Genomic DNA, 72,089 nt, shown 5'->3' on the forward strand with positions numbered 1-72,089 from the left:
TTTGAAAAATTTTCTTATTCCGAAGGGAGGGGGGGGGGATGACTACTTTCCTTATTCAGATACATATTTTTAGAGGGACTGTTGACGATATTTTAAAACTGAAACCCTCATTCTAACTCAAATCTGAACGTTTTTTGCACTTCATAAGTATTCAGGTTTTGAACGTTTTATGTGTTTAAAAGTATAGTAGCTTAGTCTTATTTAAAAATACTTGACACCCGTATTGTTTTTCATAATATGCAGCAATATTGAAAATTATTTTAATGCCGCCCGGATTGGTATAAATTCAACGCTGAATGGGACACTCAGATTGATTTCAACCTTGCCAAAAATGTAATTATTTTCTTACACGTTCTGTTGTTGATATTTTCAAAATTTATGGAACTCGCTTCTTCGTAATAGCTTATGCGAATAAATTTGTGCAATTTTTTCAACTGTCGCTGTTTTTGAAGCCAATGTTTCTCAGCTTTCACCATGTAAAAAAAATATCGCCATAAAAAGAATCTTTAAAACTTTTTTCAAGATGTAAAATAATCCACCATAAACTAAATTAGGCAAATCCATTAAAGAGCACAAAAACTTCCATAAATTTTTCTTTTTACACATTTTCAAACAATCGCCAAACTTTACTACTCATTTTGGAAACATTTTGGATGAAAATGTTTAGCTCCATGTTATGGTGACTAGAAGTATATCAGGATTTGGCGACAATATCATTTTGACGAAAATTAGTAACAGACCGTTTTACAATTTTTGTTAGCCGGCCGAAGACATTGATTTCAGCTGTATTAATGAAGATTTTTACTATTAATTTTAATGTAATGGAATGAGAATAATATAATAATAATATAATGATAATCTATATCTATATATATAAAAATGGAGTTTGGTAAATTTGTTCCCTAAGATCTCAGAAACTACCCGGCAGATTTGGCTGAAACTTTCACCGTTTGTTCTTTTTGGTACTGGGGAGGTTTGCAGACCAGTTCGAAAAAAATCCGATTGATAGTTCCTTTTTTATTCTAATTTGTCCAAATTTTCGCATAAATCCCCCAATATGACGGTGAAAAAATACTTGCACATATTAAAATTATGTATCCATCGAAAGCGCTTATTTTTCTGCTGAAGATGGCATCTGTTAAAAAGTTCTAAGTTGTATGAAAAACGAGTTATGAGCTTTTTTTTTCCATGTTCGAAGGCTTTCCTCAACCCAATTCATTATTTAGTGTATCATCTCAACTCCCAGTTCATAGTTAAATTGTTGAATGTTTTGTGTTTTGTCCGACTGTTTAAGGCTTTTCTCAAGTCAAATCTTAAAGTAACGTTTTTTCCCCCAAGATTGGCTAATATAATAACTAGATTTGGTTGGTTATTTTCCATTTAAACGGAACTTTAGTGTAATTAATGGGGTTTTTTTAATTATTTGTGCTGATTGGATTTTTTAATCATTATCCAATCTAACAGCAGAAACCTCGCCAAAATTTATGCAGAAAGATTTCAGTAGCGGATACATTTGGCAGTTTTTTCAACTGTCGCGGTTTTTGAAGTCAAAGACTACGTAATAATGTTTGTCAGCTTTCACCATGTAAACAAAATATCGTCAATCAAAGAATCTTTAAAACTTTTTTTACTGTAAAATAATCCAGCAACTAAATTAGGCAAATCTATAAACAGCACAAAAACTTCCATTAATGTGACTTTGTGCACAAATTCAAACCATCGCCAAATTTTACTACTTATTTTGGAAACATTTCGGATGAAATTGTTTAGCGCCATTTTATGGTGACCAAAAGTATCTTAGCATATGGCGACAATATATCTTTAACAAAAATAGTAACATACCGTTTTACAAAGTAAGGAAGGCAAGCATTATCCAAGGTATCCCAAAACGATTCCCGAAAATTCAGTAACATATTAAATCGCACCAAGAACCCACAATAATTAAAATTTTCCAAAATAACTTAAGCAAGTTTAAGGGGATCACGGGCGCGCGGCTACATTTTTTTAAACAGTTCGTTCTTCAATAGACATACAGAGAAGGTAAGACTCCATGTAAAAAAAAAAAAAAAAATAAGTATTAACTGAATAATCTTTTTAAACATGTGAAGTTTAATTTCATATTTCGGAAATTCTTCAAATTTGTATACGCTTAAATTTCGTGTTTTCGTTTTTAAATGAGTACTATTTTGCTCTTTTTACTTACTGCTACTTTAGTTTTATGAGTAAGGAAGAAGCTAGATTTTAAATCACGTCAAAAAGGTGTGTTTTAAGTTCTTTCACCTAAAACAGAAAACAAATGCAAGTATAATTATTGCTAACCCAAGCAACGCCGGGTATTTTTGCTAGTTATATGTAAAATTTGATTATTTTAATTTACAAATTTGATAATATTTAACGAACTACTTTTGAGTAAAGCAAGAGCAATATAATTTGTGCATGGGGGATTTTATATGTTCTTTTCCTTTAATAAATTATGTTTTACATCAAAGTTCTACAAATACTGGGAAAACATTATGTATTCTTGCTTTAAAACATGATTTTTTTCAGCCAAGTTTGCTCAAAACTTTAAATCATATCTATACACTTAATAAATGTCTTCACTTCCTAAATATGGAATATCTACACTGGAAATAAAATTAATAACATAAAAAAAAGCGTGATTTGCACATTCCATCCATGGTTAAAACGACTTTTTTTTTATATCCCATTAGATATTTTAATACAGTATTTCATTTCCCTCTACAAAAAATATTGTAAAATACGAAATTTTTGGATTTATTTATTTTTTTCTTTTTTTGCAGCCAAATTTTGCTGAACACCCCTTAAAACGCCTTTAACTTCAAGGAAAGTGGAGCAAATGAATTATTCACTGAGTATCGTTAGAGTAGAGAAAACGATGAAACGATGTTTCTATGCCCTCCCCAACTCTCTGTATGAAAATTTGCTTAAACTTGTCAAATTATAAGATGATTAACGTAAAATATACGTCATGCCACAAGTTTTTCACTAAATAATGCTGACGTAAATGTAACAAAAACGCTAAACAGTAGATTTAAGAGTCATTATTTAATAAAGAATTTAAATGCAATTGTTGCATAAGATATGTTTTATCGTATTAGTAATTAAAACTTAATAAATGTGTTCGAAATCTTTCAGTTAAAATACATCCATCTAGGTATTAGGTAGTAAGTTACCTCTCCTAAGCCAGGCCTAAGGCAGAACTAAATGCAATATTCCAGACTGATGAGTCCATAGCAAAGGCTGAAGCACATTTCTTAGAAATAGATCAGAAAACTGTCCTATTTATCACAGATGCAAAAAGGAAGGGGGTTATAAGGTTGACGTGTTTGTATCTGTGCGCCTGTGCTGTCGTAGCTCCTATTCGAATAAACCGTTTTTGTTTTTTTTTTGGCTTTGGTTTGAAAATTGTTCTCAGCTAGGCCTCATCTTTATAGGACTTTAATTACCAAAGATAGCAATTAAAAATCGTATGAGCCTTCTTTTTCACTTTTGGTAGCAAAAACTTCCTCGCACGTTTAAAGTAGTGGTACCATTTGGAAGAGTTTTTTTTTTTTCTTTTTTTTGCGTACAATGGAATTTGTTTGAAACTTCTAAGTTACATAGAACTGTAATCATAACATTTTAATAAGTAAATTTTAAACAAAACTCGAAATCTTTCAAGCGACTGGTAATTGGTCATTGTTGGCAGACTAGCGGAGGAGTTCAATGATTTAAGATTTTCATCTGTTGCCACTTCCTATTTGTTAACAAATAAAATACTTGTAATGTATTTTATTGTTTAAGCAAAGTAAGGTTTTTAATATGACTTTCCATTCAACTCTTGGTTCTGCTTTTGCGACCAATAAAACTGAATAGTTGTGATTATCTTTCCTTTTTCGTGTTTTCCTATGTTACCTAGAAGAAATTTAAAGCTATTTAAATTTTATACGTGTTCTGGCACGCGATGTTTATCTAAATATGAGTTGCGGCCATCGGTGTCGGAGGTTTTTAAAAATTTTAATTCAATATTAGCACTTGTTTTAAAACAGTATTTTCGTGTTCGTTCTTAACATATACGTTTCTCATAGTGCGTAATATATAATTATGAGCATTTACCGGCATTTTAACACATTGCAGAAATCTAATGTCTGTACTTTATTTACTGATATACATAATCCTATAAATTAAGAAAACTTAATTTGCCAAATATAGCGATTATGTACTGTCATTTTCTCAGAAATGGTTTACATTTATCATTATATTACATGCGCCAAAACTGTTCAGAGAAAATTAAGATTTTATGATCTGAATAATGAAACGCCCTTAAGCATGACCTCCATAGATAATTTTACTTATGAGGTTGGTAATTAAAACGTTTTTCCATTGAGTTTCCCTTTAACTATGCAATAAAACCCATTTTGGACAATTAACCGATTAAATTCTCATTTTTGAAGCATTCATTTGTCTTTCAGACAAATAGTGAAAGAATCCTTTATGAATTCGAAGTAGGCTAAACAGGCTGCATAAATATATTTAAGAAAGACTAACAACGGCTTTTTTCTCTTCAAACAATTTAAGTCCACTTTCATCGCCAGAGGGGTGGGAATCTCCTCGGACTTGTTCGCAAAATTTTCTTTAGTGAAAACACAAAAGTCTATTGTTCTTGAGAATAATTGCTCAATAGTCAATTACTATAAATGCTCACGTCTCGAGCATTTCCTTTTATTAGTAAGGTTCAAAGAAATCTTGAGATATTAAAGTCGCAAAAAAATTCTCGTTGAAGGAACTATAAAACACGAAATCAAATGTAGCAAAAGAAAAGTTCGGGGTTGAAAGGTAATTTGATCTTGAAATGGAGTTCAGTTGGTCGTTTTTCATAGAACAATTGATCTTTTGGTAAACTTAAAAAAAAAAAAAAAAAAAACAAAAAAACCTGGGATTTCAATTCAGCATTTCTTTTTTACGTTACAATTTTTATGGTATTTAGAATACAGTAGTACTTCGATTAATCAAAACTCTTTTAATCGCAACCTCGTTTAGCCGACGTCGATTTCCCTTAAATTTAATATTTTGGTGAGTCCACCTTATTACTTTAAGGTCACTGGATTCAGTCATTCCCATCGCAAGCACTGTATTATCTGACCCTTCCCCACCCCCTTTTTTCGTTGTTTTCAAGACCACCAGTCAATTTTTGGATCACCAAATTCCAGTTTTTAAAATGAAAATTAATTCAAATTCAATCAAGACTGAAAGTAAAGTTAAGTAACTATTTTTGAAAGTAGTTTTTTTTTCTTTTTTAATTAGAGAATTTATTATTCGAAATATTCTATTGAAATGAGAAAAATTCGACAAATAGAATAAGCCACAAAGAACTACTAAAAGTTCCATTAAAATCTAGAATAGTCCCCTAAATAAATAAAAAAAAGCTATCAAATTTCATTAACTGTTACATAAAATGTAATCCGCCAAAACGCCAGGAGTTCACTTTGATCTTTCTAAACGATCACGTTGCCGTAGCCTTGCAGATCTTTACTTAATGCGAGCTCCGATCGTAATATGATTCGACGCAGTTCTGGGGGTTGGCGAGCGACCGCGAGCAGTTGTCTCTGTTCCCAATTTATGATGCATAAGAAGCAAACGATACAATTCAGAAGAATAATTAAATTAATGTAATTGACGTCGAAATTATTTTCTTCTGTTTGTTTTGCGCTTTGGTAAAATTGTTTTAATTTATTGTTATACAAGTTTCCAAACAAGAGTCATCACATTTTGAAATACCTTATAAAAACAAGAAATGTGAAATAAGTTTTAAAACTATTAAGCATCTGTACTAATCAGAAATCCTTTGATATTTAAAATAGTCGTAATCACGCACACAAACAAACAATTTCTAAATTAAAAAAAAAAAAAAAACCTTTCATCACATTCTAAATTGAAAAAAAAGTTGAAATACACTTAAAAGCCATTTTTTTGAAATAATTTTTTAAGTGCTTTATTTGCTGATTCTTTTATTTCTGCAAGTCTTCTATCAATCTTTACAAGTATAAATGTTTGAACATTGTCTTAATTATTAGTTCATTCATTCCAATTTTGTTTTTACTTCGAAAAAATTATATTACTCACACAGCTCTAAAGATGACAAAATGGTAAAACTTTTTCTTCTTTTTTAAATGTTTAAACCAAATCTAAGATAGAAAATATCAAGGACGAGTGGCCAAGAAAACAACAAATTCAGACGCGAACTCCAATGAAACTGAAACTTTCCTCCCTCCGCTATACCTCTACGAAACCAATTACTAATTTGTTGTTGTTGCTGTTGTCCACCCTATCGCAGTCAGACTCCTCTGACCACCAAACAAGGTGGGAGTATACCATTTAATTTCAAAGCATATAATAAAGTAGTTCCACACAAGTAATCAATAAATTGTTAGAATAGTAAACGAAAGGATTCACTTTTCCCTCCTGTGTGTCTAGTCCCCAGAAACAAATAATAAAAACAGTTGATTTTTAGGGACAAAATTATATTAATTTTCTTTCTTATGAACTTTTCCTGGGCAACGACGTGAGAATATAACCCAGGTAAAGAGGTTAAAAAGTTTGTAAACGACTAAAAACATGATAGACAAAGAGAGATAGCTAAAAATATTCTTAGCTGTAACTGTAACTTAAAGCTTTCCTTAATTAAAAACTCTTTAGTATATCCAATGGCTGGAAATAACTGGCAAAATTGTAACTTTCAGCTTTTTTACTTTGAAACATGTCAATCTCACTTTAACTTTGTGCGGAACGAAAGTTAAAATCATTTCTGAAAGTTTTATCGGATGATCTTAACGTTTTCATCTTGTCACCGGTCCTTGAGAAACGTACTCAGGCCATGACTAAATAGATCTTCCAAGAAATTTCTCCAACAGTTTACCCGTCGTTGAAGTAATGAGGAATAGAAATTCTGATCTCGTTCATCTGCTTCACGTAGTTATCTACGATTTACAGTTGAAAAAACAGGGTTAAATTAACGTAAAAGAGGTCCGATTTAATAATTTGCTGATTTTTAAAATTTATTAAAATAATTACTAGAAGATATTACTACAAGCGGTAAGGAACCATTGCAAAATGATTCCATAGTGTAAAGTATGAAAGTAATTAATCATTAAAGTAAGTAAGGTAATTTAGTAAAGTAATATATTATTGTAATTAATTATATAATTACATTATATACAAAAGAACCTCGTTTTATACATGGGTTTATTTTACGCGGTTTCGATTATACGCGGTTTAAAATTTTACACCTTTATTTTATTTTACGCGGATGAGTTTCGGTTTTACGCGGAGCGGCAATGCAAACGGATGAAATTTCCCACTCTTTCAAAATCCAAACTCCTAAATATTGCAATTTACGAGTAATCAACTGCATTTTGGAGTGCTAATGATCGAGCTTGGGCCACTAGAGACATTTTATACATTTTATGCTGAGTTATTAAACTCACACAGTTCAGAACTCACTGGAAGAAGAGTTTTTAGGAGTGGCAAAGGAGGCCAAAACCAACGAGGATACCGACGTTGGTGACGCACAACCAAAAACGTTCACATTGAAAATTTTGAGCCATTAATAGACAATAAAAAGGATCTTTCTGATTTGTTAGGGAAGGAAGATTTCTATCTTGGAAATGACGCAAGTGATCATAGATGCGTTAATAAGCTGCAAAAAATTTACAATGAAAAACTCTTAACCACTGCTAAAAGACTATCATATTCAGCTCCTCTTTATAAACAGAACACGAAATTAAATTATGTTTTCTTCATGCATGTTGTCCATAAAAGTCAATATAAGTACACATTAAAGTTATTATACAATTAGTCATCACTAGATTGAAGTATTTTGTTATCTACGGTACCAAAACACTATTTTAACACTAGTATTAGGTCTCAATTTACGCGGTTTCGATTTACGCGGCTTTTCTGTGGAACATAACCCCCGCGTAAAACGAGGGTCTACTGTAATTATGTAAAATATTTTGACGGGTATTAAAGTATGACATTTTAACGGACAAAAGAACTGTATTTGCTTTAGTAAAATTTTGTATGATTTTTATGGGAAAATCGTTTTTCGACATTACAAAGATTGATTTAAAAAAAAAAAAAAAAAAAAAAACCCACAGATCTAGATATGTTGTGACACTTGATAAATTGCAGAGATTAACCTTTTGGTTTAACATTTGTTTTGTCTCTTTTGGGGAATATTCATCAATGAGACAGGTAATTTGACTTTGGCTTAGTCCCCCGTTTTTTAGGTAGCCATGTTTGTAAGGGTTTATTTCAAACGAATAAAATTACAAGGGAGAAAACATTTTTATTTTGAGAATTGATGTTGAAGTATTTAGGACAACTAAATGTACTTCCACAGTGCTACATATACATTAGGGTGTCCCAGAAAAAACTAAAGTCGATTTTTCAAGTAGCATATTTTCTTATATTTTTCCTTTTTGGTCAAAACAATTGTAAAAAAAAGTTTCATATAATTTGAACAACGGCAACTCGTGCCGACTTGAGCGCCTGAAAGTGTAAGGCCAAATGAAAAAAAAAAAAAAAGAAGTTTGAAGTTTCACGATAATAAACCGTTGTCCCTATGGCCCCACATGCACCACAAAAATATTTATCAAAATTAAAAAAATATTTAGGTATCCAGCAGGAGGCTTAAAATTTATAATTTTCTTCGAAAAATTCATGTTTTTTCAATTTATGTTTTAAAAAATTACATACACATTTAAATAAAATATCAAGTTCAAAAATTATTCGTGGACACATTTTGAAATCAACATTTGCAAATGAATAGTAAAAAAAGTAATCTATTTGAAATGAAAAATAAACTTAAAATTGAAAAAATCCATATTTTGAATGCCATGTAGGAGACTTAAATATTGTAAGGGAGCAAACATTTCTATTTAACGCTCACTATCGATTTTACTGTTTACATTTTTCAGCTTGATAACTTCTTAAAATTTACCGTACATTTTTTTAAAAAATAAAAGAAAAAAAATCAACTTTTTAAAGAAAATTACAAATTTTAGGCCTCTTGCTAGACACCAAAATATTTTTTGATTTAGATAAATATTTTTGTGGTACATGTGGGACCGTTAGGGATAACTTTTATCAACATAAATTTCGAACTTCCAAAAAAAAAAAAAAATTGGTTTGGCCTAGTACACAGGGCTGGTTTACACTCATTTTTAGGCTTACGTCGGCATGGCTTTCCGTTGTCCAAATTATATGAATTTTTTTTCACTACTGTTTTGACCTAAAAGATAAAATATAAGAGAGTGTGCGAAGGATATTGCGTCCGACTGCAGCGGTGGAAGATCAAATTTTAAGTGCTTTCATTGTTAAACCAATTAGTGTTCGAACAAGAATTTGATGCTTGAACAAACTGTATGCCAACATAGCTATCGCAGTTAGGAAAAAAAAATGTCTTTGAATGCCCCAACTGATGAGAACAGCATGAATGCAAAAAGGGAATTTCTACTAGTACAATTACAATAGCTTTAATATGACAGTAAGCAAAAGGTTAATAAGGCAATGATCCGCACAAGATTATCTCTCCAATATAAGTGATTTTCTCATCCTTGAAAAAGTAGAAGACCCTAAAGTATTTTTAGCAATTTCGGTGATTTTGAGAAACCATTGTAAAATCATTCTATAGTGTAATATAGTTGTATTAAAAGTAAGATATTTTGACGAGCTAGGCAAGCGAATTCCATTTGTTAAATGGAATTCACTTGGAAAATAATTCCAAATAATTTCCATTCAACAAATCCGCAATGGAAAATTATAAAATAATTTCCATTTGTTAAATGGAATTCGTTTGCAGAATCTGTACAAAAACAAGTCTAGAGATTGTTTTAGGATGCTCCGATACCCCCTCCCTCCCCCTTCCTTCCCATCCGAGGTTCTTGTCTTACAAGCGTCACCGTTCACCGTATTTTGACATACAGGGAGGTACTGGGGGTTAGGAGTTCAAAATGGCGCCAAGGGATTTGAAAAGCGTTAAATTTCAAGCTTTAATCATTACAAAATGCTATTTCGGTATTTAAAAAAAAAAAGGAAAAATGCTTGCCGGGGGGAAAACTTACAATTGTTACAGTAGATACAATAACGAACGAGGGCAAATAAACAAGTCCAAATAAAAAGAAACGTTTTGTTTTAACCGAAAATATCTAAGAGATAATCTTACTGTAGTAACATACATAGTATTTTACATTGCAAATTGAAAGAAATCATACTCCGTCGAGATTAAGCAACACAACGTTTAACTTTCTTTTGCTGTATACTGATTTTCGTCCCTAGTAAACTAAACATTATATCTTTCCCTTCGATTTCATGTAAAAATTAATTATATTCTATCCTCATATACAGTTAATTCGCTATAACTCGAATATTACTATAACTCGAAGTTTTTATCTAGTCCTGACCTCTTTTACTTTAATTCCATGCGAATTATTTTGAATATCTCGAAGTTAACTTCCTTTAACTCGAAGTTTTTTTAAAGAACGAAAAAAAAAGTAAGAAAGAAGGGACTATGAGAGAGATATTAATTCACCTTCACTTGCAAAAAACCAGTCCAAACACAGGGAAAAAGTTTCATTGCTTTAGTTCAAATATTTAAAAAGTTATGAGTGGTTTTAGGTCATGCTCGCTATGCATTCTTATGCAAAAGAAAAAATTCAAATGGATTTTTCTCGATGATCATTTTTTTGTGCTTTCATGTCATAAGAATCCCTAAAGCTTTTTTTCTATAAACGATACAGCTTTAAAGAAATACTTTCTGAAATTAGGATAATATGTTTAACAAAACTCTGCATGGGATAAGCATTTTATAAATTACTCAAATGTTTATAGCATGTTAAACCTTTAAAAACCATATTAAAAAAAAAAAACACAATTTTTTATATAATTAATCACAGAAAATTTTCTAATGAACACAAAAGCAAATTAATGCACAGATTTTTAGAGATGGTGATTTTAATCGTTTAGCAAAAAGTGTTTTTAATATTAGTTTAAAAACAAAAAAGCCTTAGAGATTTTTAAAAATTGAAAATTTCCTAAATTTTTTGAATTTAAAAAAAGTAGGCTATAGTTTAAAATTTTGAAAGTAAATTATTGATTACGAAATAAGTATGCATGTTATAGTATCAAAAAAAAAATTGTTTAAATTAAAAAAAATTGTTTGAAAAGTACTGTGACCCCATAAAATGTCGAAAACAGAAACCAGCAGTAAGTCGAACGTCCGATAAGTCGAAGTTTTTCGTTGGTTCCTTTACATTTGAGTTATCTCGAATTGACTATATAATAATCAATGATCGAGTAACGCTCATGACGTCAGCAACAATGAAACTCGCGCCACGGCATGATAATTTGATAATACGTTTTGGTAATGTTTGACATGCAAGAAAAGGTTTTATTGTGACAAGGCTGAACTGGATCCGTGCTGGTAAAACTGTCATTTCAGGGGAATGAAGAAACGAAAAAGCGGTCAACAATGGACGCTATCGATTGGAGTTTAAGGTTTATTCACTGGAGTTAGAGTTAAAATGTCAACTATCAAAATATCACCAAACAGAATCGCCCTTGTTCAAATGTAGAAGCAATATTCACCCGTTACATCTTACCGGGCGGTTTTCTAGTAATACAATAGAAACAAATATTTCTTCAAAATACAAACGTAACCTTGACGAACGCAACCCTGAAGATGGAACATGTGTAGAATTGTGGAATGTCACGGAATGTGAAGAAAAATTTAGAGTTACCCCTTTGTTTCTTTCATTTCTTTTCTTCTGCTAAGACATTATATGGGTAGCGACCACTTCCTAAAACATTTTAGAAAAATAATTGCAGTCGAACCCGCTTAATGAAAAGCCGTTTTGCCACGAAAAAATTTCTAATAAGCGGGATATTCCATTAACCGGAATCCAAATAACACATTATTAAATTCTTTTAACTGATATTCTAATAAGCGGACTCGACTGTAGTAAAGCATTTTGAATATGCAACATCAATTAAAATTACGAGCTAATTTTAAATCAACGCACATTTCTATAGCTCATATATTCATTCATCTTTAATAAATAGAACGAACATTTTATTTATTAGAACTTTTTTTTTTTAAGTGGAAGGAACTATTACTGGTAATCGCTAAATAGGACATTTTATTCGATTCGAACTTTTGATTCCACAGCAGTGTCACGGTTAATTATCTGGCGGTCATTCATATCACGACAGACCGGTTACCTGAATCATCTATTTCTGCCAAATTAGGGGCGGCTTTTCGCGCGTTCATTGGTTGACTTGATGAATGGGATTTCCTGATTGGAGACGATAGAATATGAATTAGCTGCTCTGCCGCAAACGGATTTGCCTCCTCTTGGGAACGTTTTTCAAGTACTCTTTGTTCATAAATTTCTGGCGAAACATTTTCATAAAGCAATTTAATCGAATCAGTTATTATATTAAACATATAGAACAAGTATTCCGTATACGTAATTTCTCATTTGCCTCAACGCTATAACAAGATATAGCTAATGTGCAGTTGATTCCTTACGAGTTGCGTGATTGAATTTAAATTCTACTTTAGCAGGCGTCACGAAAATCTTGTAGTAAACAAAATATTCATTTGAATTTTGATGTCTTGAATTCAAATTATGTTTTTTTGGAATCACGAACTGAAATAGGACCCTACTCGCTGTATTTCTTATTTCTACGAATAGAATGGAATGGAAATGGAGAAAAAATTTGAACACACGTCATAACTTGACTGTTAGTTTTCTAGATTAGGCAAAGCAAGGGATATTCATCAAGAAAAGATTGGTGATTAGAATGCGGTAATAAAGATGTCATGGTTATTATGACCAATTTGCACTCGTGCACTTACCTTACAAATTACTTGGATGACGTTTTGCTACAAAGTTCATCAAGACCTTGTTTTTCCTGAACAAAGGCGATCCTGAACAAAAACACCCGTTTCTTAATGCTAAATCTTCTTGAGTTGAGCCTTGAATAAAGGCAGACGATTTGTAACCATGACGACGAAAATTAATCTTTTTAAAGGAACATTAGAAACAACGGGCTAGACTTTATTCTCGTCGTTGTGGTAATCTCAAAAATCAGATCAACGTCTACTACGATCAAGTGAAGATAATAAGCAATTCGTGATTGCTCATTAAAAAAATGAAATAAATGATATAACAACTACCATGCTATAAAGCAAATAAGTAGCAATACCTTTATGCATCATGTTGTAAAAATTTAAATTACATTAGTGGACAGTGCAAGCTAACAGCCTTTCGCAGAATTATTCACTTTAAGTTTGTTAATATTGTATTCTTGGATTGATCAATTCTTATAGTTCTTTTGTTTATCTTTCAATTTTAGATTTTTTTCTTTTTTGTATCGATTTAAAATTTTCCACGATACGTTAGGGAAGTAGCAAGTGATTTCATTTATCAGTACTGTGAAATTATATAATGCTTCTTTTTTAGTAGCTGTCATTCACAAATCGCGTTATTGTATATAAATTTTCAGAACATATATTTACATGATGGTGCAATTCATTTTGAATGAAATAATATTTTTTGCTTCTTGCAAAATATAACTGGATATACGGACTTCTCACATGAAATTTATGTTGAAAAATTATTTAAGGGTGAGAGCATATTCACTGATCCATATAATTGGTTCAATCTGTTCCAATAAAAATTCACAAAAAAGTTCTTAAAAATCGCAGTGTTCATATACAGCGGTGAAAGAAATTAAATACAGGTTGAGGCAAACTATGTCATGCTCAACGAGTAATTCGTTGAGAGTTTTCTCCTAGTTACCATGTGAACAGGCAGGAAACCCACTCTTAGAATTCCGCTTAAAGTTGCTCTTTTACTAAAAACAGGGCCCGATCGAGCCAAACTGGTGCCCAGGTCCCGAGTAGAAGATGGTGCCCCCCCCCCCCAAGAGAAAGTCCACACAATTTTAAAGTCAATATTTCATACTAGAAACCTAATATACTGGAAACTAAATTTTAAACGAACATTACATTTAAAAGGAAACCTGGGATTTGAATACCAAACACTTGATAGTCACCATACTAATCACAGTTAAAATTGCCTTACTTTAAGGCAAAAAAAAAGTTTAAAAACAATTTAAAACTGCCAAAAAAAAAAAAAAAAAAATCGTACTAATTCTGACATCAAGCTTTAAAAAGGCTTCTTTCTGGCTTTAACAGAGTCAAATGTGTCGATCAAATAATCGAAATCTAAGTTTGATGTCACAGAATTTTCAATGGTTACTAAGGAAAACGCCTGTAAATTATCCTGTGAAACGCAGCTTCTCAAATGATTTTTGATTCTTTTCAAAATGAAAAGGAACGTTGAACAGTTGCTGATAGGCAAGGTAAGAAGAAGCTGCAGGGCTGCGCCCACATTCGGAAATGTATGTGTAATGTTTAGTGATCTTATCCTTTTTAAATATTCTCCAGGAGAAGGGTTACCTTTTGCAAAAATTTGAAAGTGTGTTAATTCTTCTAGAAAATGTTCATCTATGTCATCCGAGTATTTATTTTTTTTTTTAAATTCCAGAGCTAAGTAACAACGCCTTCTTTAAGCGAAATTTTTTAACTTTATGAGTTTTAGAACTGATTTTTAAAAAATTTTGAGCCCCCTCTCCCTAAAAGTTGAGGAAACGTAAAATGAGCTTAAAATAAGGAAGTAAGTGAATTTAGGCTAGGCTATTTTGGTGCCCTTAAATTTGTGGTGCCCAGGTCCGCGGACCCGCCGGACTGTGCGTTAATCAAGCCCTGTATAAAAATGCTGCATGACAATAAATTAACAATGTAAACTGAGATGGAACTCAGTAATCACAGCACACACATGCATAAGGATTGTTATATAACAGAGCCCAAAAGATGAATGATAGAAAACGGAAGTTCCTAACTTTTCTATTTCTCTTCATTTATTTGTTTATTTAATTTTTACAGTTTTTTTTTTTTTTTTCAAATTGTTCGTTGTCAAGTAATATCCGCTGACACTATAAATGCTCTATTTTCTTTTCAAAAGCGCCAAGTGCAAAGTCGCATAAGTTTATTTATTCTACTTATCGATTGCCAGAGAGGAAGTGGAATGAGGAAGGATTATCTTATGTAATTAAAAACTGAGCGTATCTATGTACGAGGGGGGGGGGCCCAAAAATAACCGGATTTTTGTTTTAAAATATTTATATATTATTTTATTCACAAATTTCTTTTGTTTCCTTTAAAGTGTTCACCCTTAGATGCAATACACTTGTTAATTCTTTTTTTCCACTGTTAGAAGCTCCCCTGAAACTCTCTAACTTTGACCATGTCCAGTGCCCGTTGCGAAGTAGTTTTTAAAGCTTCTACATCATCAAAACGCTTCATTTTCACATTTTTTTTCATCCTGGGGAACAGAAAAAGATCACAGGGGACTAGGTCTGGCGAATGCGGGGGTCGAAGAAGGACTGACCATCTCTGAGAGCGGTTAATAGTAAAGGTTGTGTGTACGGAAGCGTTATCATTGTGAAGGAACCATCCTTCCAATCGCCCTAGCGAGCTGCAACTCACTCTTGTTTCTTCTAAATTTTCGTCAATCGTAAAACGACTACTCTCGTTGATTTTTTAGCAGATTTTTTCAACGTTTTCATCATTTCGAGACGTTGAAGGGCGCTCAGAGCGAGCATGATCTTCAACATTCATACTACCGCGTTTAAAACGCCCAAACCACTCGAAAACTTATGTACGGCTCATAGCATCGGTTTCGAAAGCTTGTTGAAACATTTGGTAAGCTAATCCGTTGCCAACTTTTCAAGCAGGAGAAGCAAAATTTCAAGTTTAGTTTGTTCATTTAAATCTGCCATGTAATGAGTTCGCAGGCGGAAAGAAACAGCACCTGAGAAAACCAACCCTACGATCCGACGGTATCAATTAAATTGACGCCACTTGACACAGCTGGTTTGTGAAGGTCTCTACTTGAGCCATCTAAATGGAGAATACTCTACTACATCTAAGATTGGTATCGCACCATTAGTACGGTTTCTTTTGGGTCCCCCCTCGTATGCATCTATATCCGAGTTACTTCTCCCGAACGCCAGTGAACTGACCATCGAACCAGGTATCGATGGATTCGCAATTTTTCTATCTTTATGTTTGGCAATTTAACATAATCCTCCGATAATAATTAGCAGATATATCAATTAAAAACTATTAATTATGATACATAGATTTTGACATAAAACCCCTATTTTTCGAAGACTTTACTCCATTTAAACTATTATTCAGTGCTTAATCTCAACTTATCGTAACAATGCTTTTGTTGAATTTTATTGCGTGGAGAAAATCATTGAGAAGAAGAATGTGTTGCCATTTTTTTTTCGAATATGAACAAATAAAATTCTGGGTTTTGTTTTGAGGCTTTTCCTGTTCGGGAGATTTAAAATGTTTCCCGTTTTGGTTATTTTTCCGGAATCTGCCGCAAAAATTTACTGATTTTTTTTTGTTCAAGCGTGATTGTTAAACACGCGTTACTTGACATAACTTTTATTTTCGAGGTAGACCGTGCAAAGCCGGGTGACGCAAATAGTTTAATATTATTGTTTGTCAGTCAGAACTAGCGTGTAATGTTTTTTATTTTTACCACGATATATATTCTAAGTATTTTACTTAGAATTGATCTGTTCTTATAATTGAAAAGCAGTTCGCTGTTCCTCTTTTGTTATCCGGCTAATCGACATAATCCAATTTTTAGAAAAATCTTCAGTTTATTGATTGAACTTCGGCATTGTGTGTTGAAAACCTAAAAAGGAGTGATACATTCAAGAGTAAGAAGTATGATTTCTCCTTAGAAATAAAAATTATGCAGCTGCGCTTGCATTTATAATGAGATTGAATGACACAATTACGAAGAATTTGCTATGTTTTGATCTTAATATTTGGAACTTAACTGCCCGAAGCTCTTGGAACGCTTACACTTTTTAACACCTGCTCGAACCTACCAACTTTTGAGAGATAGAAACTAAACATCTGCCTACAATTACAGTTGTGAATATTAAACTTTCCTAATTAAAAGTGCATACAAAAAAAAAAAAGCAATTTTGAACGCTAAGAAAAAACGAGCTGATGTGTGCATCATGTGACTTCCTTTTACTCCAACTTAATGTCATTTCCCCATTATTGGCAATTTCAATGTGATTCAATAGTTTACTCTCTAAATATCACCAACAATGGCCAAATTGAAACAGATTTTTAAAAAAAATGCCAAATTTGTCGCCAAGTTGGCGACAAAACTTGGCGACCAAAAAACTGGCGATATATCGCCGTCCGCCAAATTATAACATCTCTTAAGTTTGCATTGAAATTAACAATGATCCCCCCCCCCACAAAAAAAGGGGCAAAAGACCCCTTTAGAAACACCCGAATGTAACCAAAAGGGGAGGTGCACAACTAAACCCCACTAGGAGTCTACGTACCAAATTTCAGCTTTATAGGAAATACCGTTCTTGAGTTATGCGACATACATACGCACATACACACATACATACGTACATACGGACGTCACGAGAAAAGTTCTAATTAACTCGGGGAATGTCAAAATGGATGTTTCGTGTGTTTATACGTTCTTAGGCACTTATGCGCGTGTGGTCGGGTTGAAAGAAAAAAAAAAAAAAACTCAACTTTAATTGGGGGGTGAGCAAAATGGAAATTAAGTCCGAATTTTGAGTGAAAAATTTTTCGCGAATACAATGCTTCCTTTTTTTGGAAAAGGAAGTAAAAAAAGAAACACCTCCTGACTAAACAGACTTTGCATGCGCTTGCTTAAACCAAAAGAATTTTCATGCGATAGAATGCAGTAAAATAAAAGAGTTAAATAAGCATGTTGACGCAATTATCCTTAATGGTGTTCAGACATTTAGGTTAATTTTGCTTTAAAAAATTCTATATTTTTAACTTCCACTCATATTGCTTCATTGCATCAAGTAGAAAAACTAAATCTAGTGGCAACTAATTGGTAACTTATGTAGTTATTCAAAAATACGAAGTAACGAATGTAAGCGACTTTTAAAATAATTGTTAGTCCGCTTCAATGTTATCCTGGCGCTAAGAGTCACTTGGTAGCATTTGGAAATAAGATGCATAAATTATTTTTAAAAAAATAGTGTCAGCCCTATCCTTTAATAACAATAAAACCTAACATCTCTAAATGATTAAAAATCCTGAATTTTTATTTTGCTATGTCAAAGGGTTTGAGTAAATCATTATGTTACATAGAACATTACAGTGCAGGACAGGAGAAGAAGTATTTGATTATACAGTAAGCATTCGATAGTAATTTCCAAACAGTAACTTTAAAAGTATTGGATTATACAATAAGCATTCGAGCGTAACTTCCAAACATTTAACTTCAGAAGTATTTGATTATGCAATTAGCATTCGAGAGTAACTTCCAAACAGTAACTTCGTAAGTATCGGATTAAACAGCGAGCTGTGTACAAAGTTTCCAACTTATTTTATAAAATAAAAGGCAGAAACTTTAAATTATAACCTTGCCAACAAATTGCAGCATTGAGCCTTCTATAGCTACTTTTGAAGTCAAATGCACTAAAAAAACGAGCTGATGTGTGCACCACATGACTTCCTTTTACTCCAATTTAATTTCATTTTCTCATTATTTAATATCTTACTACTATTATATATGCGAATGTTTGTCTGTATGGATGGATGTTAGTTACTCTTTCACGCAAAAACTACTGAATGGATTTTAATGAAACTTCACAATATTATAGCTTACGCATCAGAATAACACATAGGGTAGTTTTCGTCCCGTTATGGAAGGTCGTCCCGTATTGTTGTATCGTTGAATATTTTTGCTTTTCGTCTTACTGTTCAAGGCTTTTCTCAAGTTAAATCTTAAATAACATTTTCGCACAAGATCGGCAAATAATAAATAGATTTGGCTGACTATTTTCCATTTTAATGTAACTTTGATGCAATTAATGGGTTTATTTATTTATTTGTGTTGATTGGACACTAACTCATTTTCAAAGCTACCAGAAGGAATCTCGCCAAATCTTTTTGCGGACAGATTTCAATAGCTAAGGCAGGTTTTTTTTTTCAAATGGTCCTGTTTTTGAAGCTAAAATCTAGGTAATACTGTTTCTCGGTTTTCACCATGTAACCAAAATATCGCCATTAAAAGAGTCCTTAAAACGTTTGTCAAAATGTAAATAATCCACCAACTAAATTAAGCAAATCCATAAGCAGCACAAAGACTTCCATTAATTTGTCTTTCCGCGCAATTTCAAACAATCGCCAAATTTTACTTCGTATTTTGGAAAAATTTCGGATGAAAATGTTTACTGTCCAGCACCAGCTTAGACTACAATGCTCAATTAAAAAAATAATAACAATAACTGATAAATATTTTTCAACATGTGAAGTTTAATTTCATATTTTGGAAATTCCTCAAAATTTATGTATGCTCAAATATCGTTTTTTCATTTCTAAAAGAAAAATATTTTGTTCTTCCATACTTATTGCCCTTTTACTTTTGTGTGTAAGAACAAGCTAGATTTTTAATCATGTCAAAGCGGTATGTTTTAAGTTCTTTCAGTTAAAGCAGAAAACGAAGGAAAGTAGCGATTGTTTCTCATAATTATTACTGACCCAGGCAACGCCGGATATTTTTGCTAGTGATTCAATAGTTTACTCTCTAAATATCACCAACAATGGCCAAATTGAAACCAGATTTTAAAAAAAATAAAAAAATAATAATAAAATTGCCAAATTTGTCGCCAAGTTGGCGACAAAACTTGGCGACCAAAAAACTGGCGATATATCGCCAAGTGTCCTCCAAATTATAACATCTCTTAAGTTTGCATTGAAATTAACAATGATCCCCCCCCCCACAAAAAAAGGGGCAAAAGACCCCTTTAGAAACACCCGAATGTAACCAAAAGGGGAGGTGCACAACTAAACCCCACTAGGAGTCTACGTACCAAATTTCAGCTTTATAGGAAATACCGTTCTTGAGTTATGCGACATACATACGCACATACACACATACATACGTACATACGGACGTCACGAGAAACGTTCTAATTAACTCGGGGAATGTCAAAATGGATGTTTCGTGTGTTTATACGTTCTTAGGCACTTATGCGCGTGTGGTCGGGTTGAAAGAAAAAAAAAACTCAACTTTAATTGGGGGGTGAGCAAAATGGAAATTAAGTCCGAATTTTGAGTGAAAATTTTTTCGCGAATACAATGCTTCCTTTTTTTGGAAAAGGAAGTAAAAAAAGAAACACCTCCTGACTAAACAGACTTTGCATGCGCATATAAGATGCATAAATTATTTTTAAAAAATTAGTATCAGCCCTATCCTTTAATAACAACAAAACCTAACATCTCTAAATGATTAAAAATCCTGAATTTTTATTTTGCTATGTCAAAAGGTTTGAGTAAATCATTATGTTACATAGAACATTACAGTGCAGGACAGGAGAAGAAGTATTTGATTATACAGTAAGCATTCGATAGTAATTTCCAAACAGTAACTTTAGAAGAATTGGATTATACAATAAGCATTCGAGCGAAACTTCCAAACAGTTAACTTCCGAAGTATTTGATTATGCAATAAGCATTCGAGAGTAACTTCCAAACAGTAACTTCATAACTATTGGATTAAACAACGAGCTGTGTACAAAGTTTCCAACTTATTTTATAAAATAAAGGGCAGAAACTTTAAATTATAACCTTGCCAACAAATTGCAGCATTGAGCCTTCTATAGCTACTTTTGAAGTCAAATGCACTAAAAAACGAGCTGATGTGTGCACCACATGACTTCCTTTTATGCCAATTTAATTTCATTTTCTCATTATTGGCAGTTTTAATGTGATTCAATAGTTTACTCTCTAAATATCACCAACAGTGGCCAAACTGAAACCAGATTAAAAAAAAAAGAAAAAATTTAAAAAAATCTCCAAATTTGTCGCCAAATTAATGACAAAAACTTGGCGATCAAAAGACTGGCAATATATCGCCAAGTGTCCGCCAAATTATAACACCACGTGAGTTTACATCGAAATTAATAATGATTTCCCCCCAAAAAGGGGCAAAAGACCTCCTTTGAAGCATACGAATACAACCAAAAAAGAAGATGCACAACCAGACCCCACTACGATTCTGTGTACCAAATTTCTACTTTCTAAGACATTCCGTTCTTGAGTTATGCGACATACATACACACATACGCGCATACATACGTACATACAGACGTCACGAGAAAACTCGTTGTAATTAACTCGGGGATCGTCAAAATGGATATTTCGGGTGTCCGTACGTTCTTAGGCACATATCTAAGTGTGGTCAGGTTGAAAAAAACCTCAATATTCATTTGGGGGTGAGCAAAACGGAAATTAAGGCCGATTTTTGGGTGAAATTTTTTTCGCGAATACAATACTTCCTTTTTTGTAAAAGGAAATAAAAATATGCAGTATTGCAATGTAAATCCACATGAATCAAAGTTACCCTGAGTGATTCTGCGAGGAAGGGTACTTTTAAAACATTTTTTTACTACATTGATAACTTTGAACTGATATTGAAAAAAAAAATCTGAATTTAATCTCTTAGTTTGTTGTATTATGATGAAAGATGAGCAAATATGATGTAGTAATATTGCAGGAATAAAATATCAAATTGGTACACAGTATAAGACTAGAATCGTAGCATTGCGTATAGAAGTGTAGAACTGCCGTGGGAAGGTAAACGGCAGTATCTTCAGAAATGAGTTTTCGAGATATTTGAAGAAAAGCGTTTTGTATTCAACTTTAACAAAAGGGAAATCTTAGAGTAAGACTTTTTTTTCGACGGAAACCAAATAAGCAAGTTTGTACAATAAAACTAACGTACAATCAATGACAAAAATGCGAAAAAAAAAAAAAAGAAAAATTTACATTTTTGCCCTTTACTTGCCCAAGGCAGGCATCCTTTGTACGCTCCTATTAAAGTTTTAAAGGGCTTCTTGTTCCTAACATATTAATGTTTATATTTTCTTCTTCAAAAAGTTTTTTCGTTGACTTATTTAACTATTTAGGATATCATCATGAAGGTAAAAATACAGAGACTCGATTAAGTAAATCTCTCGATTACGCCCATCATGATGATCACCTTTTGGCCAACCATGATGATAATAATAAGTAGACCATTAAATTTTAAGTCCAAAATCGACAAACAATGAGTCTAAAGTAAAACAACATTTTATTTGAATTCCCAATTTTAACTCATATTTAACCAAATGACACTACTTCCAAATAAACTGCTTTGCACAACAGTTTTAAAAAGCTGCAAATAGAAGCTTTCAGTTAATTTATACATCCTAAGCATCAAACAGTACTGATTATGGCTAAATTATTTGGTTAAAGTATAAGATCTGGGAGCACGATAAAATAATAATGTACGTAACCGAAAGATTAGAATAAAATCCCTCAAGTGACTCATAATCTATAATCGCTAAAAATGTTTACTCGATTATTGATAAAGAAATTATCAGAATCACTCGATTGCGTATATCCCTCGCTGATGCCCATAATTACGATAAAGTTTGTAGATATTAAAGTTTTAAGTGCAAAATTACTGATAATGCCAAAGAAAACTTCAACTCTGGCATCAACATTTCATTTGAATTTGCAATTTGAACACAAATTTTACCAAACGAAACTATTTATATTTCAAACAAACTACTTAGCTCAGCAGTTATAAAAGCAGTAAAGTGAAGCTTTAAGTTAATTTCGGTCATCTGAAAACTTTTTGGTTTTTTTTTAGTTGTATCTTTTACAAGCTTCAAGCCTATGGGACAAGGTGGAGGTCTGACTGCAAGGTGGGCAATTAAGCCGGAATTAATTTCCAGACCATCATTTGCAAATCAAATGACTGTGTTCGGCATGCAAATGATATTTCGTTTACTTTGTACCGTATCCCCGGGGCTTGGTGGAGCGTTTACCGATCCATTTATGTACTTGCAATGAGACTAATGGGTGCCAATCTCTGTCACCGTTGCGTGCTTAGTAATTAACTCCAATCGGCTCTTGTGAGGTCTTTCGACTTTCTTCAAGATGGGACAAACTTCGTCGAATTTCTTGAAGATCGGGTTGCGACGACCTTCAAAAGCTGTGTTTTTAATTCCTTTTAAATGTAGGTGCAAATTTCGGAACAATGAATTAACATTGCACGCATTGAAAACTAATGCAAAGTTCAACTATTTTTTCATTGGCTGATTACATCGTTTCACCATTCAGTTAAAAAAAGGCAAGGTTGAATTTTGAGCTCTTTTCTGAGCTATCGACTCAGAGTGCGACGTTTAGGACAAGTATAAAGCTCCGCTTCCAATGAATACTTTTAAAAACCACTTTTGATTGGGAAGGAATTCTTATTCATTTCTCTAGGGAAAATACAGCTTCTGCTTTTGGAGGGAATATTATCAAAATATGAGCATACAAATCAGAAGGTGGGGGGTTATATATGCACGATTCGGATCTTGAACTCGAATCCTGGTAAATGTTGAAAATTGGACCAAAACGTTGTTTTGGGCGTTTTTGTTGCTTTGTGTATGTGTGTGTGGGAGGGGGGAGAGCATAACCTTTACGATCAACCTAGATTGACTCCATCTCCGTGCTGGTGACTTTTTCATACCACTAGCTTGGTAAATTGGGCTAAACTAAATTGAACCGGTTCTGATGAATATTTCTGAGTAACATTTACTTTTACAAGCGTGATTTGACTCTAGATAATACTAAGCAACACTCGACTTTTTTTAATTTGTTGTTTCTTCACTCAATGTTTAGGCGAGTCTTCGAAACTCATTTGAACAAATTTTTCCTTCATACAATTTTCTGAAAACCATATTTAACTTTATGCAACATTCATTCATGTTAAAAAAAATACTACCACTTCATAGATTATTTTCACTGAAATGTTTTTGCTTTCACTCATAAACTAGTTTTCATAATTAATCATTCATATTATTCAAAACTGATTTCTACTTGTCTAGCTCTTATATTTATCCATATGTATTTAGACAAAAATGATTTTTACTTTTTAACTAGTTTTTACATTCACCTATATTTACGAAAATATGTCCATTTTTTTACTTATGAACAATCTGTTTTTCATCCAAACTGTTTTGGTATTCTTAAAGAGTTTTTAATTTTAAGAATCAAAAGAATTCTCCAATAAATAAAACTCCTGTATCTGCGAATCTGCACTAAGCCCCAATTTTACAGCAGGAACAGAAATCTGTTCTCTTAAAAGTTTTTTAGCACAAGTTTGTGAAAGAAAAAGCGAAAAAAATTAGGGAAAATTAAAAAAATCAAACTTTATCAATTTTTTTTTATTTTTTATGTTTTTTTTTAAATTTAAAAACAAGTTTTTTTTCAAATGGAATGCTTTTATATCTTTATAGATTTTTAAACTCAGAACAGTTTACTAGCAATAAAAAAAATCCTGCAGTTGCAGATTTGAGCATAAACTCCAACTTAGCAACACGAATAGAAATTTGTCTTTGAAAAATTTGCAACTTGTTTCGTGAAAAATTCTCGAAACTTCGTCAGAAAGGAATGAACTAAAGTTTTATCAATTTTCTTAATCTATCAACTTCCTTTTTCTTTTAGTTACAAAAAAGCTTTTTCCAGCTGAACGGTTTTGGTGTTTTTTTATAGTTTTTAATGCTTAAACATCAGAACCCTTATCGGTAATAACAGTTTATGAATCTGCGAATAAGTCCTTAATTAACTAAATCAACAGGAATTCTTCTTTAGAAAAATCTTGCAACGTGATTGCTGAAACTAATTGCCTGACGTTTTGCCCGAAAGCAAAGGAATATAAAATTATCAAATTGAATATACATATATTCAATCCATCTTGATTTCAAAACTAATGATCATTGACTATCTTCTAATGACAATCTTGTAAATAATTTTCAACTGAAAAACTTTGCATGCCTATATAATTTCAAAAAAAAAACTCTCGCTTCCGTGGAATGAAATATGATGCTAATTTATTTAAATGACCTCCCAGAATAAAGCATTTTAGCAATTACCATTCCACTAAAAGAAAGAACCATTTTCATTAGGTGTTTGAACCCATTCCTTTCAAAAAATACATTGTATTCTTCAACAATTTATTTCCTGCAACACAGTAGCAAACTTCTAGTGTAAACAAACGTCCCCCCCCTCTCCTCGGTCAATGTAAGGTGCAAAAACCCAATCTTCCACCTGCTAATCGTATCATTCTGATGCAGGGAGGCGCACGTTCCACGGGTCACGGCAGCCGCAACGGGCTTGCCGCCACCTGACGTTCTATCTCGGGGCGTCGCTTGGGCACCGGGCCGGGCGCGTGCACCAGAAACAACCTGTTGGATACATCGATAGAGAGAATGCATAAAAAATATGTCTATATTAATTTCCGCGTTCTGTCTGCAAAGGGCTCATGGCCGCTTCACCTGCTGCACCTGATTGGAGGCAGGTGGACGGGCGCATTCCCTCTGCCCCCTCGAAGTATCCTAGCTTTCTTTTCTTTATTTGTTTTTTCAAACATATTATTATTGCACTTTTGTTATTTGTTAGAGTTTTTTAGGCCAGTAGCGAAAGGCGATTGGTTCTGGCTTTCATTATGCATGAAAAGTAGGCAGCATAACCGAAGCCTGGATCTAACAATTAATAGGTATCAGTGGAGTTTTTGCAATTTTGTTCTCTAGATAAAACTGTTTCAAGTGCGTTTCATTTTGAGAAAATTGTGATGGAGAATATATTTTTGTTAATGTACAAGCGATACGCCTATGAGCCTTAAATAAAGTATAACATCTCCTTAAAATTTATATTCATAACAATCTGTTTTAGCAATGATTTTTTTTTTGTCAAAAAGCATGAGAATATTAATAGTTTCTTCTTTCCAAATTAAGAGAAAAACTAAAAAGTAAAATTTCTCTAACTTATAGCAACTGGAATTCCATAGTAACTTGCAAAATAGAGAAAAATATGAGTTTTGTATCACTTTGAGCTGTATGCTGTAGAAAAAAAAAAAAAAAAGAAAGAAAGAGAAAAGAAACAGCAGTACTACTAGAAAATCTCTTGGAAACTGGGCTTTCATAAAGGTTCCTAGTAACGATACAGCTTCTTGTTAGGTAGCATTGTTAATTTTACTAAAGAAGATGTATCGTTTCTATACTGTAAAAAAAAAAAAACGGGCTGATGTGTGCATCACATGACTTCCTTTTGCTTCAATTTAATGTAATTTTCTCATTATTGGCAGTTTTAATGGGATTCAATAGTTTACTCGCTAAATATCACAAACAGTGGCCAAATTGAAACCAGATTAAAAAGAAAAAAAAAAAAAATTTAAAAGGTCGCCAAATTTGTCGCCAAGTTGGCGACAAAACTTGGCGACCAAAAGACTGGCGATATATCGCCAAGTGTCCGCCAAATTGTAACACTACTTGAGTTTACATCTAAATTAACAATGATTCCCCCCCCCAAAAAAAAAGGGGCAAAAGACACCCTTTGAAGCATACGAATACAACCAAAAAAGAAGATGCACAACTAGACCCCACTACGATTCTGTGTACCAAATTTCTACTTTCTAGGACATTCCGTTCTTGAGATATGCGACGTATATACACACATAAGCACATACATACGTACATACAGACGTCACGAGAAAAATCGTTGTAATTAACTCGGGGATCGCCAAAATGGATATTTCGGGTGTCTGTACGCTCCTAGGCATATATCCACGTGTGGTCGGGTTGAAAAAAAAACCAACATTCATTCGGGGGTGAGCAAAATGGAAATTAAGGCCGATTTTTGAGTGAAAATTTTTTCGCGAATACAATACTTCCTTTTTTGTAAAAGGAAGTAAAAAAGCAGTGTTGCTAGAAACCTTTATGGAAGCCCAGTTTCCGACAGCTTTTCTAGTATAGGGGAACATGGAGCAAAGTGAAATAGTGAGGCAAAAAGGAAATAATGAAATATTTACTCTGCTCATTATTTGAACTATGTAGTACCATATGTTGTCTGTTCCAGTAAGGAAAAAAATACCATCGAAGGTTAAAGCATTTGGTAATACAGGCAATTTAAAAATATGATACTCATTTTGTAATATTTTGTTGTAAGCCAAGAATTATTTTCGTTACTATAAAATGATAAAGTTCTTGTTATTAATATTCTAAACATTAATTGAGACCTCCTGATATTCAATGCAGTATTAATTTATGTTAATTTTAAGCTCAATCATATTTTAAATAAATTGTACAATTTGTCAGGTACATGCGATAAAATGTGAAATAGTTCATTATTTCATTTACTCACTCAATCATTTTACTTAAACCACTTCCGTTTTCATTTATTAATTAATTGATTTACATTCCTTCATTTAGTAATTCACTCATTTTTTCATTCATTCGCTTATTTTTTTGTTCATTCATTCTTTTACACGCTCATTTGTTTTTCTTTATATATTAATTGATTTATTCATTTAATTGATCGTTTATTGTTTCATTATCTTTTCATTTATTTGTTCAACCTTTTATTTACTGATTATTTTGATCAAAAATATGTTTTATAATCGAAATAAAATATTTCTTTAAAAAAGTATTATATTTTTCACTTTGCTCCATGAAAAAAGAAATAAAGATTTTCTACTTTTTTTTTTTTTTTTTTTGAGAACTCCAATTTACTGCTAAAAATTAAAAAATATTGTTTCAACGCAAGTTTTATTGTAAAATACAATGTTCTTTCTTTATGTACTGTAATTTTCAAAACGAATTTCTGATTTGTTCATTTTGTTGCCCCACATTCCCCTTCTGCAGTTTTTTTAGTGCAGAAAATTTCACGGAAGTCCACTTTTCGAGAGATTTTCTATTAAAACTGCATTTTTTTAGGGTAGAAACCTTTATGGAAAGAAGTAGAAACCTTTAAGGTCCAATAACAGAGAGAGTTTTTAGGAATTTTGCAGTTTTTTAGTGTTTGGAACTTCGCGGAAGTCCAGTTTTCTAGAGATTATCTAGCAATGGTTCAGTTTTTTTTTTTTTTTTTTTTTTTACAGTATACCCTCCAGTGCTCAGTTTTTGCTCGAATCATTATTAGTTTCGCAAGTTTTATATCATTTGCCTAGTTCATCATCATGATGTTGCCTAGATTCAACATCATTCGGTAAAATTTATAGTAGTCGATAGTTACTGAAGGGAAAAATAGGCTTTAAAAATTGAAATTCTACTCCTCGTTTTTTCATGTAACCGGTTACTCTTATTTTAGGAAAGTTTCATTTCCTCATCGGTTCAATGTTAAAAATATTATTATATTTGTGCGCAGGAATGCATGTTCCATCAAGTCTTGAAGAACTCTTACAAACTTGCTAGTATGCGTTTTTCGTATTTAGGGAATGTAGCTCTTTTTTTTTTGTAATTTTAAAAACTGAATTAATACTTTGGAAAACTCCTAGCGTAGTTAAAAATATGAATAACATTTAAAAAAATATCGCACTTTTAGCTTCTTTCACATCTGTGAAAAGTAGTTCTCAAAATATGCAATAAGTTATATTATTCCCAAGATAGTCTTGTGCTAAACTTTAGTCAATGCGTGTTAGGAAATTTTCGTTTGCAACTTATGAAGGTGAAAAAAAGAAAACTCGAGGTCACACTAATTTCGGTTTATTTTTAAACTATCGTCCCATTTAAAAAAAAATAGATACACACAAACCAATCACTCCGTTATCCCCATTTATAATGGGGTGGTTTCCTTCAGTCAAAAGTACTACTTTTAGTCATTGAAATTGATAGAATTAGGGGAAAAAATAACATGGACCCAGAAAATACTTTCATTTTCCCAACAGTTATTTTTTGATTAATTTTTTAAAATATCGTGATTCTTCAAACAAGGCGTGGTCTTTATAACGTCAAAAATTATACACTTTGTCGCATCTTTCTACTACGTTTCCACGTTATGATAATCAAGTAGAGAATTAAAATTGCGCTCTACGCTTGCTATCAACCATATCGTTGCCAATACACGTGAGTAAAGATGAGAATAAAATATTTTGGACCGTGAATGGCAACACTGAATGGCATTTCATCATTTGTGATGTCATCGGCAGAAGCGTTAAACGATAAAAGAGCATCGATTTAAGTAATTTTTAAAAAATATTAAACTTAAAGGAATCATTTAAAAAATGGTCAGATTCTATGTTTTTAAGCATGCTCTTTCAGAAAAAGTACTTTTAAATTTTGGAAACGATCCCATTGGTGTTGTTAAAATTTCGACTTATCCACCAAGTTGTTGTGACATTTTCATTGTAATTTACAAGTGTTTTTTCTTTTTTTTTTCTACAGACTATCGATTGAAGATAAGATTTAAATCTAAAAAAGACAATAATTACACTCTTTGAGAAATCTCATCTGCTCAACAATAAATTTTGCAATTTATCTCAAATCTTAAAAGTTAAATTTATTCCCTTAATTTTGCAAATTGGGCACATAGTGGAAAGTTTCTTTCGGAATACTTGCCATATCCAATAAAATATCCTCTAAAGGTGAACGAATGGCGAATGTTAGTCTATTACTTGCGACGTCAGGATGACTCCAGCCAACATTCTCTCTTCTTTCTCGTTCAGACAAAGCTGCTATTAAGCACTTCTACTTCAACTTCCTCGTGGGACACATTTCTTGCGGAGCAACAATAATTATTATTCACAAAAAAAAAAAAAAAAAAAAAAAAAAAATAGCAGTGATCCAATTAACGACTGATAAGTTACCTTGAGTTAAAGACGGTCTGTGATCTTGATAAGAATAAGAAGAAGAAGCGACGGCGCTTTTGCGTTTGAATGAAGGGGGAGGGTCCAATGTCTCGCTCGAAGATATAATGTAACTTTTTGCAGCGAGTGAATGGCACGTAATATTTAATAGCTGGCACAATCAAACAAGCCTGTTGATGTCTTTATAGCTTAAAACAAGAAGAAAAACGTAATAGCTCTTATGATATATTGTCCATGCTAGTAAATTCATTAGTAATTAAATTCAAATCGTTTGGAATGTAATTAAAGTTTGAGTCTTCTTTGAACTTAGTAATGTAATGTGCTTGGAAAATCGCCTACATTTGAGTGAATATTGCCACTCATTAGGAATGCATCGAAGGAGAGTTTTTAGTGCCCCCCCCCCCCTCTGAACCCTTAATATTGAGCGATATAACTAGTTCTACTCTGTAAAAATGCGTGTATTGTTACGACTATTTCCACTTGGTCAGCCATGATTTACTACTTTCCCAGAGTGGGGTGAGAGGTCATAATTCATAACCTGTATAAGAAAAACTACCATATTAGGACTGGCGATAATGTTAAAACCAAGGGTTTGGGGGTTGGGGTGTTGATGTTGATCCCCAAACCATTTTGCTGCGTCGCTGACGAAGTCCTCCTACCAAAAGAAAATTATATTTAAGCTGCTGCCACTTATAAACAATCAGAACTTCTGCCTTCCTGTTTTTTGTTTTAAAAGTCGTTATCAGTCATGAGACCATTATGATTCCAGTGCTCACGGGTCAAGGACAAAACAGAAAATGTTAGCTGTTTTCAAATTTGAAATGTAATTTTAAAAAAAAACTAAAACGTAGTTTGAGTTTTTCTTTTTAGTTTTCGAGGGCGTTGGTTGTATGCAGGTCAGCTATCATGACGTTTTGCAATGTTTAAACAAACTATAAGATGGTATGTTTTTTTTTTTTTTTTTTTACTTTTGTGCACAAATTAAATTTTTCATCCATCCTTCGAAATAAGATATCCTATCAAAAAAGTTTCACGGAGTTTTGTTGATCAGAATCATTATTAAAATGTTAAGTGCTTCTCAGTCATCATGTTCTTCCCCTTGCCGATAAGTGGGAAACAATAAACCTTGACTACTCACAGGTATTAAAAGCCATCAGAAATTTTGAGAAATTCCTTTTATAATCAACGAGCGTATAGTGCTGTTTTCAGAAGAGTTTTTTTCAGCTACTTCAAGTTAGTATGTTTAGTTCGCAAAAATCATTTACATTCTCATCACAGTAATCTTCTTTGCCACGACCACCCATTAAAACAATGAAACTTTTAGAAAGGAATCTCAGTATTGATGAGGCTAAAACCGCAACGCCATTATATCTGCTTAACGCAGTTTCAGCTGCTGCAAAAACTACCACTGTTCTGAGATACGATTTGATACCAAGGTCGTCGTTTAGGCATCTGGTATATAATGAAGAAAACAGGCTTAAGCGTAAGAACCCTCTAAGATTCTAATTAAAATACTTCAATTTTTGAAATTCGTCGACACATTTAACCAAATGAAAAAAAGTTATGAAAGATAAGAAGAAAGAATAAAAGGAAGGCTTTTAAGAAAAAACCTAATAAGTTTTTAAAAGCTGTTGATTTTTTATTCAATAACTAATTGATTTTTCAGTTCAAATTTAAGAAAAGGTCTATCAAGTATATTTCATTCTGTTTAACGAATGTGCGAAAATTTCGATCAATCCACATACTTTTATTTTTTAAGTAAAAACCTATAAAATAATAAGCTCAAATCCTGTGCAGCATATGTTAGTGTTTTACTAATATAGATCAGTATTTCTTACTTTCGGCTATAGTATTTGTATGTGAGTATCGCTTTAAACATCAGAAATTTTGCAATGAATGTAAGGGGGAAATATACGCAGAATAAAAAAAAAAAGAAAGTGTATATGGGGAAATGTGGGACAAAGTGAAAAGGTAAAATATTTGCTCTGCTTTTAGCTCCACAACTCTGGTAATAGTTTAATTATGGAGTAACACATGTAATCTATTCCAGTGAAGAACAAGTTACTTCTGATAATCAAAGATAATACAAGCGATTTTCAAAAATTGATACTCAACTGCAAAAATTTTTCTACTTAAAGTGGGGCAAAGTGAAGTAGTTCAATTCATTTACTTATTCGGCTCTTTGTCAAATTACTTATGTACTCATTGATTTATTTCGTTTACATTCCTTCATTTGATATTTAATTTATTTACTTATTAATTCAGTATTTTATTTATGCATTTATTTTTTTACACATTAACTTATTTAGTCGTTTATTGTTTCATTTCCTTTTGATTTATTCATTCATTCTGTTATATATTCAAAACTCACTTACTATAGAAAATATTTCATTAGAAAAAGATTTTATTTTTCATTTTGCCCCATGAAAAAAAGAGGGGAAAAATTTCCACCTTTTGTTGAAGGTACAAATTTACTGCGAAAAACAGAAAATAATGTTTCACTGTAAATATTATTATAAAATATATTCTTCCTTTTTTATTTACCGTAATTTTTAGAAAAAAATTCCAATTTGTTGATTTTGAAAAAGGTAAGTTATCTTAGCTATTTCACTTTGCCCCACATTCCCCTACTACATTTGTGTATGTGCATAAGTTAATCTGTATTTTATTTATTTTTTTTAAAGAATCAGTATAGAATAAGTAAAATTTTATTATTGGGTATCAAAACAATCTGATAGCGGGTATTATTTGCCATTGTAGACATTCCAAAGAGATATGAAACATTTTTAATTTTATGAAGCAAATAGCTATTGGACGTACCCATTTAAAGTAATTTTTATAATAAATTTTTATAATACAAAAATGCAAAATAAATTTTTCAATAAATCTTGAAATTATTTATTTTTCTGAATTTCGAACGATTTTCTTGCTACGTAAAACGAATGAATGAAAATAGAACAATTAAAACAAAGCCTGCTTCTAGCAGCTACTTGATAAAGCGTTACCGAGAGGGAAAAAAAAAGTCTTTAAGATTACAGATTCAAAAAAGTACATAAAAATAATCTTAATCCAAGCGTTACATTTGGTGTTTAGGCGATAATGAATTCTCAACTAAGTGGCAGACGATATCAGCAGATTGATTCCATGTCGGGTGCCTTTATTTCCCCCCTTAGGATTAGATCTTCTTATGGTGATTGTGATATAAATGTGAGAAAATTAGCACGGTAGATTCTACACGGTCGGTGGTCTGGGTTCCCAATAAAATTCCGAGGCTTTTTTCATTCTGGTTAATAGAGATGTTGGAATTGAATGTTATGCGTCTTCCAGAAGTTGCAGGTGGAAAATAATTGGATTAGTATTGTAGTTTTTTTTTTTTTTAGAATTGCATAAATTATTGGATACTTGGTGTATGACATTTTAATGTTTGGATAAACTAAAACAGAGTTTCCCAAACTGTGGTCAGCGGACCCCCGATGATCCGCGAGTCCACGCCAGGGGGTTCGTGGTGATATCCAGCTAAAACGTTAAATCTAATTGAGATTGAAGGGCGCATCACTATATTTTAATTCAAAAAGAAAGCGCATTAATGTGGAATAAGGTACTTCTTGCTTAAGGGGTCTAAGGACACTTAACCTTCAAAAGTTTGAATTTTGTGGAAAAAATGTAGGTTATGCATAATTTAATTCTGAACAATTTGATACCTTATTTATTACCATACGTAAAAAACTTTTCAAGTTATCGTGAAAATGCGTAAACTTTCCCCATAGAGATTTATATTTACAGCAGTTGTTTAAGCCTCTTTTTCTCAAGTGCCGGTTTCTCGTTTTGCGCGAATGATTCTTAGAAAGTTTCGTATGTATTTCCGTAAAACTTTTCATGCATGTTTGTCTGGTTTATTTATATGATCTGAACCTAAATTTCAACTAAAAATAAAAGTTAATATTAAAAAAAAATATTTTCCCCCAAAATTTTGGAAAATTTTGATATTAACTTATAAAATTTCAAAAAACTTTTAAAAAAATAAATAAATTTAGGTTCAGATCATAAAGGTAAACCAGACAAGCATTCACAAAACGTTTTATGGAAATATATGAGAAACTTTCTGAGATATCATGCGCGCAAAGCGAGAAGCCTGAGAAAACGTAACCTGAGATATAGAGGCTTAAAAAGCTGCTGTTAACATAAATCTCTATGGGGAAAGTATACGCATTTTTTCGATAACTTGAAAAGTTTTTTGTGTATCGTAATAAATAAGGTATCAAATTGTTCAGAATTGAATTAGGAATAACATATATTTTTCCAGACAATCGAACATTTTGAAGGTTAAGGGTCCTTAGACCCCTTAAGAACATGCAGGACACAGCAGCCCCCTCCCCCAGAACTGTTGAAAGTAAACACACTACACATTAGTTAATTTGGTGTACATGACAAAGTTCATGTTGTTTCAAAACTATATGAAGAATCGTTACAAAAAATATTAGAAAAAAAGTAGATATTACTGTGTCAAATTATTTTTTTTAAACTTCCGGGGGGGGGGGGGGGAATCCGCAAAGTTCGTAATTTTTCCGGAGGGGGTCCGCGGAGGTCTGAAGTTTGGGAACCTCTAAACTGAAAAATCGTGTTCGAATGGTAGATCAAAGTTTTTCTTTTTAATTTCAAGCGTTGGAAAATTGAGTCAGAGAGTATTCTGCCACAAACATTTCTGTATCTCAGAGCCAGACTGACGTAAGTCCAAAAAAATGCCTTATGTGTTTATTAGTGCATTGTATGTAGAATTATATGCTGCATCGAGATATGTTGTCCTAATTCTAAAAGAAAAAAAAATCCTTTGTAATTATTTATCAGTGTTATGTGGTGCATGCAAAAGAGCTCGGCCCATCTTTTGCATGTGCCTTTTTCCTCTCTCCTGTAAAGTAGCGGTTATGTGACTTACATTGTTCTGGCTCCGAGTACAGATTTTATCTTATTTTCAAAAAAATTAACAAAGAAAGAAAGAAAGAAAGAAATAACAAAACAAAAATAAATAAATAAATAAATAAAGGCTTTGTTTGTTACATAATTGAACTTTTTTCCAACAAAAGTAATAGATAAGGTTTAATTAAAAAAAAAACCTTTTTGGAAAGTTTTTTGCTTTTCGAATTTCATGCTCTATAGTCCCACACTCTCTGTACTCAAGTTTATGGTTTTGCGTTCTTCAGAGACTTGTAAGTTACACTAAGTACCACACTAATAAATCAGAAAAATTTAAAAGTTATACCATACTGCATGAAGCAGTGATCAAAACTTGAAGTAGTTTCTATGATGTAAGAAATGTACATAACTGCGACATTCAAAAAAGCATGCTGTTGAAAAAATTGCAAAGAAAATAAATAAATAAATACATACATTTTGAAACAAACAAAATGAAAATAAGAAACTTCAAATGAATTCAATTAAGATTTTTTATAGCAAAAATGTTTAAGTTAGATGTAATGGAAAGATTAAATGCCGTGTAGCATTAACTCTGTATTTTAGTGTTTAATGTATTAAAGTATAGTAAAAAGTAATAGTATAAAATGCTGAAAATGAAAAGAAAGGTAAACAAAAATAATAACAAATAAAAAAAAAAGAAAATTAATTTGAATTCTGAAATTTTGATTTCAAATTATGTTTTTCGCAATCACGAACTGAGACAGGACCCTACTCATTGGAGTTATTGTTTCTAGAAACGGCTCCTGTCCAACCCCTCCAAACCCGCCTCTCCTCCTGGGTGGTTACGTCTACTAGTTGCGTGTGTAAGTGTGTAGGCTTGTGTGTGTGCGTAGACCTGTGTGTATGCACGTAGGCGTGTGTGAGTGTATGTGTGTGAAGTCGTGTGTGTGTGTAAGTGTGTGAGCGTGCGTGTGTGCAGGACATGGACGCCTCCGACCAGGAGAAGCGGATAGCTCAGGACCGGAGCAGCCGCGCCATCTGCAGAGGACGGTGGGCGGTGGTGCTGCAGAGGCTTCTGGTCCAAGCTGAAAAAGGAACCACAACATCAAGGATGGTCAAGTGAGGACAATAAGCAATCGTGATTGCTCAAACAACTCCAGTCACGAAGAAATTCCGAAAAAATGGGGAATAATTTTGAAATTTTTTAGAAGTTCATTTGCTAACAAATGGGCAAAATGATAAGTTATAAAACGTAATTCATTGAATAGTATTACTCATCAATGGAAAAGAAATAGCTGTTAATAAGGAAAAATAAAATTCTAGCTAGCAACAGCCCTCAGACTGCACGAGAAAAGGGCGATCTTCATTTTAAACTAACATAGATGCCGTAGTTTTAGTCATCACTATTTTTTTTTATTTATTTTTTTTTTCAAACTTGCCAAGTTTTAAATCCAATATCAAAGAAAGTAAAAAATGTTTTCTAAATTAATTGAAGAACATGGGAAAATCCAACTTCTATGAGGAAATGCTATGGAACTTGGTAACTGTTTAGATCTGAACTTTTTTTGTCGGTGACACCGTATTTCTCGCACCTCATTTCAACCGAACTTGGCTTCTTTTCCACATTCATGTTTTGTTGGGATATCATTACTTTTTGGAAAGCTAAATCAAAGGTTATGTTCTAATTTAGACAGTTATAAATGCAAAAGCGTACACTACATATATATGATTTCCTATTTTTCCCTGCTGTTACGGTGCACTGGTTTGCGGTTTCTTTTTAATAGAAGTTATAAAGATATTTTGATAACTGGGGACTTGGCGCGATCGCCAATTTCGGACAATAATCATCTGTTTTCCCATTTATCAGCAAGGCCAACGAACATCAACTCTTGGTCTGTGGCTTCCTCAAATTTGTCGACAATTAAGAAAATTGCTAAAACTCATCTCAAAATCTGTCTGGAGTTTCTTTATTGTTCGGGGGGGATTATCATAACGTAGATCGTAAGATATGCAGAATTTGCGAAAATATTTCTCAATTATTGAAATTATTGCTGCCATTTTTGCTCCTCCTGTAAAATTTTGCATTTAATTAAGATCTAAAGTTTTTATAAAATTTTGAAGCCGGTTATTTTTAATTTTAAAGGCTTAGATCGAGATTTGCAATTTTAATTATTTGATGGATCATTTTTCATTTTAGCGGAACTTAAAGTATCGTTTCAAGCCCCATTTTGGTTAGAAATTAAATTGTTAATTTAAAACTTCAACAACCTTGTTTGGGCAACGTTTGACGAGTCCATTTGTTTTGATTTATTGGGGGAAATATTTTGCAATCGCACGGTGAAGTGATTACGCCGCGATGCTCATAAAAAACAGCGTAGTTTTTTGCTATTTTAATGTAGTTTTTTGACTTTTTAGATTTTCCCCTTTACATATGCATGAAAATCTATCTTTATGCCAAATTTCAAGTATGTGAAACGTTTGGAAATTCGTAAACATTTTGATGAGTGAGTGAGTGAGTGAGTCAGTGTAAAAAATGACACTTTTCAGATAGTAATAATTCCATAACTATAAGAGGGACATTCGTGAAATTTAGGATTATAGGTCTGCTAGGCAGCTCTATTAGACATACAAAATTTCAAGCACGTAAATTAAATAGTTTTTGAGAAATGAGGGAGTCAAAAGTATCTTGAAATGGTTCGTGTAAGATACACACTGGCAGATGTGTCGCCTGTTTTCGAACTTGGCTGACACACTGTCGTGTGTCTAAATTAAATAAAATATTATTTACTGCAAGTTTGGCGAAACACGAAACTTTACTGTGGTAACATTAGCTCCGTAACAATGAAAAACTCGATCCAAAATGGCTAAACTTAAGCTGATGCGTCGGTCTATCTATATATTGCGGCTCTACCTCAGTCGAGCACATAAAGTGAATGAGAAACATTAAGTCAAATTATGTGCGAAGCAAATTGTGACGACACGTGAAAATTATGCCCAATTAACTCTGGATAAATGATTTATTTTCGTTGACATTTGAAATAAAAACAAATAGAAATGTCTTGTTAAATCTGTAGTTCAACCGCGATTAGTTCACAGGACAAAACGATTTAAGTATCACTATGCCTGACGAAATTAGCAAGCAGTTATGTAAAGCAGGTTAAATATGCAGGAGAATGAAAAGGTAATTTTAGAATAATAAGGATGACTTTGGGGGTTTACATACCATAAAAGTAATTTGTAGTAATGATTTAAAGTATTTTCAAGTTCGAGAACAGTTTTTTTGGCAAGTAATTAGAGGTCATTAAGGATATGGATGATTTTTTAATGGTAATATTTGAATTAGAATATCGCTTTGTAATTATATAACAAAATAACCGAGATGTAACGAAATGTTTGATAAAAAACTGTAGCCTTTCAACGCATTACAACTTGTAGTGTTTACTTATGAAACAAATTGTATGGATTAGATTCTTAAGGTTTTTTTTTTTTTTTTGAATTCTAAAAAGGTGATTAATGAATTGAGAATAATTTACATGGGATGATTGCGTGAAAGATTTTTGAATTTGTTTTTGTATTCATTCTAAAACATGAGAGTTACAATCATTTAGTCTAACTTTGATGCATGGGGGTCAACTTTATATAGCATCTTTTGTGTATGTGTATGTGTGTGTGTACATGTTTGAATTCAAAAGAACCTCCTGAAAGCTGAACTCCGATGCTGTAGAGCAGCAGAAGTGCAATTTTTCGCACTTTGTAGTATAACACGCTGCTTTTTTTATACTAGTGGTACCCTCACGGCTTTGCCCGTAGTAGAAAATTCAAAGGTCATTTGGTTCGCCTGAATATTTAAATAATGGGTGATGAATTTCTCGCCAATTGGCTATGTTCATTTGCTCGCCCATATTACGGTTCCACGTTATGATAATTTCGTAATTTAATCTTCCACGTTGAGATAATTTGCTCGAATTTTTTTTCTTCTTAAAATTGGAGTATAAAAAGAAATTGGAGTAGAAATCGAGTTTTCGAAAAATCGCTTCGAGGTGCACACCCTCATGCTACAAACTAATTTTGTACCAAATTTCTTAAAAATCGGCCGAACGGCCTAGGCGCTATGCGCGTCACAGAGACCCTGACAGACAGACAGAGAGAAATTCCGACAGAGAGACTTTCAGCTTTATTATTAGTAAAAAAGTATTTTGCTGTGGGCAGGTAAACGGTAGTATCTGCAGAAATGGGTTTTCGAGGTACTATTTGAAGAAACGCGTTTTGGATTCAATACTAATTATTGATTGCAATACCGGTATACCAAATACTGGTATTTGGAGCTATTTGGCAATTTCGTAATACCGGTATTTGATAGGGTAGAATACCGATATTTTCAGTGTTAGCTACAAATAATAACTAGCATTTAAGTAAAGGGGATCTCAATTTAACTAATTGGATATCTGATGTCATTTTAAATATAAATTTCTTTTTCGATGACACAGATCCAAAATAAATCTATTGATGTAGAAATTTGGCTTCAAAAGCAAAAAATTATAGATTATCAATGAATAAATGTAGCGGAAAGTTTACAAAGAGACATTCTCATCACCAGATTCTGTGATGAATCGCACTTTCGTGAGTTTATTTGAACCACGTTCTTATTTTCTCCATTTCCTTGACTTGCCCTCTAGTGAAAACTAATTGTAAGTAATTACGAATGTGTTTGTACTATGAACAATTTATTCCAACCATCAATCGCAGCAATTTTTATATTTTTTTAAAAATAATTGGATCATTTGTACTGAATTTTAAGAAAAACGTTTTCTTGTTAGTATAGCAAACAGTGCTTTGTTGTCACCATTAGTATAGCGTGCTGTTCTGTCTCGCTATTCAGCTTTATACCACGCGAGATAATATTTATAACATCTTGATCATTTGCAAAGCGGTAAGGCATAATCCGTTAGAACTTATTTTCAGAGACTCTTTTCATAATTGTTACGAAATTTCTTTACATAATTGTAGAGAATTTCGAAAACTAAACGAAAAACAAAAAAAAAAAAAAAAAAACTAACAAGATCAAATTTACCGTAAATTTCAAACCAAAGGGTTAATAAAAAGCAAACACAAATCGATTCGGACCAAGAGGGAATCCTCGAAGATGATGTTAATACTGGAAAAGAATTGTCACTCGAAGAACAGTTACTATATATAGTAGTAACTGTTCAGCTATAAATAATAATGATTTTTAAAAAACTACCCACAATACAAAAGAAACACCTACAATCACGAAAATGATTTATTCAAAACCAACAAGTTAAAGACCAAATTATTTGAAGGACTTCCAGACAACTACATAGCGCATTATTAACAGTACCATCTCTGCCTGCGTGAATTGAGAAAGAATATTTTCAGCTGTAGTGAATGTTTTCCCTAAAATGAGTTCCAGGCTCAGTGACAGTTAAATGCATTATATTTCTTGCTGTTATTTAATTTTTATTATGAGATTTGTTCCTTCTGTTTATATTTGTTTAAAATGAGTAAATAGTGCACCTTTTGCACAAAATGATAAAATATGGCAACGAAACATTATGTACACGAAATACACCGACAGCTCAGTCATTCCATCTGAGGACTGCAGTTTCGTGCTTATTAGCACTCATCTGCCCTGAATAGAAAGTGCCTGAGCTGGAGGTGAAAACACCTTAAGGAAGCCAAGAAAGGCAAACAAACTGGTAGCTAGTATAGAATTAGCACTGACCAGACAGGGAAGTCGTAAGAAACATTATGTATTTGAATGTTTTTTTGGGAAAATTCTAATACCGGTGTTCCGAAGAAAAAAAAGAAAAGAAAAGTAAAGTAAAAACTTGCAGTTACTACCGTTTACCTGCCCATGTCAGTACTGTGGCGAGTAGTGCGAAATAAAAAACATTAGTGTGCAACGATTTCTGGCCACTATTTTTAACATTAGTTTAGCAAATAAACAAGGTTCAAACGATATTTAATCTAGCCAATATCTATCACCTTTTTTTGTTCATAACATAACCATATCTTCAAATGCGAAAGTACGCTTATGATCTTAATAAATATGTGCTTATTCTTTCAATGGAGATCAAACTTTATTCAACCAAATCACAAATATTTGATAAATTTCTACGACATTTGAATTAAGCAAACATTTAAATTAAATGTTGACACATTAATTTACAACACTGAATATAGCTCACTACATACTCCAGTAATTCTGAAGTTACTGCTTGCAAACTAATTTTGAATACTGATTTGAAGTTGTTGAAATCACTTGTTCCGCGTTATAATATTCAATGAAACAAAAAAAAAAAAAAAATGTTGAAATTTTATGATACTGTGAAGAAAAAATTACGAGTTTTTAAACATTTATAAACTTTTTTCAACTAAACTAACAGATGCATGTTTTTTCATCTTTGTTTGTCCATTTTTAACCTTATTAAATTATAGTTCAAAAAATTTATGTCGACCTTTGTTTTTCATTGGAGTTAAAATTTCAACACAAAACAGAAGTAATTAAACGACTATTATTAGGTGACTATTTTGCGACGGAAAAATACCAGTATAGGTGCTTGGCGACTTTTTAGCATCCTAAATTGATGAAAATAGAAAAATATCGTTTACGGCATCGCACTGTTTGCTCGAAATACTTTAATTTTACATTTTAATGAAACTCTCCATTGCATTGAATTAATGTATTCACGTGGAGGAACATTAAAAATTTTGATGCAATTTTAATGTTTTATTTTGTGGTCGGAATATATTAATGAAACATTTCAGGCTCTTCTTTCTTTCTTTCTTTTTATTTACTTGCCAATGGTTTTAATTTTTACTTTATTCTAACTTAATTATACATGATATTGCCAAACAAGTAGTTCCTATGCAACCTTGGCCTAACAGGCCCCGAAATTTAAAAAAAAAAAGGAATGGCAGATAGGGATTGAAAAATACGCGAAATTTAGTGCTTATAACGGGAAAACACCAAAATATGTACCGGTAGGATCCATGTCAATTCAACACAGGGGCGTAACATGATGGTCTCGGATTTTTTTAAATTTAACATATGTTAAAATTTATAAAAAATTAAAACATAAGTTTTTTTTTTTTTTTTTGCCAAAAAAATTCGAGGGCCGAGATACAGGCCGCCAAAGATGGCGGTCCTGTCATGATTTCTCACTTGGGATTTTCGTTAAAATCCTTAAAGTACATTATCTCATGAGTAGTAGAACAAATTTTATTGCAGTTTGTTTTATTTAAAAGGATATTTTTTTCTTATTTTAAAACATATGCAGGATTTTGAAATATGTGCTTTAGTTTTTTTTCCCACAGTCTTTAAAAAAAAAAGTATTTTTCAATTTTTTATGAATTTTAACATATGTTAAATTCAAAAAAATCCGAGTCGTCATGTTGCGCGTCCTTGTTGAATTGACATGGATTCTACCGGTACATATTTTAGTATTTTTCCCTAAATTTCGCGTATTTCTCAATCCCAATATGCCATTCTTTTTTTTTTTTTTTCGAATTTCGGGCCTGTTGGGCCAAAGTTGCATAGGAACTACTCGTTTGGCAATATCATATATTATTAAGTAAGAATAAAGTGAAAATTACAACAACATAGTAAGTAAATAATAAAAAAAAAACAGCATGAAAAGTTTAATTAATATATTCCAACCACAAAAATAAAACATTAAAATTGCATCAAAATTTTTAATGTTCCTCCCACGTGAATACATCAATTCAACGCAATGATTGTTTCATTAAAATGTAAATTTTTTTAAAAGTATTTCGAGCAAACAGTGCGATGTCGTAAACGATATTTTTCTATACTTTCACCAATTTAGGATGCTAAAAGTAGCCAAGCACACTATCTCGGCACAGGAGTTTTTTTTTTTTTTGGGGGGGGGGGTAGAAAAGAAACGTATTTCCTAATTTTTATGAATTTTAACATACGTTAAATTCAAAAAAAAAAAAAAAAAAAAAATCCGAGACTATCATGTTACGCTCCCTTTTTGAATTGACACGGATTGTACCACTCGTTTAATACATTTTTACATTTAGCGATTGTTTAAGGAAGAATAAGCCTTCTACCGCATCAATCTATAACTTTTATCAAGTTTTATACCTTGAAATTTTTTTTTCTTGGTCTTACTATCATACGAAAACTGTGACAAAACGCTAAACCATGAACTAGCTTCCTAAAGCTAATCGTTACACCGAATGAACAAAAAGAGATTATCTAATAAGAATAAAAATTTTGACCATATAAATAATGGTAAAATAGTTTTGTCCCCTCACTCTACCACAGATGCGTCTTATCTGCGCCAAAGAAATCTGATTTCTTCATCGATAGCATAACTAATAAATTCCAAAAAAAAAAAAAAAAATGTCTCCTGCTTTAATCATTATTGGATGTCATACTAACGGCATTGAACAAATGCTTGACAATCGTAGAGTTTGATCTTAAAGCCGTGATAAACGTCTTTCCATTGGCACCTGTGGGGACTCAAATAGGGACTGATTACCCTCTTTTCGGGGTGGGGTAATATTAATTAAGATCCAACAGTCCGGTATGAAGGAAATATTTTTATGTTCTTGGAAATGCGAAACGAAAAATGTTGATTTGTTTCATTTCTCGACATTTTTTTGATTTCGAACATAGTTGAGGTTTCAGGAATTGTATGCAATAGGTTGCAATTTATTAATTCTTATACATTTTGGATAGTTTTTAAATTATATATATATATTAAATTCTTTTTAGGGAGTTTATTGATTTTTTACATTTGTTTAATGCATTAAATACCACTATATTTATTTGCATTAATTAAAAGTTTTTTCATTATTATTTTTTTTATAGTAAATGTATTTAATAAATTTTTGAAAAGCATCCAAGTTAAAGAAGTAAACGCATACTTTTAAATAGATTAAGATATTAGACAACTTATTCCAAAAACAAACGAACCAATTGCACTATATATCAATTTAAACAAGTTTAGTATGCCAAGTATTCAAAAAATTTTCTAGAATAAAGTTATCACGTAAATATGTAAAATGTATACTTGGTTTCAAACATGTGGTACGCGCAGTAGCAAAGGATACATTTTTATTTAGGAATGATAATCACACTTGAAATTAACAAAATAGGTAGATAACGTTTTGTAATTACGTTTGAAGCAGCAGTTTAGTTTTTATTTATTGATTTATTTATTTAAAAATATTTCACAGTACAAAAAACTCCGATCATAGTTGCAATTAAAAACAAGTATGGAGCAATCAAAATAAATTAAACTTTTAAATATTAACATATTTTGACTCAAAATCATACAATGACATGATGAAAATATTTAAATCGTGACAACGAATGTTAACAGTTTGTAAAATTTAAAAAGATGAAAATTATCAACGCAATTAAATTTACCAAAAATATTTTTAAAACATAAATGACATTTAAGAGTCTTGTTTGGGACAGCAAGTTGGATGCAATTTACAATGACAGATGGATTTTTTTTTGTTCATGCTCTAAAAAAAGACAAAGCTATTTTTTGCCAATAAAAAGTGTTTGGATAACATGTGATAAAACATAGGCAAAGTTTTGTGAAGGATAAATACATCATGTAGCGATAGAGTAATTCTGCTCGTTTTTTTTTTCTTTACAAAATTAATTTTAATTTCCAGACGATATTTTTTAATAGTAGGGGAATGTTGGGCAAAGTGAAACAGTGAAATATTTATTCTACTTTTAGCGCCACCTGCTTAGCAATATTTGAACTATGTAGTAACACATATAATCTATTCCAGTCAAGAAATAATTACTTCTAAAATCAAAGAATATAATAGAAGCAATTTTCAAAAATTTGTAATCATACTGTAATATTTTGTTGTAAAAACAAATTTTTTTTCTTCTTATTATTAAGTGATAAAGCTTTGGTTATTAAAATTTTAAATATCAATTGAGACCTACTAATATTAGGTGCAATTTTTATTTGTTTTAAAATAAAGCTTTATTTTATTTTAATGATTTGTACAATTAGTCAAGTACGGGCGGGCAAAATAGATGGGGTGAAGTGAAATAGTTTATTTCATTTACTCATTCAGTTGTTCATCCAATCGTTTGCATGCTCATCAATTAATCATTTCATTTACAGTCTTTCATTTAATAAGTCTCTTATTTATTCATTTATTCACATATTTTGTTATTCATTTACCATTTTATTTACTTATTTTCTTATCCATTTACCTATTTTATCCACTTATTTATTTTTTGTCATATATTATATTATTCATTGATTTATTGTTTCATTTCCTTTTCATTTATTTATTCTTTATTTTATTTTCTCCTTTATTTGATCAAAAAATATCTTTTATAATCAAAGAGAAAATATTTCATTTAAAATATTTTTTTTTCACTTTGCCCCATGAAAAAAAAATTGAAAAATTTCCATCTATTTTGGAGGTTCGAATTAACTGCAAAAAATGAAAAATTATGTCTGAATACAAGTTTTATAATACGACATATTGTTCTTTCTTTATCTGCTACAATTTCCAGATCATGCTCATTTTGAAAAAAAAATAAGTTATTTGAACTAATTCCCTTTTCCCCTCATTCCCCAACATTGGTAGACCCGTGCGAAATATTCGTGCTACACAATTCAAAAACCAAGTTTTTTTTTTTTTCAAATAATAGCAAAAAGTGTAAATCAACATACATTTTGTATTTACATGTCTGCCTTTATTCGCAATTCTAGAGCTTGGATAAGTCACCTTTCGATTAATTTAACACTCTGATTGTGAGCCAAAGAGGTAAAATATTGCCATTTGGCACGGGTAAGGCAGATATCTCATTGGACAGGTGTAAGGATTTGGGCCTTTGTTTTACCTCTTTCAACAGCCATTGGCTAGAGACTGCAGCACCTGCTATAGTAAATTTAAATTGTGAATTTCAATGGTTTACAATTTCAGTGGTTTTAATAAAAAAAACTTAGGAGTTACCCTTAAACCCAAGAATTATCTTTCTGATTTACTTTTTAGCCTACTTTCCCAGTAAAAAAACAGAGAAAGAAGGAAAAAGCATGAAAGAAGGCTAAATGCATCTTGAAAAAATTACAAAAAAAAAAATGTCAAAAATAAAATAAATAAAAAATTAGTATCGAAAAATTAAAAATTTTAAAGTAGGGTATTGAGATGGGGAAAAATGTCTGTCGATCTGTATGTCTCCCCCCCCCCCCCCCCCAATAACTTTTGAGTGAATAGACCAATTCAAAAAATCTATATTTTTGTTCGAAAGATCTAGGCGAGCACACCTCATTCCGATATTTCACTTTTTGATTTGAACTATTTTTTGTTCAGTTTTGAATAGTTGAAAAAAAACTTACATTATCATCTACGGGGAAATTCAAGGCAATTCCGAACTTAGAACCGAATTTGCTTCAAACAAACTTTGTAGGAAAAAACTTTTAATGAAAAACTTGCATATAAAATATCTTTTTGATTTGAACATTTTTCCGTTCAATTTTGAACAGTTCAAATCCTTTAAGATTAGCGCCTACGGGGAAACTGAAAGTCAATGAAGATTCCACACTTGAAGGCGAATTTACTTCAAACAAATTTTGTTGGAAATAGCTCTTGACGACCAACTCCTGACTCGGACTCCGAGAATTTTGGGGCACCTGACTCCGACTCCGACTTCTGTGCCTAACAGTTAGTCGGACTCCGAACCCCCAACTTCGACTCTGACTTCATAGCTTTGGCAAAAATTTATACATGGATTAAAAATGGCCGACTCTGATTCTTGGATATTCGACTCCGACTCCTTTATCTCAAAATGAGATTGACTCCGACTCCACAGCCATGGTCTTAACTTTGAAATAATTATTATTGACTAGCCGCCTTCGGCGACCAGCTGGACCGCCTTTTTACGCCATTCGTCTTCTTGTGCCTGGGTTGCCGCCTTCGGCGGCTGCTTAGACAATTCTTTTTACGTCAATGTTGCCGCCTTCGGCGGCTGCTTAAATAAATTTCGTAGCTGTATCAATCAATCTACATCTATCCAGATCATTAGTAGTTTGAATAAAATATTTTCTAGGGGAGGGGAGACACAAACGGCGTACTCTTCATGCAAATTTTGTCGAAAAATAACAAAAAGCACTCCCACTTTTATGCTTGTTTTTCAAAGCTTTGTTTTTCAAAGTCATGGTGTGTGTGGGGGGGGGGGGGCATTGACACCCCGTTGAAGTTTTTAAATGACGGGCATGTCTCTTTCTTGCAGTCCATCTACTATATCGACCTCTATATTTGTCTATCTATCTATCTTTAAGTACGATCTATGCATATCTACTTCTAACAGTAATTAACAATCTTTTTTATTTATATAAGTATTAATTCGAACAAAAACATTTTTTGTCCACTCAATCTCTATCTATCTCTGCATCTACCTAACCTAAACGCCAATCCGTAACAGAAACAAAGATCATGAAAAAATCGCGGGCTTTATTTAATTAAAATAGCTCGCAAAAAGAAAAGGCTCTATGTTCCCCGTAGTGTGCAAAAAGTAGCGCTTGGAAAAAGATAAAAAACTAAAAAAAAAAAGGAAAACGATTTCAGTTGGATCACGTGATGAGGTAAGTTCGAAACTCAGCCGGCAAGCGAAGAGCTCGCGTTGCGATTTGCATTAAAAAAATTGTAAAAAAAAAACAATTTCGTATTTTTAAAAACTTTTTTCTTCTGAAGGGGGCGGAATGTTTTTACTATTAGCAACTAAAATTTTAGAATTGAGGGTTCAATACTTTTCGCAGGATGGGTTTCGAAAAAAACTGAACCCCGAAAAAAATGTAAAATAAATGTTTTTTTTCAAAAATTCATAAAAAATAGAAAAATTGCTCTATCTTCAAAATGTTTTCATTCATCATATTTAAAATTAAATTTCCTACAATATAGTACAAAAAATATCCGTCTGGCGCTATTGGTTCGGGGTCTGTGAGGTTAAAAGTACTAAAAAGTACTAAAAATAACATAAAACATTAAATAACTTTTTTTCTAATTAAAATATCAAAAATCTAAGCCCGAGGTGCACATCTTCAGTAAAAACTGCACCTGTATACCAAATTTCATCTTTCTACGCCTTACCGTTTTCCCGGGATGCGCGCCACACACACACAAAAATCTTATTTTATTATATGTATAGATAAGCCTTGTTTTTATTTTCACTCTAAATTAAGGTACTCAGTTTTCGGCGGATAAATTTGAAGTCATTTATGTTTCTACATAAAAGATATGCGCAGACGATTTTTTTTTTTTTTTTTGACAATGAATTTTTTTTTTAGTTGACATTTTATTGTTTTTATTAAAAAAATATGTTTGGCAACCGGGGAAAAAGAAACGATTTTTTTTTTTGATATGATGTATTTATTTTAATGAGCTTATTAATTTTAATTATTATTTTTTCGCTTTGAAAGCGGTTAAAGAATTTCTTTTTTTAATGGAAAAAAGTGCATTAGCTGCTTTGTTTAAAAGGTGCTGCTATTTTATTTGTTCGTTTATTTATTTTTTACGAATCTAATTTTTTTAGATGAGTGAGGCATATTTTTTTCCTAGAAATCAGCTTAAAATATTATAAAAATGTGTTTGAAACAATTTGCGATTTTAGCTATTTTTGAGAATATTGATCAGGCACCAAAAAGTAGATATGGATATACGGGAAAGGTTTAAAGTTAAGCTGCTTCGCTACCATATATATAACTAAAAAATGTGTGTGTTTTCACTGAGGTACTTTTCCTGAGAAAAAATAGCCCTTACTTGCAATAAAAAAAATTAAAAACAAAAAAATTGGCTGACTTAACAAGGAAAAATACTTACAAATGAGAAAATAATTGTCACAAGGAGAATTAAGGAATGAAATGCCATGATAATGCGTTTATTAGTTTATAATATGAGAGTGAGACTCCGCAATGGGCAATCCGGACGTTCAATTATGCAGCACCGACACTGAGAGGCCCACTGCTAGGGGGCGCGACCTGTCATCGAAGCAGTCACGGCGACAGTTACGGACCTTCAGTAATTAATAACCCGTTTAAAGGGTCACTTAACGGCAGGTGTAATGCCGTTCTCCCTCGTTATCAAACATAGATTTAACACCTCGAAGATTGTCACCTGCTGGAATCGGGCTACTGTATTTAATCATGTCGTTTGAAGGGCTGGTTGGTCATTTCGAATATTCAGTCGCCTTTTGGAATGCGGAATTCTATCGCTTCTTAATGTCGCTCGAACACGCCAAGAGAAATAACACTAAATATTTACTCATCAAGGTTGAGATATTATTTCGTCAATCTTTGAAAACAAGTTGATTCTTCTGATGAACTGACATTGGAATAATTTTATGTAAAAGGTGTTTATGGGAAGTGTTGCCCTTATAGGGAAAGTTCATTAAAAAAGGAAGGGGAGGATGAACCTACAGATCTGAAGAATTATTTTTTTTACTTTGAGTCTTATCTCAAAAAGATTTTTTCACACTGCTAATCAAGGGCGGATCCATATCGTGATTTTAGAAGGAGTCGATTCCGGAACGGGGATCATAAATATAACATTCCTGTTAAATAGGGGTTCTGGGTTATTGTTTCGAAATTGAAACACCCAAAACGCAGTTGCAGGTTTACTTTGTTTGTAAACTGTTTTTGTAGTTTTGAGAAGATTTAGAAGCTTTTCAACTTTGCGCCAGGCATTAGCGCCGCCGGAATTTGCATTCAAAGTAGTGACTGTTCGGCTATAGCAGCCCTTATATGGATGTAAACTATCATATTAGAATTGGCAATACAGTTGGCTCTCTGATTAACGACTTTCAAGGGACCACAAAAAATCGCCGTTAAGTAGAAAGTGTCCTTAAATAGAATGCTTTTAACACTATAGTGGACCATCTGGGACCGTGAAAAGCAGTCGTTAAATAGAACGTCGTTAAACAGAGAGCCAACTGTATGTGTCAAAATCGAAGGTTCTGGAAGATTGCCCGTCAAAACCCCTCTAGCAGCGCACCTGAGAGTTTTTTCTTTCAATGACGCCATTTTCAGTTTTCGACGTTAGAGCCACCTGTAATCTCTTATCATGTAGGTCTTTAACGTCTTCATAATGAACTTAACGAAGGCAATAAATTCATGTTCATTCAAAAACATGCTTATGATGAATTTATTTTAAAGGATTTTTTTTTTTCAATCAAGATATTGCTATCTATCCATGGAAAAAATCCCAGCCTCAGTTTAAGTGAGCCATTCTGAACGGGCTAGTCCAATTAAGATGGCCGTTAACGTCTTCACTATAAAGTTTTTAAAAAATCATAACAAAAGAGTTGATTAAGTTATGTATTAACTCCACAAAACTGCTTGAAGAAAAAACGGAATGTTTTATGAAGATGTTGCCATCTTTCCTTGAAAAAAAATCAGCCTCTGTTTAAACAACCCCTCTTTAAGGTTAAAAAATATTTTCAAGATACCAATTATTCAACCAAAGTTAAACATCTCACATAAATGCCCCGCAATTATACCTTGTTAACATCTTCATTCACACTTGGACGCATCCTCTCCGGCCTCTTAATACCCGACTCAAAAACTCGCTGAAAGGAGCCGATTCCTTTTGTGTAGCTGAGGTGATGACCAATTACTCTTAATTACGAACTTTTCCTTTTCAACAGCATCGTATTGTTTTCACAGAATCCTCCGGAATTGCAGATAGCGATCTGGCGCGAGGTGTGAAAATTTTCGTGCGATGGCATCTACTGATAACGTCTAATGATTCGCACGACCTGCACCTTGGAACGCCGTTCGTCACAACGAAACAAAGGTTCGATCTGATGTTTCTAGGGTCATTAGACGTATTTTGAACGTATTAAGAGTAGCGGGCTTTGTTTCAACGATTGTTGAAATCAGAGATAAGGAAATCAATTGGAAAATATCTATGTGAATAAAACTCCAACTCACGGCACTAATGATGACAAATTACATAAATTTATAGAAGGGTGATATTGCGAAAAAGTAAGAGTTACTGCAATTAATTGGCAAATAGTGCCGATTTTGCTTTGAAAATAAACCGCTCAGTGCTATTGGCAAAAAGGAAATGCACGCTTTTTTTTTTATCGCTAAGTACCTATGTGTTGTTAACTGCGGTAACTTTTACCTTTTCGCTGTTGACATTGACCCAACGAACGGAAAGTGCATCCGTACCGGTAATGTTTAAAACAAAGCTAGAACTGCCTTGACTGGGCCAACGAACAAGTGATAATTACTCTCTATGTCTAATACTGCGGCCTTGGTGGCCTGATCGATGAGGCTTCGGAATCGCAAGAGTCTCGAATTCGATGATAACCGGTCGAAGATCCTCCGTGTTTGTTAATGGTGACTGGGGCCATTCAAATAGGTCGTGGTCACAAAGTCCTCCGAGTTAATCAATACCTCTGGGGGTGCTGGACCATGGATTTGCTCGTCTTCTGGTCAAAAAACAGAGCTACGTTCAGGGTCCCAACCAACCGGTTAAACCTCTAATAAAGGTAGGTAGGAGGGACCCTGGAGTGTGATATATGACATGTCTAATACCCCCCAGTAGAGATTAGACAACCTCTTTTCACCTGTTGGACCGATGTTACCCACAAAGGTCAAAGTTACCCCAGTGTACGGAGCTTCTACACGGAATCTATAAGGAAATAACCATAGAGACTATATAAACGCTAGAGTGTGCGCTTCTTTATCCGCAAGGCACAAACTAGCTGTCAATATGAGGAGGAAGTGGTGGTCAAGTAAGAGGTGAGGTTTATATTTGGAATCCTTCCTGACACATCAGTGTGTAGCTGAAGGTTAGATTGCTCCGCTCGCGTCAAACGATAGTGATTAAAACCGCTTGCCTATTTACAGCCAAAAATAAAATATTGTATACTCATAGAGGAATGCAGAAAAGTTTACCTTCTTTTAATAAATATTTTTTTGATTTGATGGGTGAAAATAATAATTTCAAATAAGAAATGCAGTAAAACCTTGTTTATGCGGCTCCTGTGTATCCGTATCTCCGGTCTAATAATCCAGTCCGGTAATATTCTAGATGAGAATATTAGGTAAGACCTTTGAATATCTGCTGGTGGTACGGTGGAGGATTATTAGTGATAGCCATTGGTTTCTAATAGTCGAGACGAAACCCCAGTGTATAGTTTTAGGTCCTAGTTTCAATAAATCTGTTACAAGCGCAACATTGGGCTTGTGGTTTACTCCATTTTATTTTATTTTATTTTTTTCGAATTCTCTTTTATTTTATTTCAGTATATATATATATCCTTAAATAATAATTTTAAATTATGATTGCAAGAGCGGAACTACAAAGATGCTTAATGTTCGGTAGTAAATTTCATTTAATATCGTACAAAAAAATAATAAAAAAACCTTTTTGCTTCCTTAATCAAGCCGTAGTCATGTTCAGAGTGAAGTTTACAATATCAAGGGAGGTATTAGGTAGGGTATGTAATTTCGCTTGGGATATTCTGATGGGAAAAGGGTTACTATTAAAGAAAATAGTGTTTGCAAGGTTATGAACAAAAATGGGGTAAGGCTATAAAAACTTAGGAATTGTAGAAAATTTCGGAACGCTACAGCTGATTCTCTAGCGTTTGGTGATCGTTACAAGGATTTTAAAATATATAGGGTTTCAGTTGGGACCATTTGAAAGGTTCGTTACAATCGCGGGATCGTTACATCCCTGGTTTGCTATAGTTAGGATCGACTGCATATTTACTTTTAAAATTATGTCATTCGACTGAATTAGTCCAACACGCTGAGAAACTAATTTACATTAAAAATTACATGTAGGTGTTTCGGAGATGCAACCACAAGAAGTTTCTTCAGAAGAAATAACTATTTTCGTAGCGCTATAAATGTTGTTTTTTTCTGCGCAAAATGTAAATGTAACAAACATCTGGATGATCCAGGTAGTATGAAAAATAAGCAAAATAAATTCTTAAATGAACAGACATATCTTTTATTACAGGAAAAAATAATGCTTTATAACAAAATTACTTAGGATTGTTTCACACAATCCACGCTTGATCATTTATATTATTCAATCACTTAATTATTTACTAGTGATACCCGCACGGCTTTGCCCGTAGTAGAAAATTAAAAGGTCATTTGGTTCGGCTGTAAGTTTACAAACAATGGATGATGAATTTCTCGCCAATTTGCAATGTTAATTGCTCGCCCACGTTGCGTACCACGTTATGATAATTTCGTAATTTACTCTTCCATGTTGTGATAATTTGCTCGGTTAAATGGTCTTAAAATTAGAATATAAAAAGAACAAAATCGAATTTTCGAAACATTGCTTCGAGGTGCACACCCCCATGCTGCAAGATAACTTTGTGCCAAATTTCATGAAAATCAGCCGAACGGTCTAGGCGTTGTGCGCGTCATAGACATCCAGACATAGATCCAGATATCCAGACAGAGACCATTATTAGTAAATATAGTTCAGCTGCAGTGGTATTGGACTGGTGCTCCAAAAGTACGCCATTATGCTTGTTAGATTCTTCTAATTTGATGCGCAATCAAAACAGGAGTTGCGTATTTAATCAAAATAAAAAGCGAATGTTTGGTGCACTTTTATAGTTTTGCTGTCATAATTCAAATTTATAATTTGTGTAAATATAAAACTGTGCTTAAACTATGTAAATTTGATTCCGATAAACCGGAGATCCGGATAAAAGGGATCCGGATAAACAAGATTCTTCTGTACTTGGTATTTTCAAGAGGAGCGCAAATTTTTAGAAACATACTTTATGTACTCCATTGCAGAGAAATCAAATAAATTAAAAAATATGTCAATAAAAAAATGACCTTTACATAAAAATAAGAAAAAGAGAGAGAAATACTTAAAGGGGGGGGGGGGGTTGAATGCATCATAACATTATTCTTCATATTTTGCGGAAATTGACTGACATCCCGAGGGGTGGAGGGGAAAAACGTCGAACATCAACGATTAGTATAGGCATTACTTCTCTTTTATGTAATTTCAACTCAAATTTAAAAAGAAGCCTTTTTTTCAAATAAAAACTCCTTGTTGAGGCTTGGAAAAAAAAAGCTGAAAGAAAATATAATCTCTTCTGACTGTGGCAACTAATGAAAAGTTTTTGAGATGGGGGGTTAAGGGAAGTTTTCGAACAGGAAGGGAGGCGGAAAAGCAGAGGGTTGAGAAGGGCAGGTGTTTCCCCGTAAGGTCACCCGAACGGATTTCTAACCCTTTTTATCAATTCCTTCCGTTTCTACGGAAGTGATCAGCCGGAAGCTGTGGAATTGTGGAGGAATTGTGATTGGAGTGCTTGGACAACCAATCGTGAAGTGAGAGGGCGGGACCCTTAAGATTGAGGGGGACGGGAATGGTTGATTAAGTGGTTTAATGAATAAATTAGAGAAATCCTATCGCCACCACTTCAACCTAAACGACCAACCTTAGTTTGAGAGAGAACGTGTAAACTAGAAATAATTCCAAAAGAAAAAAAAATAACAACAAAGAAAAAGTTTAGGATCCGACAAACCTCAGGTGGCTAAAAAAATAAATAAATGAATAAATAAAAAGAAATTGAGGACTACTTCTTTAAGATAATACATCTTTCAGGAGTAATGTTACATTGAATTTGCATTTGGATTATGGCAAAAACTTTGTCTCGCACCTAATTTTTTTCCTGGTACCTGAGTACAGATACACGCCAGTCATGAATAGACGACCATTTCGTTAAAAATAGCCACCAAAAAATAAGTCTTAGTCGCCAAAGTGGAGACCATGTGTTTCTTTATTGGCGAAAATTCTTATCGCATATTGTGGGACGACAACTTGCTTCAAATCCTGAGACGTTCAACTCATCAGTCGACTACAACGTAATTTGGAGCTAACTCCCTTAAGGTTATTTATTTATTTATTTATTTTTTCTGAATAAATGTTTTTTTTTTTTTTTAATGGCTACCAAAAGTCAAAAATAGCTACGATTTTTTTTGACGATGGTTTCCATTGGTTACTTATTCAGAATTTCTAGTCTAGAGCTTTATACCTGAGATTTTAAAATTTTGTTGGTCTCAGTTCATGGCAGTTTCCTATATTTATCCCTTTTGATCACATTCAATGACAAGTTTGTTTGCTTTAATAAAACTTTAATTCTAGCTCAAAAAGGGAACATTTTTTCTAATAAATATTTTACGTGACTTTATAAAATACTTCTTTGTTGAACGATGTTGCTAGAAGAAGCGTACCCGAAATCAAATGCCTTAGGATTATGGCAATGCTATGCTATGAAAAATACTATCGCCCCTGCTTGAGCGAATATCAGAAATCCACTTTCATTATTTATAACTTTTGTTCAGCGCCCGGTATATCAAACGATGTCTTAAAAAGCGACTAGTTCTTTCTGAACAAGAAACTTTCAAAAGTTATGTTACACTGAATCTTCCCGTAAAATCTGAGGAATAATTTTTCTGCCGACAAAAATGTTTCCTAAAATTTTGTACCCAAAACCAAAAGCACACAAAAACTCTTGTTATTTTGCAACATTTTCTGATTACAAAAAAAAAAAAAAAAAGAAGGCATTCAACCTCTGAAGTACTTGATTCCTGAAAAATGCTAACATAAATTTTAACGTTCAGCTTTCTTTCTGAAACGTATTGTAAAAGTTTTCAAGGAATCTAACAAATCTTCAAGTACCTTTGAAGACAGTTTCAATATTAAATTATAACAAAGGATCGTTTCACATTTTCCCCCACCTTACTTGTAAATTTAACTTAATAAGTTTTTAAGCGAGACAATAAGGAGTTTCATTTCAAAATCAATAGAAGTCTTACTTTACTGTAAGTTACTACTGCTGGTGAGTGCTAAAAAGCACGAAACTGCAGTTATCGGATGGAATGACTGAGCTGGCGGTGTATTTTAAGTAGAACTCTTATTTGTGGGATTTAATCTATAATGCTCAAAATCCAACATAAGTTGTTTTACCATATGATTCTAGAGAACACATTGAACGTATTTTTTCAAATTTGTAACATTCCAACTGTTCTAACACTGCACTAAAAAAACACAAATTGAACAAGAAGTGTCTACAAGCTCCGATTACAAAAAACCATACAACCCATAATAAAAGCCAAACTGTGATAATGTTTCACACCTTTTGTTCTTGCTTGTACTTTTTTAGAATTCCTAAGTTTCCCACTTAAAAATCTTCACGAAATCAAACAAATTTTCACCAGAAGTGTCATTTTTGACAGCACCATGAATAGACCCTAACAAAGGTATGTCATTTGCCATCAGTTGATATCCTGATGGTCCATCAGATGTCTTCCTACGTCTGCTATTTGGAAACTTTTTGCAAAACCAATGGAACCACCTACTTTAGCGGCTTAATACTTGGACGCCTTCTGCCATTTAGTCTATCAAACTGAGCCCCCAATTTAGTCCTCCCCTGATATCACCCACCCCAGACTTCGGCATCCGAGGTGCTAATAATAAATAACTCTCTCTCTCTCTTTAGCAAGTCGGAAAGGTGTGAACTTTGGCCTACCTGCCGCGCGGACCCCCTCATTAAGGACGATGCATCCAACTAAGATACAAATACTCGATAACAGGTAGCTGGAAATCAAAGGGCAGATGAAAATAAAAAATGAAAGCGAAGACGCCAAGATTGGAGAAGATGGCGCTTCTTTGTAATGACGGTGTAGTTTGAGGTGATGATTGCTGTTGCGAGATGATCCGGAGCTGTTAGATTTTTCTCAATGTCAGATTCGTTCTACGCTGCTGTTGTAGCGAAGACAAAATTGGAACCTCGTGGACCGATCAAAAAGCGAAAAATTTATAGGAGAAAAATATCACCATTAAAAATTACAAGATTTAAGAAGCAAAAGAAGTACCCATTGACCAAACCAACATTTTCATATGCGTGAAACCTGTGTATAACCAATTTCTCTATAACGATAACCTGCCTATAACAATATTTTTTTTGACCCCAGCAAAATGTCAGCATGAATAATCAAACTGTCTATAACGATAACCTGTCTATTACGATATTCTTTTTAGGTCCCAACAGTATCGTTGTAGACAGGTTTTACTGTAATTAGAACTTAATTTCTAACAAGCGAAGTGCAAAATCCCAGTATTCTTCGGACCTCATTTTTATAAGTAAATAGTCTAAATTCCTAGAACAATTTAGAATTCACATGAACTTCGAATACACGTATTTCAAGGTTACATTGGACCAAGTTTTCAAGGGTTTGAGATTCTTTGTAATAACGAAATGCATATATGTTATTTTATTCATGTCTTTATTCATTATTACTGCTACTTAGTTTCGCAACAGCCCATGGGGGTCAAGGCCAACTCTGACCGTCTCAGTTTTCGTTAACGAGGGCTCTGAGGTGCAAAACAATGCCCTGTTAGGTCGTTGGCCGAACGTGGAACCCCCAGAGTTTAGTTCCCAAGCGCGCTTGGTACTAAATTCATTATTACTTTTTTTTTTTTTGTTCATTTCGTGATTCGTGCCTACTAACTGTTTTATACAAAGAGATACTTTTGTTTCTACAATACTTTTTTCTTGTTCATATAAATGCATTATTTTGGTTGCATTTTTTTATGAATCATGCATCAACTTCCAAAGTAAGTTTTATCCACTTTTAACATCTTTCTGCTTATGGAGAAACTTTCGCTAGAGGAAGAATAAGGGGTGAGACTATGCCGCGTGGCGAGGTTTAAGTTTTAATTATCTTTCTTTTTATAATTTTTCTATTTCATATAAAAATTAAAAACATCTTTATAAATTTAAATAATGAACATAAATGTTTTTGCACAATTGCATCGCATATTCTTTTATCTAAAATTAAATTACAAAATTATAACATGAATTACACCGCCAGCTCAGTCTTTCAATCCAAGGACTGCAGTTTCGTGCGTATCAGCACTTATCAGCCCGGAATAGGAAGTGATTGAGCTGGAAAACCTCTTAAGAAAGCCAAAAATGCCTAGCTAATAGAATTAGCACTGACCAGACGAGTGACCGAAGCAATGTTTCGGTTCAACTCGAAGATTGAAGGCAAGGCATGGTATTTTCAGTGAGTTGCCATCCTATTACACTTACTGAAAATACCATGCCTTGCCATCAATCTTGGAGTTGAACCGAACCATTGCTTCGGTCACTCGTCTGGTCAGTGCTAATTTTCAATTAGCTACCAGTTTGTTTGGCCCTCTTGGCTTCCTTAAGAGGTTTTCCACCTCCAACTCAATCACTTCCTAATCCAGGATGATGAGTGCCAATAAGCACGAAACTGCAGTCCTCGGATGTAATGACTAAACTGGCGGTGTATTTCATGTCTTTCTGCCTTAGCTCTGGCTATAGGGCGGTAACTTACTGAAAAAAAATTACAACATTTCTTTCAGTTAGGTACGACACTACAGACTTGGAACCGAACTCCTTTCATCAAATCGAAGAAAAAAATTACTTCCGCAATTGAACGCTTTAAAGAGTATCTAACTTGCGGAGTCTCAGTTCTTTTAATGAAAGTCGAGAATGCATCACTGTATTAAAATAATTCTGTTTATATTACTTCATTTTTTCTATAAAATTCCTAAGCACAATACTTTGTCTTAAGCAAAAGAGCACATGAAAAAGTTTCAGGAAATAATTGACAAATCATCGCCTCTGAGCCACAGTAGGACAATTCTGAGGCTTAGATGTCTTTACTTGCTCTGAACCGACGAGTTGTCAAATGATTCCCCCCATTAGTTAAAGAAAATAAGTAAAAGAAGCTGTTTTGAAAACCAGTGAAAAGTAACTGATATCCAGTAGTACTAAGCTGTTGCAATTTTTAAGTTACTAAAATTTTATGGGACTTGTTTCGTTCTCTAAACAGACCAAGCAAAAAACTTCAGTGGTAATTTTTCTTGCCTTGTAATATCCCCAGAAAGTCATGAATGCAAATAAGAGAGGATAAGTAGTAGACAAATCATTAATTTTCCATCTTTTCTCAAACAACAAATAGGCTCCCTTCCACTGTAAAGGGAAAAAGGGAAAGAAACTTGAAAACCTGTGATAAGATTCGATGTTCAACAGTTCTTTAAAAGTAATACTTAACTATTTTCAATTAATTGTTAATACACTGACTGAATAATTGTTTGTTTGCAATTAAACAAGTAGAGTGGAGCGAATTTCTTCTGTGACTCGAAAAATTATTCCATAAACGCAATGCAGTGAAACCCCAAATTTATGTTGCTCATGAGTAAGGATTAACTTTGAAAAAGCACAAAAGGAAAAAATAATACTTACTATTTAAAACTATATTTTCTTTTTTCTTTTCTTTCTATAAAAAACTTAAAATGCGGTAAATTCTATAAACATCAAATTTTACAATCCATATTAAAGTAACGTGATTAGTGAACGAAAAAAACTGGGACCAGGTGAAAAAAAAAAACGTAAAATGTGGGGAAAACGTAGATTGGGGGAACGTTAAATCGGGGTTTCACTGTACTTATGTGTAAAAGTTAGTTTTTTTTTTTCATACGTAGAACCTCAAAATCCTCCCCCAATTATCACTTCCATCAGTCATGGATACCTAAGCTTCTTCCCCGTGTCTTCTCACACTGTTCAGTGCTAGTTATCGCTCCACGTGCTGTGAAAAAAAAAGGCGGATCTTAACAAGTGATAATGGATAGTTTCAAAGACGGGTGCTTCTGTTTCATCGCCATTGTCTCTTCAGGAAGTCCGGTACATCATACGATTTGGGAGAATGCATGAGGTTTCTCTCATCAGAGGTTTCTATCGAGTAAGGGAGGTTGAGGCACAGTAAACCACTTGTGATGTTCAGAAGTTTTTTCGATGACTCCGTCGTGGTGAACTTTAAAGGTTCCACCTATTATATATATATATATATATATATATATATATATATATATATATATATATATATATATATATATATATATATATATATATATATATATATATATATATATATATATATATATATATATATATATATATATATATATATATATATATATATATATATATATATATATATATATATATCTTTTCCGACTATTTACCAAACTTCTATTTGTAAGCATTGTAAAAGATATTTTGAAACTTTTTCCACTGAGAGAAATAAAACTAAGGTGTAATGGAGATTAAGACACAATAAACCACTTTTGATGTGTAAAAGTTTTTCGACTGACTTCATTGTGGTGAGATTTAATGGTTTCGCTTTTTTTTTTTTTTTTTTCATCTTCCCCCACTATTTACCAAATTGTAATTTGAAAATATTCTAAAATACATTTTGGCACATTTTAAAAAGAGATAAATAAAGTAAAGATGCAGGAGAGGTTGAGGCACAGTAATCCACTTTTGATGAGATTTTTTTTGACGGACTCTGTTGTGGTGAACCTTAAATGTTCCTACGTATTTCTTTTTTCATTTTCCCAACTATTTACCAAATGTAATTTGTGAACATTTTAAAAGATATTTTCAAACGTTTTCCATTGAGAAAAATGAAATAAAGGTAAAGGAGAGGTTGAAGCAAGGTAAACCACTTTTGAGGTGTAAAAGATTTTTTAAAAAACACCATTGGGGGGAACTTAAACGGTTCCGCAAGTTTTTTTTTTCCATCTTTTCCAACTCTTTACCAAACTTTAATTTGCAAACATTTTAAAAGATATTTTGAAACATTTTAAAATGAGAAAAGTAAATTAAAGCTGTAAGAGAAGTTGATGCACAGTAAACCACAAAGGGTACGCCCCAAATATTCCAATCAAAGCTCAAAATGTTTTTGATTGGAATCCTTAATGCGTACCCTTTGAGATCAAATTTAAGAGATCTTTTATCTCTTCCCGAAGTAACTACCAAATTTAAATTTGGAAACATTGCGAAAGATATTTTGAATCATTTTTTTATTGTGAAAAAATAAAACAGAATTAGAGTTGTAAAAATAATGGGAAAAACCATTGGTTATAGGGGAGACCGGGGCAAGGTGACGAGCCAGGCAAGATGACGAATGTCTTAATTTTTCCGTTTTATACTAGGAACCAAGCATCAACTGGATACTACTGGCTCTCCTATCGGCTGTTCGTTCAGCAATAGTTTAAAGACGCTGAAATTGTCATATTTGAGTTAGTTTTTATGCTCTAATTGTGAACCGCTGCTACGTTATAACTTTTGTGCATGTGTAAATAAGCTCTGCTGAAAATACAGGAATGATAAATTGTTTCTCTTTAGTATTTATGAGTAACTTAGTTTATATACTGCATATTACCATGAATAAACGTTAATTAATCGCCTCTCTTTATGGCAATAAAGACGAATCCTTTCAAGCAGGCAGTCCGAGGCAAGATGACGGGCCGAAACACGGGGCAAGATGACAATACTTCTTTACAAGTCCTGCTTGTAAAGAAGAATATTGTGACCCTCCAACAGAAGAATGGTTCTAGTGCTGCAATGCCAAGAGTGGTGGCGTGAAGACTGCTCTAATAACGAAAATGGCATTTTTTTTTTTTTTTTTGTGACTACTGTTGGCTGCACAATTAAACACTTCAACATTACTTTGCAATTCATTACGCTTAATTTGATGCTTTGTAATATGTAAAAAAAAAGTAAAAATTTGTTTAACTATGTAATATATTCAAAAATAAATTGTGTTCAACCTTTTCTAGTGTTGTCATCTTGCCCTGACGCCAAAGTCATCTTGCGCCAGTGCGGGGGCAAGATGACGATTTGTTAAAGTTATGAAAAAATAAAAATGCCCTTCATTTATTTCATTTGAAAAATTAAATGGTACTATATTTAATACTACAAAGAACCACTCTAACAGCTCATGTAAAGGAAATTTTATTATCCTTAAAAATAGATTAATAAACAACAAAAAATGTTAGCATAGTCATCTTGCCCCGGTCTCCCTTACTACAAAAAAAAATGCTATATGCGCTGTCTGTAACGATTATCGATATTAGTATCAATACGACTTCTTTTCAGCCCGACTCCGACTACGCAGCCCTGCGTTTTTGTACTTATATACCGATTATATTACAAAGGCTCCATTGCATCTATTAACTAAAATGAAAATCCTCGACCAAAACCATTACTTAAACATATTTCAGAGGCAAAAAAAAAAAAAAAAAAAATCCACAGTCTCATATTTATAACGTGCTTAAAAGATACATAGTTCTATAGCATGTCTTTGCACTAAGTTTAAGGTGAAAAACTTCCATGACAAATTGCCCGACTTTATTAATTTATTCACCCGTCCGAAAAGTGTTGATATAGTAAATTAATGAGGTGTGCATGTGAAACATTTAAGGAAGACCGCATCGTTATTAATCTAAGCGGATGCTCGATAACTCACTAAGATAGCGGGATTCGATGGTATCGCACTTGCTGGAGCTTCGATCTTATTATGGGAGAAAGAAGCCATTAAGTAGCCGGTCAGTTGCTTAATTATTACATTTTTTTCTTCGAAGAACGATTTTTTGTCTTTGGGAAGTTTGCAGCGTAATACGTTCTTTGTGTCGCAGAAACAAGACAGAATATGAGATTTCTAAAGATTAAATTCCCCGACTTGAGCCTCAAAATTTCTCACCTATTAATGATAATGTCTTGATGCGACTTTTTTTTCCTTTTAATTCTTATTGGTGATTTTAGAGTAATTTTTCTTATAAACAGCCTGTTAAGGTTTATGTGATCATCATGCAGTGCTGAAAATTCGGGAAAGTTTTAAGCTAAATATTTCTGTGAAATGGAGTGGGGCTTACATAATGGATATACAGTGGAATCTGCTCAATCAGACTACCGGTTAATAGGACCAACCGCTTACTCGGACCAAATCATAAAGAACCAAAACAATTCCTATGCAAATGATGTTTCAACACCATCAAATGCTGACACTTAAAACACGGTTTGTCACCAAATCGTATAGGTACCATTATCAAACCATGTGATAATTTGGTATTAACAGTGTGCCGTGAGATTTATTTACAAATAATAATAATAATAAAAGCATTTCAGTATTTCAGTTTTCCTGTCTGCAGTTTATAGAGAATGGACCGTCTGACAAATTTTCATGAAATCAAACACCCCAATAATATTGGAGCACACTCGACAAAAAAAACTTCGATTTTCCCTCTTTTCATTTTAGATTTTAATCGCTATTTTCACAAGAAATGGAACTGTAGCCCTCCTCCCCCCTCCCCTCCAAGACGTAGATTTATAGAACTCTAGACCCAGATTATCTCATGAAAACGTTAACAATATTAATAAAAATGGTAGTAGGCTGTAGGGAACAGTCAAATAAGTTTCGCAGTTAAAAAAGTTTCACTTCATTGTCCCGCTTATAAGCTCCAAAAATAAGTAAATGCTTTCTACACTTACAATGGACGTGTAAGTAAAAATTGTAACAATGCTTTTAATAATCATTTATGTCTTTATATTTAGTTACATTTATTGAAAACCTTTTGGTTTATTTCTTAAGATCTTAAAGGAATGCACGCATAGTTTGGTGTGTATGTGTGTGAGTGTATGTGTATAAGCGTGCGTGTGTGTAGGACATGGACGTCACCGACCAGGAGAAGCGGATTCCAGGGGACTCAGGAGCGGAGGAGCCGCGCCTGCAGAGGACGGTCGGGTGGAAAGAGGAACCGGAACGTCAAGGGCGGTCAAGTGAAAAAAAAATAACATTCGTGATTTCTCCAAAAAAAAAAAAAAAAAAAAAAACTCTAAAAGATTGTAAGATCAACAAATGTGCTGAGAATAAGATGTACACAGTGCGATTTAAAAATAATAAATTAAAATAAGCAGGGTAAAATATGTTTTAAAGCTAATATTGATTCAAAATAAGATCCATTTGAACTCAACACAACGTTTTGAAAAGTCAACCAATCTATCCATAGATTTTTAAATTTTGGTTTGGCGAACGTTCTTTAGTACCTGTGTCACGCTGTTTGAATGGCTGAAACAATGTAGCAAAAAGCTCCTTTCGTCCAGTTTTTGGTTTTGTGAACAGAAAATACACGGCGAATGCAGAGGGAAACCGAGGTTCTGTTCCCGAAACTTAAACTGCAATAAAAGTAGCATTTTACGATGATGTTCCAGCGATTAAAGCAGCCGGAACACAGGTGCTAAAGTACAGAGTTAGCACAAAAAGAATATCCCAGCCTTAAAAATTTATATTTCATCAACTATTACACTTACCGCTATAATATGATACATAAAAATAAAGATAAACGTTCGAAGTTTTTTTTTAACGTACTTGATTTCTTCAACGTTCACGTTCTGCAAACGCTGAATTAACCCTGCAAGAGATGATGATTTACCCATGATGCGTTGGGCCAGCCAGATCCCCAGACCTAACTCCATGTGATTTGTTGTTGTTTTTGGGAGGTTTCGTCAAAGACAGTGTTTTTACAGCACCATTGCCTGCAACATTGCAAGAACTGAACGATCGCATATGTGTAAGCATTGCGAAAAATTGACAGTGAATATACTCCAAAGTATATGGAACGAACTAGAATGCATGTTAGATATGTGTCGCGTTACGAAAGCCTTACCACTTCGAACATTTGTGAGTGAAAAGAAACTTGAAATGCTTATCTTTCAATATAAATATTTATCTTGATGTATCATGAATAGTGCTAAGTTATGGATTTAATGAAATAAACCCATAACTTAGCTTTTTAAAGGTTATGAAATATAATTTTTTAAAAACGGGATATTATTTTATGCTAACTCCTATATGTCCCCGGAACAGAATTTAAAAAGTCTGTGGATGAATTGGTTGACAGTTTATTACGTTTGTATTAAGTCAAATGGGTCTTATTTTGCTTTAAAACATATTACCATGATAATTTATCTGCTATAAATCAAAATTTCGGCTATTTTTCTATTACCACTGCGTAAGAGTTTCTGCATTTCCTTAGAAGAATTTGCACATTTAGTTTTCAAAATAGTAGTTTGTAAAATTTGCGAGAGTTTGATGCATTATCGATGATATTTATATATTTAAAAAAAAACCACCTTGAAAAGCACCCTTTTTCCGGGTTTCAAACTAACTTGTACCAACTTGCACAACTATTGGTGCAGAAAGACTTCTGAGCATCGCAAAACGGCAGTTTTGCACGCTTGAATTAAGTCGCTTGCAAATTCGTGGTCTCTACATATTTTGCTCTTAAGCTACGGGTTTGAATTGATTTGAACCTATGACCTTTTCGCTAAAACAGGAACTCTTGTATCTGCTGTTCTAATTAATCAAGAAATTCGGAACAAACTTAATTTGATGCAGAAAAATAAATTATCTTTTGAACGACATCGAACGTTAAGGGGTTTGTGGGAAATCTTCAATCAATTTAATAGACAATTTTATGCGAAATTTTAGCTTAAAAAAACCTATTTTGAAAAGAAATTTATTTGAATAAAAAAATAAATAAATAAAAAATAAAAAATCAGGTGAGAGCCATCGGGGCTTGAATTAATTTTTTCAAGGCTCTAGGTAGTAGGTAAGGAGTCTCCTGGGCGCAGGCCCGCCACAGACATCCTTTCAAACTTTCTTTGACAATCTTTTGATATACAGATATATATATATATATATATATAATATATATATATATATATATATAATATATATATTTATATTATATAGTATATATATATATTATATATATATGTTATATATATATATATATATATATATATATAGAGAGAGAGAGAGAGAGAGATGTATATAGAGATTATTTTTCGTAACTTTCTATCTTTTGCACTTTTTCTTTGAGTATATTAACACACAAAATAACGTTTCGGTTGGACAAAAATAAGACAGAATTTTCACGGGATAATTTCTTTAGACGTATAGGGGGAAAGGGGGGGGGGTGTACACATGTGAACACATGTAATGCTTTACACGTATAACTTCAAGCAAAAAATCATGAAAAATTCTCAAGTAATGGCAGAATCAGTTCTAGTGCTTGGCTTAATTTTTGGCGTCAGTGAGCCAGCTTATCGTTTTTGTCTGTGACAACTTCTTTGTTCTAGCAGGTGTCGTGTGTAGTTTTATCATTGTTTTCATCCCGTGAAAACATATTTTAAAACTAACTAATAAGCTAAATCTATTTATTACAAACCATTATATGAAAATTAAGTTAAATGTATGACAATGGTTAAATTCTTTCATTAAATTAAGATTTTTTTTTATTTTTTGTAAGTTACTTCTCAGATCTATGATGGGGGTAACATGTGAATACAACATATAGGAGCAGATTGTGAACAGTTCCCACATCTTCTCTATAATATTAAAACTTATGTGGAGTATTTTAAGTGTTTTAAAATGTGAAAATATTTATAATTATAAATAATTTGGTTGTTAAATAGTCTGTAAATTTATTTCAATTATTATTATTATTATTAAACGTTTATTAATTTAATTTTAAATATATTTTTTAAAGACATTTTTTGGTACTAAATAGTTGGTCAACAGTTTAATGTTGAATAATATTTTTACATTTTAATTAAAAACTGAAAGTTTAAAATAATTTTAAAATTCATTATCATATTCTGTATGAAGCTTATAAAGCAATATATAATACGAACAATCTTTACATAATAAAAATATTCTCTGTTCTATATATTCTTAGTTTTTTTCTTGTCTATCCAGTAATTAGAACATACTATGAAACTTCAAAACTTAACAGTGAGCAGAGTTATGAAGTTCAGAAAAAATGTGTTCCCAGTGACAGTTACTGTACAATTTAAACTGACTCAGATACCGTACATTTTAAACGGATACAGTTAGTGTACATTTTAAACTAACACAGTTACTGTACAATTTAAACTGACACAGATACCGTACATTTTAAACGGATACAGTTAGTGTACATTTTAAACTAACACAGTTACTGTACAATTTAAACTGACACAGATACCGTACATTTTAAACGGATGCAGTTAGTGTACATTTTAAACTAACACAGTTACTGTACAATTTAAACTGGCACAGTATAGGTAACAAACCCTTCAATGTAATTGGAATACAAATATAGGTTTCAGATTGAAGTCGTTGAAATATGATGCTTGTCCTTTATTTTTAATTGTGTTCACATGTGCCTTAGGCTTGTTCTAATATTTCCCCCTATTGGGGCACTGTGAATAATTGAAGACATTTTTTAACCATACCATAAGGAAATAATTTTTTAACAAATCTGAAAAAAAATCCATGACAAAAAGAAAAGGCTATTCAATCACGGGGACATTTTTTGCTATGATAAATTAATAATATTTTTAAAAAAATAAATAAATGAAAAAAAAAGGGTCACATGTGCCCCCTTTCCCTTACATTTAAACAGCTATAAAAAGCCATCTGAGATAAATTAAATGATTGATATTCCATGTTAAATTCATTATAACTAAAGATTCAACTCTTTATCATTTTAATTAACGGAAAGAAGCTATTTAAATTCGTTACGCTGAAGAAAATCGCGAAATCGAAGTTATTTATCTGTATTCAATATAAAATGAAGTTATTTATCATATGTAAGTTAATTGCTAAAAATTCTCTAAATACTTACATTAACACTTTTCATGAAACCTAAGCGCTAAAAAAAAAAGATATTTCGAAATCCAATCGAGTCAGTAAGATAACGTTATTTTAACAGCATTACCATGAAAAATAAACCAATCTTATCATCTAGCATCCACAACATTTTGGAATTGGACTTTTATAATGGAGATGATTAATTATCGGTAATTTTCTCTATGTTTTATCGAAAGACGAGGTATTTCATTACAGTCGATAAATAGTTCTCAAAGCTTTACGTAATGCTTCAAGATCTCGTTTCGTGGTGGGCATCACTTGTTGATTCTCAGACAACTCATTCATTGGTGATTTAGGTGCGATATCTATTTTAAATCATGGCTTCAGGCGATAATTACAGTGTGGTGATAAATTGTGCTTAAAAAACTATCAATTACGTAGATAATGTTTCCAGTTTATTCCTGCGTCATTAGGGTTGAAAGGATGAGTTTTTTCCCGTCTTGTACGAGGTAAAGGAAGTACTAAATTTAAGATAAATTTTCAATTCAAATTTCAACCTAGAACTAACTTCCAGCAATCCATGGATGAACTTTTTTTGGTCCGTTCGTACGCTCATAATCGCACCCTAGCAGAAAAATTGACACAACATGAAACTTTGATTGTGTGAGTAATGGTAATAATTTTGAATTGACAAAACAAGGTATAAACATTCTCTCTCTGAAAACACTAACTAATGAACCAGAGCTAAAAAAACTGGAACAATATTTTTTTTTATTGGTGACAATACTCAGTACCCTGAATGGCTCCACATGTCACGGTAAAGTTAGTGACACTGCGGATTTTAATGAATTTTGTACACAATAACTTTCTCCGAAGAAACACTTAGGCATGAATTTGACTTACGTTATTTGCCCCGAAGTATTTTGAGGTGTCGCAAACGCTTGGTAATAATTTTATTAAACAAATATGGCTTGTTTTAGTAAAACAATTGATTTACTAATATATAAACAAAATGAATAAATAAATTAAGTTATTGCTTGTGCTAAATAGTGTTTTGTAAGCAGATATACTAAGTAAAACAAATAATTATGTTCTGAAAATTTTGAAATTTCTGCTTTTTTATAATTTCAAATTTTGGTTTCTAAATTGGACAACAATATAAATAATTTTTTTTAAAAATGGGGGGGGGGGGGGAGGGGGGAAGGATTCTTTTCCAAATCGCCGCCACTGTTTATGACACCTCACAGGAGTCGTCTTTTTGAGCATTCACGATTGCTTATTGCTTTCACTTCACCATAGTTGATGTCTTATCCATTTTGTCCTATACCAGCCTTCGCGCGCAGGTGCTCCTCCTGGGCGGTGGTGGAGTTGGTGAATCCTCCGTCTCCTCGTCCTCGACATGTCCCCTGAAATCGACATTTTTTTTTATACACGACCCCTCTCGACTTGACACACAACCTTCTTTAGACAAAAAACAGCATCCAGTACAAAACATCCAGCCCACAGTACCCAGCACACTACGTTCAGCACCCAGCACACATCATCCAGCACCCAGCACACATCTTCCAGCACCCAGCACGCAACATCCAGCACCCAGCACATAGCGTCCAACATGCAGCCGCAACATTCAGCATGTGGCATGAGGCATTCATTTGAATCAGGACAACCTGAATTCAAGTAAAGTTTTTCACAATTCTGACTGCAATATGAGCCATTTATGGAAACAAGAATTCCAGCGAGTAGAGTCCTATCGCAATTCATGATTGCAAAAAACATAATTTGAATTCAAGATGTCAAAACTCAAATTAATGATCTTAGGGGCTGAATATTTTTTCTTTTTTTGTGCTTGTGTATATTGTAGTTACTATGTAATTTAGGTCCATTATGTGAGAACCTCTAGAGCAGGGCTCCATGCCGCCCCAAATCAGATTTGAAATCTGCCCCCCGCCCAAAAGAAAAGAAGCAAAATTTCCTTGACTCAAAAGAAAAAAAAGCAAAAAAGTGTTCCGAAATTTAAACTGTCAAGCTTATGAAGAAATGATGACGTTTCACATTCAGAGGAGGTCACAGTGATCTTCCAAACAAATCCTTATTCGGCAAATTTTGCTCACGATTCGGCAAATTTGGAGATAATATTGCAACATAGAGAATCTTTCTTCTTTTTTTTATATTTTTAAAATTGTTCTTTTTTTTTTAATACTAACGTTCTTTCTCATTAGATTTTATGTTCGATGGTATTTCATTAGTTAATTGTAACTGGATTACATTGCCAAAAGACCAAAGTTTCCTCTTCTGAAACTTGCCCATTGGAAAAAAATATTAATATAACGTTTAAAAATTTTTTGAAGACTCTTTTTCGTACTCCCGTTTTTAGGTTAGCATGTTTCCTTTATTGAAAATCATTCAGTCCTTTCCGCTCGTCACTCATTTTCATTTGCCTCCGAAACTAAATATTAACAGAAAACCATTTTTAAATTTTAATAACGAAAAAAACAAATTAATCGTCAATCACTCAAGAAACCTTGAGTCACTAAATAAACTAAAGTATAGCACTAAAAATCTTAGTCTATACTTACACGCTTTTAAACAATTGGTATTTGTTGTTTTGCGTTAACATTTTAAGAGTACTGGGACCCCTTAAGCATGCACCTGCCCTACGACTATCTGATAGAAGTGTAAAAGAAAAAGAAATACAGCACAGTGATCTTCACCACGTGAATGTTTTTTTTTTCTCGGCTGAGCAGAATTATGTCAGCCACCAAATGCAAAATGCTTGCTAAATTGTACTCGGTGAAATACAATTACGAATATTCAGTAAATTACAGTCCATTAGCCAGGGCTAAAGCAGAAATACGTGAAATACACCGCCAGGTCAATCATTTCCAGCCGAGGACTGCAGTTTCGTGCTTATTAGCACTCATCAGCCCGGCATAAGAAAGTGGCGGAGCTGGAGATGGAAAACCTCTTAAGGAAGCCAAGAGGTGCGAAACAAACTGGTAGCTAATATAGAATTAGCTGACCAGACGAGTGACCGAAGCAATGGTTCGGTTCAACTCGAAGATTGAACACGAGGCAAGGTATCCTTATATATTATTTCTGTAGCCTGTTTTTGGTTTTCTACGCCAAATTTCCCTCAATTCTTGATCGATTTTCTTTGATTTACGGGCTAATTTTATAGCTTATAGTGCTGGCTACTGACGAAAAATAGACCCAAGGTCTAAAAATTGTTTCTTTTAGCCGAAAAACCTGTTTTAAAGAACCAGAATAAGGTTTTAGGTCAAACTTATAACTTTAATTTGCGCTATGACCGCCAGAGCTGAGTAGCTTGATCGGCAGAGCGTTCTCTTCGTAACCAGGAGATTACGTGTTCGGGCCCACGGTCCGGACAATCTGCAACAAAAAAAATTAGAGAAATATCGCGTATTACATGAACACTGAATTAAATGAGTAGCAACTATGAGGGAATAGAATAAATGAGAAGGAAAGGCTCCATGCTGATATGAAAAACATTCAGTGGTTTTGTGCTAAATTACTTCGAAATTGCACGTGTTTTTTTTTTTTTTTTGAAGCTTTGGCTCTGAAAAGAAAATTAAAGCATAATGTAAGCGAAAATATAAGTAACAGGTTTAAGATTTCAGACTACAATAGAATTGTTTTTTTGTTCAGAAAAAAAAATAATAAATCGTATATTGAAATATATATTCTTCTAATGAGTTTTTGACTCTTTTGTACAAATAAAAAAATTACTACCTCAATTTGATGGGTAAAATACATATTTTTTTTTTGCAAAAAAAAAAATAGCTTATCACATTTTTACTAAATTCGAAAAGCTACGCTTAAAAAAGAGCATAGTTCAATTTATTTTGTATTTTAACCGTGCTGTTAAATGATGAACACGTGCTGCCATCTAAGTTATAACGGTTTAAGCAGCCTGCGATAACAAATTGGAAAAATTTTCAAAAATAAAAACATTTTTCTTCATTATCTTATCTTATATATTAATCCCCTCTCATTTTAAAACTTATCAGGCTGGCCAATGACGAAAAAAAGACTTAAGGTCGAAAATTCAAGTTTTCGAAACCGCCTCTTGCTGTTTGAAAACCTTGATGCTGCCTGTAGTTCTTATGCATTTTTTAAAGCAAAGTTCTAATGCAGCTTTCCATTTTTTACGTCGCTTTCGGCAAAAAAAAAAAAAAAAATAGCCTGTGTGTGTGTTTATATTTTAATAAAGCTCAACAGCACTGGACTTAATTGTTCGGTTTAATTGATAAGTTTTTTTCGGTAGAGCGTTCGGCTATAAACTATCTGAACTTCGGGCAAGCTTGGGCTGTCCGACATAATATCAAATTTATATTAGTATTACGCATTACATGTGCTCATAACATACACACCTAATAAAATAAATGCAGTGGGAATGCTACTTGGTGTTTCGACTCCTTTATGCAGGCTACAGTTATCATTCGGATAAGTTGATTGTTAATCGAACTGTGTTCTTTTGACTACATCCAGACCACTCAACATAATGTAAGCATAAAAAAGTATTAGATTTACCTAAAGAAATCCTTTTTGTGCAGAAAAACATTTTTATTGTATGCTAAAATGTAGATGTTTCTAATAGCAGTGTTCGACCTTTTCTACAAATGAAAAAATACTACGCCCGATTAAAACCTACGAGTTTCACTCAGTAAACCTTTAATTTTTTATTCGCGCGAATACGATATAAAGCATTAAAAGTATTATCAACTTCATTAGCAAGAAATTATTTTCTACTCCTCTGCTTTCT

The sequence above is a fragment of the Uloborus diversus genome, chromosome 9 (assembly GCF_026930045.1).
Source record: "Uloborus diversus isolate 005 chromosome 9, Udiv.v.3.1, whole genome shotgun sequence".
NCBI lineage: Eukaryota > Metazoa > Arthropoda > Arachnida > Araneae > Uloboridae > Uloborus > Uloborus diversus.